Source organism: Salmo salar, chromosome 11, assembly GCF_965601325.2.
Source record: "Salmo salar chromosome 11, fSalSal1, whole genome shotgun sequence".
Classification (NCBI taxonomy): domain Eukaryota; kingdom Metazoa; phylum Chordata; class Actinopteri; order Salmoniformes; family Salmonidae; genus Salmo; species Salmo salar.
In genome coordinates this window covers 51,407,219-51,479,307 of record NC_138301.1, presented here as the reverse complement: position 1 = coordinate 51,479,307, position 72,089 = coordinate 51,407,219, and the positions used below count along the sequence as shown (strand labels likewise).

General features: G+C 43.5%; 3 protein-coding genes and 1 pseudogene across 4 annotated transcripts; 3 read left to right on the top strand and 1 right to left on the bottom strand.

Moving 5' to 3' along the window:
• LOC145858884 (C-type mannose receptor 2-like) overlaps positions 1–3,602 on the bottom strand; it is an 8,222-nt pseudogene extending 4,620 nt beyond the window's left edge.
• A 22,978-nt stretch (positions 3,603–26,580) lies between these two features.
• On the top strand, positions 26,581–41,234 carry LOC106592039 (troponin I, fast skeletal muscle-like). Its single transcript, XM_014183339.3, has 7 exons — positions 26,581–26,763; positions 31,929–31,962; positions 32,107–32,143; positions 32,733–32,861; positions 33,185–33,274; positions 39,461–39,637; positions 39,959–41,234. Exons 2-7 carry the CDS (start codon positions 31,955–31,957, stop codon positions 40,040–40,042), a joined length of 525 nt encoding a protein of 174 aa, XP_014038814.1. The 5' UTR covers positions 26,581–26,763; positions 31,929–31,954; the 3' UTR covers positions 40,043–41,234.
• Positions 41,235–50,077: 8,843 nt separating this feature from the next.
• On the top strand, positions 50,078–54,028 carry LOC106587921 (troponin I, fast skeletal muscle-like). Of its 2 annotated transcripts, XM_014176581.2 has the most exons (8): positions 50,122–50,206; positions 51,356–51,395; positions 51,612–51,645; positions 51,948–51,984; positions 52,864–52,992; positions 53,197–53,286; positions 53,430–53,606; positions 53,725–54,028. In XM_014176581.2, exons 3-8 carry the CDS (start codon positions 51,638–51,640, stop codon positions 53,806–53,808), a joined length of 525 nt encoding a protein of 174 aa, XP_014032056.1. In that variant the 5' UTR covers positions 50,122–50,206; positions 51,356–51,395; positions 51,612–51,637; the 3' UTR covers positions 53,809–54,028. The 2 variants fall into 2 exon arrangements, with proteins under 2 accessions (XP_014032055.1, XP_014032056.1); XM_014176580.3 differs by lacking the exon at positions 51,356–51,395 and having other exon boundaries at positions 50,078–50,206.
• Positions 54,029–54,771: 743 nt separating this feature from the next.
• On the top strand, positions 54,772–61,932 carry LOC106587920 (troponin I, fast skeletal muscle-like). The gene is made up of 7 exons (XM_014176579.3): positions 54,772–55,213; positions 57,624–57,656; positions 57,883–57,919; positions 60,035–60,163; positions 60,510–60,599; positions 60,812–60,988; positions 61,130–61,932. The coding sequence occupies exons 2-7, from the start codon at positions 57,649–57,651 to the stop codon at positions 61,214–61,216; spliced, it is 528 nt and encodes a 175-aa protein (XP_014032054.1). The 5' UTR covers positions 54,772–55,213; positions 57,624–57,648; the 3' UTR covers positions 61,217–61,932.
• Positions 61,933–72,089: the final 10,157 nt, after the last annotated feature.

The following is a 72,089-nucleotide window of genomic DNA, read 5'->3' as shown; positions in this document are numbered from 1 at the left end:
ACCTTTCCAGCCATTAAAATCATCTTAATTCTCTGTGCCATTTTTGTATCTATAACACTGGTATTCATCCGGAATTTAGGTGAACCGAGGTGGGTTGGCTGAGTACAATCTGGCCAACCCCAATTCCTGTAAAGTTGTCTGCTACCCCAGGAAATTGTTTAATGTTTACCTTAAATTCTACATCTTGATCTTCTTTGATTCCTTATTCTGTACGTCACTCATCAGTGTATTATATAGTTTATCTTTTACTTCTTCTCAATGACAACGGTAACCTATGTTTAGTACCCGTAGGTGTTGGATCTGAATGTATCAGAAAGATTAGACTATGATGCAGCTCAGTCTCTACTCTTCCCAAAAACCGTCAACCCTCTCCTGCCCTTAGTCTCTCTGCTTGGTACCACCCCATACTCACACCTCTAGGAGCACACACAGTGATGAACGGTCGGGATAGGAAATCTTCGTTAAGGAGGTAACCCCCGGACCCTGTTGGTATCGGTTCTTCTCCTAACTCTGTGTGTGATCAGCAGTGGTCATATGTGTACATACCTCCTTGCAGTGGGTAACGTGGACCCAAGTGACTCTCTCAGCTTTTCTAATGGCAAAGGCAATGGTTTAACAGCACCTGGTATGGGCCTTCCCCACGGGGCTGCTTCCCGTCTTTTCTCCTCAGGGACTGGATCCACACCCAGTCTCCTGGTTGGATTGAGTGAATCACCTTCTCCTGTAATTCACCTGTTGAACACAAAATCTTGGACATACGGGTTTGGTTAACAAACAGTCTTCTCATGTGCTCTGCTAGTATATCTTTAACTTCTATGTCTACCTGTTCTGGTATCTCTATTCTCCCTAACTCTGGCATTCTATAGGCTCTACCTGATTAGCTAAACTGTCATCCATCATTTAAAGAGATAGATCCCAGTATCAACACTAGGGATTATATCTTGTCCTAATATTCTAGCTACCATAATCATGTCCACCAAGTAAGTTGGGAACACTTCTACCCATTTGCTATACTTATCTGTTATTGTTAAACACCCCTTCTTCCCCTTAATTCTGAATAGTTCAATAAGTCCATTTCCAAATGTTGGAATGGACATTCTACAAAAAAATGTTTTTGTTCTAGTAGCATCCTATCCTGTTCTATCGCCTGCTCTACCATACCCCCCCTATTTATACATGGCTCAAGCCATGTATCAATTTTGCTGCATTTCTTAACAATGTCTTTTGTAAGGTTAGTAAATTATCCTTATGTCAGCCCTTCTCTTGTAGGATTGCCCCCTTTCATATACCACATGTACAATTCTCCCTGGGGCATTCATCCTTAGCTACCCTGTGCATTTCTCTATCAAGTGTCCTATCTTCTTTAAGATTGAACAACTTCTTTCAACTAAATTATCATATCTTTTCCTAGCGAATTTTACCAAACATAACTTAAAATCATAATTATAATACATGCCTATGGAGCCGATAGTCTCTCCATGTATTAATATCCTAACTAAATGAACCTAACATCTTCTATTCTTATGCCTTTTCTGTCTCTCCAGTGTTATTTCTGTCCTCACCTGTTTATAATTTAACTATGCTGGTCTCCACTCACTAACCGTTATCTAATTCTTCTATGTTACTTTTATCTTCTCTTCCTTGTTTATGCTCTCCTCCTTCTACTTCCAACCCATCAAGGTCTCAGCAGTGCAGGGGGTACTAAATGTCTCATGGTCTTATTACATAGCTACTTACATTTATCTCGATACCCTCAATAATCCTGGATTCCCTACAGATGTCATATATTCCTGTCCTGTTGGCTTAAGTCTACCATTATTAACCTGTTTTATCAACAAAATATAATATTACTATTATATTAATTCCACAGTCTTGTTGTGTTAAATCTCTTCCACTAAATACAACCACAGCTGACTTCCTAAGGGAAAATAAACTTATCTAGATAATGTAAAAAGTACCCCTACTTATCAAACGATATTCACGTAACATAATCAGATCAAAATGACTAATCTGAACTACTCCCCAAAGAAAAATTATTGTACCCTTTTCGTCATTTTGTCTTCTCATTGGTTCAAATTATCAATTGTGTCTAAGAACTTTAACTCCATCATAATTATCAGTTCTCCTAGCTTCCTTAAAGTTAGTATCCCAAATGACCTTAAATTCACCATCCAATGGCTTTTCATTGCGGCTGATCAGACCACAAAAGGAAAAGTCACCAGTGGGGTCAAAAAAGTCATAACCCCTTTTCAGAACCGTTTTTTCTTTCTTACTACATTAGACAAATGAAAGCTAATAACCTTATCTAGATTTCGTATCTCAAGTTCCCAGAACATTCCCTATCAAAAGAATTTCACGTGTTTAATTAAAACTCAGAAAATAAAACTTTAAATTGCCATGTGTGTCTACCCCTTTAAGATATCCTGTCCCTAGGAATTTTTCCCCAAAGAGCTAAGCGCTCCATATTCCATAAAATAACCACTTGGTCAGCATTTCCTCATACTACACCGATTCAGAAACCCAAAAGTTAACTACAAACAAAACCTAAAAATGCTTATACTTCCATTGTACTCCCCCCAATCATTAGTTTTAAACTTAATTGAACATGCGCTACCCTTGGATACAATACTGTACTTCAATCTATGAAACCCCATATTTTAACGTACTATTTAACCAATTTGACCCAAGATTGCTTAAAACCCTAAAACCCTTTCAGTTTGTCTGCAAACCGGCCCATTCTGTTTGCTAGGAATACCCTGCCATTATACACAACTGTGTTTAATGTGCACCTTCCCAGTTAATTATAAAATTAACTCCACCTGTAATTCACCTTAATGACTTGATATTTTTCCTTGCAATGTTCAATTCACTGGTGTTACTAAACAATCAATACCACGAATCAATAACCAGAATTTATCACAAAACAAAACGCTTCTTTCCCGCCAAACATAGCCCAGCGATTACCTCTTTTCAAACAGCGTTCTGCCTTTCCTCTATCACAAGATTAAAACCAATATTCCAACTGTATCTCTCTTTCGGCTTCACACTTATGAAATGTCTATGTCCTTATATGTACCATGTAAATCGCCATACTTATAAAAATAACATCATTCAACTCTTTCTATGTATGCCATTTCCAGCAACAGAGAACGTATTATATCAAAATTCTCTCGCTATTATTTTCTAATTAGTTAGCCTTTCAATTTAAACTAATCAAGCTATCAAAACGTTACATTTATATCTTAAACAAACGCTAGCAACCGTATCTCTCCAGGCAAAACATATCTTCTTACATTTTAGTCCCATGGTGCATGGGCTGGGATCCGAACCCGGGCCTCCCGCGTGGCAGGCGTGAAAACTAAACTATTCGAATGCATACTCGGGTTCAGTGTCTTCCACCTGAAGCAAAGGAAACATTAGGCCCCTATCAGCCTGACCAGGGTCAATAGCGGTGGTGATCAGCCTAGTAGCAAGAGTACGAGCGCATGGAATGCAACAGCATCCACAAAGAACGAGTATTGCGACAAAGACGGAAATAGAGACCAGTACTGACGATACCAGCATTTTATATTTACCGAACGCATCCATCCAAGAATCCCACATAGAGGTATCCACCCCCGAGTGCCGCTTCATCTTGCCGTTGAGAGTACGGAGACCCTCCAAGGCAAGCGTGAAACTACCGTCAGGAGCAGTATTATTAGGAATGAAGGTGCAGCACTGTTCCCCGAAGATAGTACATACGTTACCCTTTTCTGCCAATAGCATATCTACAGCAATACGATTTTGGAAAGCCATGAGCGAAGTTGCTTTCAATTGGCCGTGGATAGCTTCAAATCCCAGTTGAGTCCAATTACCCAATTTCTGAACATTAAAATGGATGTAATTTATTCTATCAATATTTTTGTTAATTGTGCACCACCAGCAAATAGAGGATTCAAACCCAGCAACCACTTGGTCTACCAACTTGTATTCGTCGGGAACCCCCCTGGGGACCCCGATAGCGTCAATGTAGGTGGAGTCCCCGGCAGGTTGGGCCGCTGCGCGTTTTGACTTAAATGGCCCAACCTCGGTTCCCAGGGATTGGATACGAGCAAGAAGATCCCAAACACCCATGGGGTAGACAGAAATAGGCAACAAGAGGTTAATTAGGCCACAGAGGCCAGTAGTATTATCAGGCAATCTATCAAACAAGCGTTTACCCCCACACCACCACCACACATCTGCTCTAGAGAGGGGTTTGAATGATCCGTAAACAGTAAAAACGTCTAGACACCATCCGTCCTGGATATCCCCTACCCAAGCTTTACCCCCAGTTAGGTTGACGCAGGTAAAGCTGGCCTTAGCAACAACATAAGAAAATAACGGCTTCATGACGGAGGATAGCGCGATTGGGTAAACCACGTCCCAGTCAGAACAATTTGCATCTAGATTGTCTTGTGACATTAATGGAATCAGACATGTCGGGGAGATAGGGGCAGGCACAATGCGGAGCAATGGTCTTGGCCCCATGCAAACCACACAGTTCTGACGGGTGGTATTAGCTGCTTCCTCAGTTAGCAGGAGCCAGTTGTTAGAGAACCCGGAGATACCGGTAGCTATCTGGATGGTATCATCCATAGTTGGCGGGGAGGTAGCCAAAGTAACTGGACCCCATGCTCCACCCTTCCTAGGCGCTGCCTCAGGAGATGAAATGTTGTCCTTCACCGTGATTGCTTGTGGGCTAGATAAATTAGTTAAGCAAATCCGCAGATTCCAGTCTAGGGAGTTTGGTACATATGGAGCGAGTACAAACTGCCGACAGCCTAGGCTTTTCCTTGGCCGAACAATAAATTTCAACCCCGTTGTAGTTGTAGATAATGTCAGGACCCTGCGCCAACCCCCGACATCGTCCCCCTCAGACCAAGCGGACCAGTCTGGACCAGATTCGGACACTAGATTTTTCCAGGACCACTCGCTATAGCCCCCTAAGGTCATATACCATATTTTGTCAGTAAACTCCATCGCACTAGCCCATCCATTTCTAGAACGTCCCAGAAGCCCCCATGGCAATGTCACTGTAGTGGTGGTGTTTATGGCTAGACATAGGGTGGTGCTCCTAACTTGTGTTGGAGTACATGATTTGTCAGTGTAGTCAGTGGAGCGTTTGTGGATCCTGTGGTTTGTGGAAGGTAGGGTACTGTTGACTGTGGGTGGGTGAGTAAGTTGTTGCACTAGCCATGTGAGAGTTCCTAAGGATACTCCAGTAATAATTATAAAAATAACAAACAGGGGAGCTGATATCCCCAGCCGCTCCCAGGGAGGAAGATACCCCGTCCCTGGGCTTGGCGCCTTAGGACGTGGAAAAGGGAGCTGTGGCCCCATTTCCCTCGTCTAAGGGATCAGTGGTTGGGGTCGAATAAAGGGCGCGTAAGTCGGCCCTGGTTTCAGTCAAAGTTCTGGAAGGGGTTGGGGCTGGAGTGCAGTGTGTAAGGTGGTGCCAAGGTGCTCCTGATTTACCTTTGACCTGGACAGAGTGTGAAGTAACTTCCTTCACTTCGTACGGTCCAGTCCACCTGGGTTCCAGCCACTTTCTCTTGTGGACTTTGACCCTCACCCAGTCCCCAACTTTTACCTTCAGTGGTGGCGAGTCTCCCAACAGCTCCCCCTCTTTGACCTTGCGGATCTGTGTGGAGAGAGCTGCAGAAAGTTCCGTCAGTTTTCTCACATACAGACATTACAATTTGTTGTACATCAAGGGCGGGCATATGACCTCCCTCCCTTGGTGGACCAGGCATATTCAAACCTGCACATACCTTAGCTATTTAGCCTTAAGGGTTTGAGTGGCGCGTTCCACGAGGCCCTGAGATTGGGGCCTGCACACCTACCCAAATTTGTGTACAATCCCGAATCTCTCCTCCACCTGTCTCAGGTGCTTGTTACTGATTTGCAGCCACTTTATGACTGACTTGGCCTCCTCTCGTGCCTTTGGTATTGCTCTGGTACTACTGTTACCCACCCAACAAACCTATCTTTCACTCCCACCAGGTACCCCCTTTCCACTTGCCACGTTATCTGGGCCCCTGACGGTGTCTTCCTTTTCTCTGTTTTTTTTTTCTTCCTTCTTAAACATGTGGTTCCTGTTTCTGTCCTTTTCACTTTCTATTCCCTTCTCAACTGCTTCCTTCAAACCTTCCTCCATCACTACCTTATTGCTTTATAATGTTCCTTTCCCCCCGCTCTATCCTGTATCTTCTGATCTAAATATTCGCTAAATTTAAGTTTAATTGGTTGGCTTGTCGCCATTATGTTTTAACGATTCTAGTCCTTTTAACTTTGTAAACTTAGCCCGTCGTTGGTTAAGACCAACGATGTATTCTCGGTGCGGACACTGACTTAACTCTGGTGCCCCACCCTCGTAAACAAAGTGTTACTACTTGTCTAATTTCCCAGGCAATACCCACGGCACGGCGGCCTTTTCAATTTATTATCACAATTATGTGGACCAAATTAGGCTCTAACTTAGTGTTCGGGGTCTCAAGGAACAGACCCTTATGTTACATACAATTACTCGACAGGGATTATACACTTTCACAATTGGGTATACAAATACAATTAAAACAAATTATGACACCTTCACTGACTACCGGGCAGCAAAGAAATTGACTGACATCCGGGACGGGGTTAACAATTATAGTGTCACGTCAGAAGGAGCCCCCGGGCAGCGACTAATTCGCTGACATCCGGGACAAGATTACACAGTTGTCAAACCGAGCAGTAACTATTTTACTGACATTCGGGACAGGGCTAAACAATTATAATGTCACACCGAGCAGTGAATAGTTCACTGACATTCGGGACAGAGCTAAACAGTTATAACAATATTATTCTATTTTTAAATTCATCCGACTTTTCATTGGTGGTCCCGGCAGGTTGCCACTCCAGCCGTCCTCCAATGTCACGAATTATTATGCTATCAAAAGTATGTCACACAGACTCTTTATCTACTTTTAATTGATCTGAATAATATGGGTGGACTCAACTGGTTGCCACGTCAGTCGTCCCCCAAGTCAACAGATATATTCTATCAATGATGGGCCACACAGGCCGGGTCCACACAGGACGGGTCCACACAGGACGGGTCCACACAGGACTTAACTAACTTAAAATCTATTCAGTCAAATATCTTTGTGTTCGGCCTTAACATTTAATTATAGTTATTACAATTTCGACAACAATTCATACTCACGCCCAGGACTACTGATCAGAATTTGGATGAGACTATAATACAATATGCAGATTTTGTTTTAACAGGCTCTGCTTACCTTATTTAGTCGAGCTCGTTGATCAGTTTCCTGGGGCGGGCAGAATCGCCGATGTCTCCTGCGAACAGGTCACCCGTCCTTACGAGATTGTCCCGGACTTGTCTCCTCTCACATCAACCATTAATGGACCGAATTCAGGAGTTTGAAACCATCCTCTGCTACCAATTTTGTTGATGATCAATTACTTGAGAAGGAGACCAAGTCAAGACGCTGTACCAGGTGGATTCAGTTTATAGTAAGGCAGTTTATTATGAGACAAAGATATTTGGCTGAGCGTGCACGGACTCCTTCGTTTAGCTCTTAGGGAACTAGCAGAAGAGAGAGCCCCGAAACATAGTATACATCCAATTTATACAATGAAATAACAGTGTGTTGACGTTGAGTCTAGTAGGTCCGCTCTCCTGACTGGTCGATGAGTGGAGGGACGGTCCACTCTCCAGGTGGTGTCGACTTCCCATTGGCCCTTGGCAGTGTCCTTTGTCCTCGGAGTCCAACACACCTAAGTGTGTGTGTGTGTGTATTTCTGGTAATTCGTGTCTGGGTGCTTTCGATATTCATGGAATGTTGTTCTTTACACCAGTGGTCAGTTCGTGTGGCTAGGGCTTAAGTCAGCCATCTGTCTCTAGGTGTGGTCGTGATTGGTATCAGTTGGTTGCTCAATATGTCTCTGGAATTTTGTTGTGTGCTGTTGTGAAACATGTTGTGCAAATGCCCTCCTTATATATCATTAGGTAAAACGTTAGATTATCTTTATTACACTAGCTATTCCTAGTATATTAGGTGGATGTACTAGGTAGCTATTCCCAGTATATTAGGTGGATGTACGAGCTAGCTATTCCCAGTATATTAGGTGGATGTACGAGCTAGCTATTCCCAGTATATTAGGTGGAGGTACCAGCTAGCTATTCCCAGTAAACAGTTGGATATACCAGCTAGCTATTCCTAGTATAACAGCTGGATGTACCAGCTAGATATTCCTAGTATAACAGCTGGATTTACCAGCAAGCTATTCCCAGTATAACAGTTAGATGTACCAGCTAGCTATTCCCATTATAACAGCTAGATGTACGAGCTAGCTATTCCCAGTATATTAGGTGGATGTACCAGCTAGCTATTCCCAGTATATTAGTTGGATGTACCAGCTAGCTATTCCCAGTATAACAGCTGGATGTACCAGCTAGCTATTCCCTGTATAACAGCTGGATATACCAGCTAGCTTTTCCCAGTATATTTGGTGGATGTACTAGCTAGCTATTCCCAGTATATTTGGTGGATGTGCAAGATAGCTATTCGCAGTATAAAAGCTGGATGTACCAGCTAGCTATTCCACATTAACAAAAAAATTGATAGTTCACAATGGGAAAGAACCCGAGAACAAACCCTGAGAAAGATTTATTTGACCTAAACGGGATTTCCTGGTTAAATACATTTGAAATACTAACTGTTTGTAGTTGTAAATATTGAGCTTACATAGGTTTTCACTTTAGGTATAGAGTAACACAGTATGAGTCGTAATACCCGTAAATCCGAGTTGTCAAACAGGGAAATGGTTCCAATCGTTTTTCCACCATTCGTTTTTCCTATAGGGGATTTTAGAAACACTTCAAATAATGACTGTGTTTCGTGAATGCTCACCCTGACATGACATTTTGAAAACTGTGTAAATCTCTCCAGGACAAGGTGACTTTTTCAATATATTCACCTGTGGAAAAACGATTGGAACCATTTCCCTGTTTGACCTCTAGGTTTGATGGGTATTATGACACCAACACTGTGGGGCTCTATTTCATAGGTATTATATAGACCGGTCTGTCTCCTCTAATGCCTCTATCATACCTACAGTGTCATTGTATAAAATGGTACGCAGCATTTTAAACAACATATACTATTTGATGTATAACGTTCCATAAATCCAACATATCCACCACACAAAATGCACTGCAACTGCCCCTGCCTCTGCAACGCAATGCTGCAAGTTAAACACAGCTTTCCATTGGAAATGAATGTACTTCTGGTGTAAGTAAAGGCAATGACACTGTCGGTGTTATCGAGGCGTAGGAGTCCCTTATGTTGTGCAGAGGAAGTTCCTCCTCTCCTCACAGTCCCTGGTTCCCCAAAGCTCTCCCTCTCTGGCCAGGGTCCCACAGCGGAGGTGTTGGGCGGGGCAGTGGGGCAGCCTCCCCCCGGTCCAGGCCTGGTACTCCAGGGGGTCCCCGTTCACCCACAGCCACTCGCTGGCCAGGAAGTGCAGTCCTGTCCACACATGGTCCATCTGGGCCCCCTTTGAATTAATCATTGAACTCATCTACTTCGTCTTGGTTGCTGATGAAGGCCAGGTCAATGTACTTCTCTCTGCAGTACTGCTGAGCCTTTTCCCAGGTCTTTCCTCCTTCATTCACATAGTGGAACTGTTTGTTCAGACAACAGGAGACCACTGCACACAGAGCAGTGATGAGGAGCCCAGTGAAGCTGCTCTTCCTCTGCATGATGTCCCAGTACTCAGTCAGTGTGGAGTGGAGCTGCTCTTCCTCTGCATGATGTCCCAGGACTCAGTCAGTGTGGCGTGGAGCTGAGCTGACCCTACTGCTCTATCCCCTCACCTGTACACCCAACCAACCAATCAGAGAGGCTTCCTTAGCCCACCTCTACACCCAGCCCACCAATCAGAGAGGATTCCTTAGCTCACATTTACACTCAGCCCATAGAGCTCTACTCTGCTCCCCTGTATACACAGGCTGGCTATTAGACAGCTTTTCTGTTCTCACCTGCACACAAATGAACAACCAAATAGAGAATCCTTACAGATATTAAAGCAGTGCATGCTGGAACACTGCAGTCAGATAAACCCTGTACTGGGTCTAATAACTAAACCCCTAAGGATGCAACATTTAGGTAACTTTCCCCACATTTCCCAGGCTTTCCAGAAATCCTGGTTGAAAGATTACCGGAATCAGCTGGAAATAAGCAGGACATCTGGAATTCCCCAACTTGGATTTCTGGAAAAACTGGGAATTTGAGGAAGTAACCAGAATTTTGCAATCTCATATTAAAGACACAAAGAAATTCTCATGGCCCGACAGTCCAAAATAAACTTTATCCAAAATGTTGATGGAAATCTCTCCACAGTGGATCTGTACTGGGCTCAGTGCTGCTGTGTTGATGTTGAAGATACTGTCAGTAATTAAAGGAACTACATAAATGTAATCGTTTTGATTTCCGTAATGGTATTTGAAGCTTTGAATGAAGTTTGGGCTTTCGTACCCCTATAACATCTGGGTCTGGATCATTTGCGTAATGTGACCTTGGGAAGAGAGGGGAAGAAAGAAAAACAATGCTTTCCATGTGTTTACAGGAAATATGTAAATGTAGGTTTTAGCCTGAAGTGTGACTTGCCTGCCATCTCTGAACAAACAGAGGCCCACAGAGGGAAATGTCCACTGTAGTGACAGCATAACACATCTAAAACCATTGTAGTGACAGCATAACACATCTGAAACCATTGTAGTGACAGGATAACACATCTGAAACCACTGTAGTGACAGGATAACACATCTGAAACCACTGTAGTGACAGGATAACACATCTGAAACCACTGTAGTGACAGCATAACACATATGAAACCATTGTAGTGACAGGATAACACATCTGAAACCACTGTAGTGACAGTATAACACATCTGAAACCACTGTAGTGACAGGATAACACATTTGAAACCATTGCACTGACAGCATAACACATCTGAAACCATTGTAGTTACAGGATAACACATCTGAAACCACCATAGTGACAGGATAACACATTTGAAACCACTGTAGTGACAGGATATCACATCTGAAACCACTGTAGTGACAGGATAACACATCTGAAAACCACTGCAGTGACAGGATAACACATCTGAAACCACTGTAGTGACAGGATAACACATCTGAAACCACTGTAGTGACAGGATAACACATCTGAAACCACTGTAGTGACAGCATAACACATCTGAAACCACTGTAGTGACAGGATAACACATCTGAAACCACTGTAGTGACAGCATAACACATCTGAAACCACTGTAGTGACAGGATAACACATCCGAGACCACTGTAGTGACAGCATAACACATCTGAGACCAATGTAGTGACAGCATAACACATCTGAGACCAATGTAGTGACAGGATAACACATCTGAAACCACTGTAGTGACAGGATAACACATCTGAAACCACTGTAGTGACAGGATAACTCATCTGAAACCACTGTAGTGACAGGATAACACCTCTGAAACTACTGTAGTGACAGGATAACACATCTGAAACCACTGTAGTGACAGGATAACACATCTGAAACCACTGTAGTGACAGGATAACACCTCTGAAACCACTGTAGTGACAGGATAACACATCTGAAACCACTGTAGTGACAGGATAACACATCTGAAACCACTGTAGTGACAGGATAACACATCTGAAACCACTGTAGTGACAGGATAACACATCTGAAACCACTGTAGTGACAGGATAACACATCTGAAACCACTGCAGTGACAGGATAACACATCTGAAACACTGTAGTGACAGGATAACACATCTGAAACCACTGTAGTGACAGGATAACACATCTGAAACCAAAGTTAGGCCCCTTGACAGAGCTGTGTCATAACAAGTGCTGCTTTTATGTTGAGATTTTTCTTTCATTATTTTAGGGTTTCTGGTCTTACTGCATAAACCTAAACTTTAGGGCTTAACTGTACGCACCAAATATCCTCGCAGCCAATCGCCACATAGCCTACACAGCCAATCGCCAAATAGTCTACACAGCCAATCGCCAAATTGCCTACACAGCCAATCGTCAAATATCCTACACAGCCAATCGCCAAATAATGATTTTAGAAGAAGTTAACGACAATCCACGGAGGCAAAAATTACACTGTCAAAATGTAATTCATTAAGACACAAGCTGCAAAAGGAGTTGAAAATACAGAGAAGGGAGGCCCAGAAAAGTAATGTTTGGAAACGATTTGGTGAATAGTTTCAAATCAAATTTTCTAATCAAATTTGATCACATTTTATTGGTCACATACACATGGTTAGCAGATGTTAATGCGAGTGTAGCGAAATGCTTGTGCTTCTAGTTCCGACCGTGCAGTAATATCTAACATGTAATATAACAATTCCACAACAACTACCTTATACACACAAATGTAAAGGGATGAATAAGAATATGCACATATAAATATATGGATGAGCAAGATGCAGTAGATGGTATAGAATACAGTATCTACATATGATATGAGTAATGTAGGGTATGTAGACATGCTTTAAAGACCATTAGGGAAATTAAAAGAGGATGATAGCAGTGCCAGCTATGTTATCTGTGATCATTGTGAGGCACTATACAAATTCGAGTCACAAGATGATGACATCAAATAGGCCTATGGCATTTCAAGGGAACTGTAGCCTATACTGTTTAGATAGGCTAAATGGAAACTGAAATCTGGACACTGATTGTAGGTCTATAACCTCTCACATAGCCTTTAAAATAACTCCTGCAGAATTAAGCAGTAAAATGATACACCAAATGTAGACAAAATTTGGACTTGGGAAAAGGAGGGGACAAATATGATTGGTTTGTTTCTGCATCTTGAGAGAATGCAATGCTCAGTCAGATATAATCTGTAAAGGTGCTGGATTCATTATGAAAGCAGCATAAAAGCTGATAGTAATTCAACCACAAAAAAATATATATCGAAACCGAACTGAAATCTTAACAGAAACGCTTTCTTTTTCCTTACAACCGGTCAAACTGATGTCATTTGGACAATTTTTTTGCATAAAAAACGTTCCACTTTTTTGTGTTATTGTACTTTTTTAAAGCGTCAATACAGGACTAAGATCGAATCGTACTACACCGGCTCTGACACTCGTCAGATGTGGCACGGCTTGCAAACTATTACAGACTACAAAGGAACAGCCGAGAGCTGCCCAGTGACACAAGTCTACCAGAATAACTAAATTACTTCTATGCTCGCATCAAGGCAAGTAACACCGAAACATGCATGAGAGCATCAGCTGTTCCGGACGTCTGTGTGATCACGCTCTCCGCAGCCGATGTAAGACCTTTAAACAGGTCAACATTCACAAGCAACATTCTGCAACACTACCCTGCAATACGACCCTGCAATACTACCCTGAAATACTACCCTGAAATACTACCCTACAACACTACCCTTAAAAACTACCCTGCAATACTACCCTGAAATACTACCCTGCAACACCACCCTGCAATACAACCCTTAAATACTACCCTGCAATACTACCCTGATTCTACCCTGCAATACTACCCTGAAATACAACTCTTAAATACTACCCTGCAATACTACCCTGCAACACTACCCTGCAATACTATCCTTCAATACTACCCTGAATGAACCTAGAACCCGTGGTTTGAATAGATGTTACACAATCAATAGCAAAACAATTTGGGGACATTATGTCTTGTAAATTAGCCTCAATGACTCAACAAACGTGACTCACTTCTCTATAAAAAGCCTTTATTTCACTCTGACTTTTTCTCACTCTGCAAATATTTAGAGAAGAAAACAAGTATGCCTTTTAAGCAATGAAGTCTATATACTGATAGTTACTCGTGACAGACAGCTGAGATTTAGTCCTGGGTGCCGAGATTAAAATCTGCTGACCAATGTAGTCCCTATATGCTGACCAATCAAGTCTATAGAGTGTTAGACTTGTAATACTGCTGATTTACTGATGTGAATGTGAAACATGGGTTAACTGTGTCAGTTTCTGTTCTATTTGAGTGCTGTTTCCTTAGGCTACCACTGGAGGGCACCCTTATCTTGTTTTCTAGTTTCCAGGGTTACCCTGATTATTTCTTATTGGTTTCACCTGTGTTTAATTACCCTCTCTCTTCACCTGGTTGCCTTGCTATTTAGGTTCCTCAGTTGGCCTGCATCTTTGCTTAGGGCTCATGTTTGATTAGTGTGCTATTGCCTTGTTTTCTGTGAAGACCTAGTAAATGTTCTGGATTTACCTTTACCTCTGCTTGCTGTGTTTCTCTGCGCCTGGGTCCGAGTTCATACTAGCATTGTTGTCACAAACTGTTGCTGTACATAGACATGTTCCTGCTCTCCTATCTATTATAGGATGTTGTTTATTATTCAGAGAGCAAATGAATAGACCTTTGACAGCTGGATGGATGCTTAATTGAACTCCATTGTTCTTTCGCCCGGCCAAGACACTTCTAAAAGGAGTGGGTAGGTTTTTAAAGAAATATGGTGGACATGCCACCAAGCTTACGAGAGTACAATAGAGCGCCTGTCTCCCGCCAGCAGTCAGCCCTACAGAGCGCCTGTCTCCCGCCAGCAGTCAGCACTACAGAGCGCCTGTCTCCGGCCAGCAGTCAGCACTATAGAGCGCCTGTCTCCCGCCAGCAGTAGTCACTATAGAGCGCCTGTCTCCCGCCAGCAGTCAGCACTATAGAGGGCCTGTATCCTGCCAGCAGTAGTCACTATAGAGCGCCTGTCTCCCGCCAGCAGTCAGCACTATAGAGGGCCTGTCTCCCGCCAGCAGTAGTCACTATAGAGCGCCTGTCTCCCGCCAGCAGTAGTCACTATAGAGCGCCTGTCTCCCGCCAGCAGTCAGCACTATAGAGGGCCTGTCTCCCGCCAGCAGTAGTCACTATAGAGGGCCTGTCTCCCGCCAGCAGTAGTCACTATAGAGGGCCTGTCTCCCGCCAGCAGTAGTCACTATAGAGGGCCTGTCTCCCGCCAGCAGTAGTCACTATAGAGCGCCTGTCTCCCGCCAGCAGTCAGGACTATAGAGGGCCTGTCTCCCGCCAGCAGTCAGGACTTTAGAGCGCTTGTCTAGTATAACAGTTGGATGTACCAGCTAGCTATTCCCAGTATAACAGCTAGATGTACCAGCTAGCTATTCCTAGTATAACAGCTGGATGTACCAGCTAGCTATTCCTAGTATAACAGTTGGATGTACCAGCTAGCTATTCCCAGTATAACAGCTGGATGTACCAGCTAGCTATTCTCAGTATAACAGCTGGATGTACCAGCTAGCTATTCCCAGTGTTAACAGCTGGATGTACCAGCTAGCTATTCCCAATATAACAGCTGGATGTACCAGCTAGCTATTCCACATTAACAAAAAATATATAGTCCGCAATGGAAAACAGAGAACAAACCCTGAGAAAGATGTCTTTGACCTCAATGGGACTTCCTGGTTAAATACATTTGAAATACTGTTGCTAGTCGTAAATATTGAGCTTACATAGGTTTTCACTTCAGGTAGAGAGCACCACAGTATGAGTCGTAATACCCATAAAACCTAGCGGTCAAACAGGGAAATGGTTCCAATCGTTTTTCCACCATTCATTTATCCCATATGGGATTTTAAAAACACTTAAAATAATGACTCTGTTTCGTGAAGGCTTACCCTGCCATGTTGTTTTAAGGACTGTGTTAATCTCTCCAGGACAAGGTGACTTTTTCAATATATTCACCTGTGGAAAAAACGATTGGAACCATTTCCCTGTTTGACCTCTAGGTTTGATGGGTATTATGACACTTCCACTGTGGGGCTCTATTTCATAGGTATTATATAGACCGGTCTGTCTCCTCTAATGCCTCTATCATACCTACAGTGTCATTGTGTAAAATGGTTCGCAGCATTTTACTCAACATATACTATTTGATGTGTAACGTTCCATAAATCCAACGTATCCACCACACAAAATGCACTGCAACTGCCCCTGCCTCTGCAACGCAATGTTGCAAGGCAAACACAGCTTTCCATTGGAAATGAATGTACTTCTGGTGTAAGTAATGGCAATGACACTGTCGGTGTTATCGAGGCTTAGGAGTCCCTCATGTTGTGCAGAGGATGTTCCTCCTCTCCTCACAGTCCCTGGTTCCCCAAAGCTCTCCCTCTCTGGCCAGGGTCCCACAGCAGAGGTGTTGGGCGGGGCAGTGGGGCAGCCCAGTGGAGCTGCTCTTCCTCTGCATGATGTCCCAGTACTCAGTCGGTTTGGAGTGGAGCTGCTCTTCCTCTGCATGATGTCCCAGTACTCAGTCAGTGTGGAGTGGAGCTGCTCTTCCTCTACATGATGTCCCAGGACTCAGTCAGTGTGGAGTGGAGCTGCTCTTCCTCTGCATGATTTCCCAGTACTCAGTCAGTGTGGAGTGGAGCTGCTCTTCCTCTGCATGATGTCCCAGGACTCAGTCAGTGTGGAGTGGAGCTGCTCTTCCTCTGCATGATGTCCCAGGACTCAGTCAGTGTGGTGTGGAGCTGCTCTTCCTCTGCATGATGTCCCAGTACTCAGTCAGTGTGGAGTGGAGCTGACCCTGTCGCTGTTCTTATGATCACCATATTATACCTTATACTGTCCCCAGCCCACCAATCAGAGTTGATTTCTTAATTCACCTGTTCACCCAACTCTCCAATTAGAACGCTTCCTTAGCTCACCTACACACTGGCAACCAATTAGATAGATTTTATGTTGTTGTAAACAAATGAACAACCAAATAGATCTTCCTTAGAAACACATCAAAGGAACACACTCTCCTCTTTCCCAACCTGGAATACAGCAGTAAAATCAGGCCTGTATCAATAAAGAAAATTGTACCCCTAGACACACGGAAAATCTATCACGGCCCAATGGTCCAAAATAACCTTTATCCAAAATGTTGATGGATATCTCTCCACAGTGGGTGTGTGCAGGGCTCAGTGCTGCTGTGTTGATATTGAAGATTCTGTCAGTAATTAAAGGAACTATGTCTAGATGTAGGCCTAATATTTTAGCCATCATGTTGATCTCCTCATGGTTTCAGAAGGACTCTGTGTATAACTGCCTGACATGGCTTAGTACCGCTTTCCTCCTTTATCGTCGTCCTAAAATCATCTCTTACAGGAACATGCAGAAAAAATATATACTTTAGACTTTCTAAAAAGTGATTTGTATTCCTTGGCTATGAATCAAATCATGAAGAGAGACAAACATGACTCTTTCTAACAGTTTGTATTACTGTATTCCTTAGCTATGAATCAAATGATAAAGACAGAAACATGACTCTTCCTAACAGTGTGTATTACTGTATTCCTTAGCTATGAATCAAATTATAAAGACAGTGTCACGTCCTGACCAGCAGAGGGAGCATTTGTATTAGTTTTGGTCAGGACGTGGCAGGGTTTTTGTGTGTGTTAAGTGTTGTGTTGGTGATTGGACTCCCAATTGAAGGCAGGTGTGTTGAGTTGCCTTTGATTGGGAGTCCTATATAGTAGTGTGTGTTTTTCTTTGGGGTTGTGGGTAGTTGTTTTTGCACTGCGTTTGTTAGCCTGCAAAACTGTTGCTGTCATGTTTATTGTTTTTTCGTGTGGATGCCTTACTTGAGTTTATTAAAAGTATGAGTATTCACATTCCCGCTGCGCCTTGGTCTTCTCTCCACTACGACACGTGTGACAGACAGACAGAAAGAGGACTCTTCCTAACAGTGTGTAATACTGTATTCCTTAGCAATGAATCAAATTATAAAGACAGACAGAAAGAGGACTCTTCCTAACAGTGTGTAATACAGTATTACAGTAGAACAGAGTTGGTTGTACAGTACCTGCTAAGTATTCTACATTTGCTACAACAGTATAGAGTAAAATCTTCATTATTTTAATCACTACAGGTTTAATGAACATTTAGTTTTAAATTCAGTGTGAATACATATAGTCAAACAGAGAACACACATTGGGAAAGAGGTCTTTCTGGTTAAATAATGTTTAAATTCAAATTATTGCTAGTAGTAAACATTGATCTTTCATCCGTTTTTACTTCAGTTATCACCAAAGGTATAAATGCCTGGCTCTGCTAGGAGTCCCTCATGTGGAGCAGAGGAAGTTCCTCCTCTCCTCACAGCCCCTGGTTCCCCAAAGCTCTCCCTCTCTGGCTAGGGTCCCACAATACAGGTGTTGCGCAGGGCAGTGGGGCAGCCTCCCCCCGGTCCAGACCTGGTACTCCAGGGGGTCCCCGTTCACCCACAGCCACGCGCTGGCCAGGAAGCGCAGTCCTGTCCACACATGGTCCGTCTGGGCCCCCTTTGAATTAATCATTCTCTGGACGAGGAGCTGCTCATTCTCAGACAGCAGGCTGGTGAGGTCAGTGTAGTGCTTCCTGCAGTGATCCAGAGCCTCCTCCCACGTCTTGTTCTCCTTCACCAGGACCACGTTCAGATCAAAGCACAAGAAGGTATATTGTTCAGTGCATTGATCATCATTCATCTTTTTCTTCCACACACTGACACAGTCCTGGTTGCCATGTTTATTGTTTGGCTGGTCTTTCCCCCAAAACCTGAATGATGAGTTCCACCCTCCAGACCACTTCCACTCTGTTGGGTGAGAGGGATCTCTGTACAGACCAATCCAAACATCATCCGTTCTTGATATGTGATTGACCTCATCTACTTCATCTTGGTTGCTGATGAAGGCCAGGTCAATGTACTTCTCTCTGCAGTACTGCTGAGCCTTTTCCCAGGTCTTTCCTCCTTCATTCACATAGTGGAACTGTTTGTTCAGACAACAGGAGACCACTGCACACAGAGCAGTGATGAGGAGCCCAGTGAAGCTGCTCTTCCTCTGCATGATGTCCCAGTACTCAGTCAGTGTGGAGTGGAGCTGCTCTTCCTCTGCATGATGTCCCAGGACTCAGTCAGTGTGGAGTGGAGCTGCTCTTCCTCTGCATGATGTCCCAGTACTCAGTCAGTGTGGAGTGGAGCTGCTCTTCCTCTGCATGATGTCCCAGGACTCAGTCAGTGTGGAGTGGAGCTGCTCTTCCTCTGCATGATGTCCCAGTACTCAGTCAGTGTGGAGTGGAGCTGCTCTTCCTCTGCATGATGTCCCAGGACTCAGTCAGTGTGGAGTGGAGCTGCTCTTCCTCTGCATGATGTCCCAGGACTCAGTCAGTGTGGAGTGGAGCTGCTCTTCCTCTGCATGATGTCCCAGGACTCAGTCAGTGTGGAGTGGAGCTGAGCTGACCCTACTGCTCTATCCCCTCACCTGTACACCCAACCAACCAATCAGAGAGGCTTCCTTAGCTCACCTCTACACCCAGCCCACCAATCAGAGATGATTCCTTAGCTCACCTCTACACCCAGCCCACCAATCAGAGAGGATTCATTAGCTCACCTGTACACCCAACCAACCAATCAGAGAGGCTTCCTTAGCCCACCTCTACACCCAGCCCACCAATCAGAGATGATTCCTTAGCTCACATTTACAGCCAGCCCACCAATCAGAGAGGCTTCCTTAGCCCACCTCTACACCCAGCCCACCAATCAGAGAGGATTCCTTAGCTCACATTTACAGCCAGCCCACCAATCAGAGAGGCTTCCTTAGCCCACCTCTACACCCAGCCCACCAATCAGAGAGGATTCCTTAGCTCACATTTACAGCCAGCCCACCAATCAGAGAGGATTCCTTAGCTCACATTTACAGCCAGCCCACCAATCAGAGAGGATTCCTTAGCTCACATTTACAGCCAGCCCATAGAGGTCTACTCTGCTCCCCTGTATACACAGGCTGGCTATTAGACAGCTTTTCTGTTCTCACCTGCACACAAATGAACAACCAAATAGAGAATCCTTACAGATATTAAAGGAGTGCATGCTGGAACACTGCAGTCAGATAAACCCTGTACTGGGTCTAATAACTAAACCCCTAAGGATAAAACATTTTGGTAACTTTCACCACATTTCCCAGGTTTTCCAGAAATCCTGGTTGAAAGATTACCGGAATCAGCTGGAAATAAGCAGGACATCTGGAATTCCCCAACTTGGATTTCTGGAAAACTGGGAATTTTAGGAAGTAACCAGAATTTTGCAATCTCATATTAAAGACACGAAGAAAATCCCATGGCCCGACAGTCCAAAATAAACTTATCCAAAATGTTGATGGAAATCTCTCCACAGTGGATCTGTACTGGGCTCAGTGCTGCTGTGTTGATGTTGAAGATACTGTCAGTAATTAAAGGAACTACATAAATGTAATCGTTTTGATTTCCGTAATGGTATTTGAAGCTTTGAATGAAGTTTGGGCTTTCGTAGACCTATAACATCTGGGTCTGGATCGTTTGCGTAATGTGACCTTGGGAAGAGAGGGGAAGAAAGAAAATGCTTTCCATGTGTTTACAGGAAATATGTAAATGTAGGTTTTGCCTGAAGTGTGATTTGCCTGCCATCTCTGAACAAGCAGAGGCCCACAGAGGGAAATGTCCACTGTAGTGACAGCCTAACACATCTGAGACCACTGTAGTGACAGGATAACACATATGTAACCACTGTAGTGACAGGATAACACATCTGAAACCACTGTAGTGCCAGGATAACACTTCTGAAACCACTGTAGTGACAGGATAACACATCTAAAACCATTGTAGTGACAGGATAACACATCTGAGACCACTGTAGTGACAGGATAACAAATATGTAACCACTGTAGTGACAGGATAACACATCTGAAACCACTGTAGTGACAGGATAAAACATCTGAAACCACTGTAGTGACAGGATAACACATCTGAAACCACTGTAGTGACAGGATAACACATCTGAAACCACTGTAGTGACAGGATAACACATCTGAAACCACTGTAGTGACAGGATAACACATCTGAAACCACTGTAGTGACAGGATAACTCATCTGTAACCACTGCAGTGACAGGATAACACATCTTAAACCACTGTAGTGACAGGATAACACATCTGAAACCACTGTAGTGACAGGATAACACATCTGAAACCACTGTAGTGACAGGATAACACATATGTAACCACTGTAGTGACAGGATAACACATCTGAGACCACTGTAGTGACAGGATAACACATCTGAAACTACTGTAGTGACAGGATAACACATCTGAAACCACTGTAGTGACAGGATAACACATCTGAAACCAAAGTTAGGCCCCTGGCAATAGCTGTGTCATAACAATGCTGCTTTTACTGGGGCCTCATAGGCCTAAAGCTACAATAACACTGTGCAGAACGATCAACAGGTCCTCCATGTACATAATATGTGGACTAAGACTTCACAAGGCAGCTCATAAGGTATTAATACATTATATTCTCCAAGTATCAAACGGGTAAATCAAATCAATACAAGTGTAAATCAGGGTCACACAGAGTGATTCTTGGTTGTCTTAAACAAATCTACTTTGAAACAAAAGTTTACACCTCACACACATGGTTATGGACTTAAAAAAAGAAGACCCCTGTACCATGTCAGATATAGAGATGAAATGTATTACATTTTGAGTTTGCATCCCAATATTACACTTTATAACAAAACTGTTTGACATAGAAACACCGGATTTTCGTCAGTAAAAAACACATATATATTTATTAATTATTTCACCCATGAGGCCAATTAGGATGCTTTTGGCCATTGACTGCAGGGAAGAGATACGAAAATGAGGACAAATACACCTATCATTCCTCCTCGGCACACCCTTCTTCCTCCTTCCTTACACCTTCCTCACCCCTTACCCTCTCCCTTCCTCACCCCTTACCTATTCCCTTCTTTCCCCTTCCCCTCTCCTTACCCCCTCCCTTCCTCCCCCTTCCTCACCTGTTACCGCCTCCCTTCCTCCCCCTTCCTCACCCCTTACCCCCTCCCTCCCTTCCTCCCCCTTCCTCACCCCTTCCCTTCCTCCCTTCCTCACCCGTTACCCCCTCCCTTCCTCCCCCTTCCTCACTCCTTACCCCCTCCTTTCCTCCTCCTTCCTCACCCGTTACCCCCTCCCTTCCTCACCTGTTACCCCCTCCCTTCCTCCCCCTTCTCACTCCTTACTCCCTCCTTTCCTCCCCCTTCCTCACCCCTTACCTCCTCCCTTCCTCACTCCTTACCCCCTCCTTTCCTCCCCCTTCCTCACCCGTTACCCCTCTCTTCCTCCCCCTCCTCACCCCTTACCTCCTCCCTTCCTCACTCCTTACCCCCTCCCTTCCTCCCCCTTCCTCACCCGTTACCCCCTCCCTGGGATCTTTGAAATAGATACACTCAATTAGTTCAACATTCTCCATGGGATGAAAAACAGCAGCCAAGTACAAGGTGACTTGGTCTATTGGAGTGGGTATGAGGTTTCTGTGGAAGATGACTTTAAATGTTACTTTGGTCTCTAAGGACGTAGATAAGAGATGTGGTAGTAGATTCATGTACTGTAAAGTTTGCTTTAAAAGGATCTATGAATCTACAATATGTCAGACTGACGGTTCGGATGTGTTCTTGGAGAAAGGTCATGGCAACAATGTGGTTGAAATGTATTTTAGGACCTAAAAGGTCAGATACCGTCTGTTCTTAAAGGGGTAGTTCACCCCAATTTAAAAATAATTGATTTGTTTCCTTACGGTGAAAGTTCATGCTAACTCAAATTCTTTCTATTTTCCCAGTAATGACGTTGTAATTATTAATCCATAAATAGTTGTTTATTCTTCTTGTTGTGAATGAATTGCTGGCCTCTCATTCGCCTGCAGGGTGGATACCAACCAAATGTTCCAGAATGTCTGAGTGGGTCTCTCTACATCTCATGTCACCCATTTCATCATTACAGTAAGACTACACCTGATGACACATATCTGAAATCACTAGAAGTTAATCACATGTTGACTACCAACTGTTAACTAGAGTGTAGAGTAGAATCAGGTGTGTTAGAGCAGGACTGGAGGTAAGGCCTGCAGGAGGGTAGCTCTCCAGGAGGAGGGCAGCTCTCCAGGAGGAGGGCTGGTTAGAACAGGGCTGGAGGTAAGACCTGCAGGAGGGCAGCTCTCCAGGAGGAGGGGCTGGTTAGAGCAGGGCTGGAGGTAAGGCCTGCAGGAGGGTAGCTCTCCAGGAGGAGGGCTGGTTAGAGCAGGGCTGGAGGTAAGGCCTGCAGGAGGGTAGCTCTCCAGGAGGGGGGCTGGTTAGAACAGGGCTGGAGGTAAGGCCTGCAGGAGGGTAGCTCTCCAGGATGAGGGCTAGTTAGAGCAGGGCTGGAGGTAAGGCCTGCAGGAGGGTAGCTCTCCAGGATGAGGGCTGGTTAGAGCAGGGCTGGAGGTAAGGCCTGCAGGAGGGTAGCTCTCCAGGATGAGGGCTGGTTAGAGCAGGGCTGGAGGTAAGGCCTGCAGGAGGGTAGCTCTCCAGGATGAGGGCTGGTTAGAGCAGGGCTGGAGGTAAAGCCTGCAGGGCTGGTCACCCTGTCTATGGCTCTATCAGGTAACACATTGACGGACAGGGAGACATTCAGGTTGTACCATCTGTTCTACAGAAGCATCTCTAACAGTTCACTATCTGCAGAAACTGTGCTCAGTTAGAAGGGGTTTCCTATTGAAAACACTGTGCTCAGTTAGAAGGGGTTTCCTATTGAAAACACTGTGCTCAGTTAGAAGGGGTTTCCTTTTGAAAACACTGTGCTCAGTTAGAAGGGGTTTCCTATTGAAAACACTGTGCTCAGTTAGAAGGGGTTTCCTATTGAAAACACTGTGCTCAGCTAGAAGAGGTTTCCTATTGAAAACACTGTGCTCAGTTAGAAGGGGTTTCCTATTGAAAACACTGTGCTCAGTTAGAAGAGGTTTCCTATTGAAAACACTGTGCTCAGTTAGAAGGGGTTTCCTATTGAAAACACTGTGCTCAGTTAGAAGGGGTTTCCTATTGAAAACACTGTGCTCAGTTAGAAGGGGTTTCCTATTGAAAACACTGTAGTCAGTTAGAAGGGGTTTCCTATTGAAAACACTGTGCTCAGTTAGAAGGGGTTCCTATTGAAAACACTGTGCTCAGTTAGAAGGGGTTTCCTATTGAAAACACTGTGCTCAGTTAGAAGGGGTTTCCTATTGAAAACACTGTGCTCAGTTAGAAGGGGTTTCCTATTGAAAACACTGTGCTCAGTTAGAAGGGGTTTCCTATTGAAAACACTGTGCTCAGTTAGAAGGGGTTTCCTATTGAAAACACTGTGCTCAGTTAGAAGGGGTTTCCTATTGAAAACACTGTGCTCAGTTAGAAGGGGTTTCCTAGTGAAAACACTGTGCTCAGTTAGAAGGGGTTTCCTATTGAAAACACTGTGCTCAGTTAGAAGGGGTTTCCTATTGAAAACACTGTGCTCAGTTAGAAGGGGTTCCCTATTGAAAACACTGTGCTCAGTTAGAAGAGGTTTCCTATTGAAAACACTGTGCTCAGTTAGAAGGGGTTTCCTATTGAAAACACTGTGCTCAGTTAGAAGAGGTTTCCTATTGAAAACACTGTGCTCAGTTAGAAGGGGTTTCCTATTGAAAACACTGTGCTCAGTTAGAAGGGGTTTCCTATTGAAAACACTGTGCTCAGTTAGAAGGGGTTTCCTATTGAAAACACTGTGCTCAGTTAGAAGGGGTTTCCTATTGAAAACACTGTGCTCAGTTAGAAGGGGTTTCCTATTGAAAACACTGTGCTCAGTTAGAAGGGGTTTCCTATTGAAAACACTGTGCTCAGTTAGAAGGGGTTTCCTATTGAAAACACTGTGCTCAGTTAGAAGGGGTTTCCTATTGAAAACACTGTGCTCAGTTAGAAGGGGTTTCCTATTGAAAACACTGTGCTCAGTTAGAAGAGGTTTCCTATTGAAAACACTGTGCTCAGTTAGAAGGGGTTTCCTATTGAAAACACTGTGCTCAGTTAGAAGGGGTTTCCTATTGAAAACACTGTAGTCAGTTAGAAGGGGTTTCCTTTTGAAAACACTGTGCTCAGTTAGAAGGGGTTTCCTATTGAAAACACTGTGCTCAGTTAGAAGGGGTTTCCTATTGAAAACACTGTGCTCAGTTAGAAGGGGTTTCCTATTGAAAACACTGTGCTCAGTTAGAAGGGGTTTCCTATTGAAAACACTGTGCTCAGTTAGAAGGGGTTTCCTATTGAAAACACTGTGCTCAGTTAGAAGGGGTTTCCTATTGAAAACACTGTGCTCAATTAGAAGAGGTTTCCTATTGAAAACACTGTGCTCAGTTAGAAGGGGTTTCCTATTGAATACACTGTGCTCAGTTAGAAGAGGTTTCCTATTGAAAACACTGTGCTCAGTTAGGAGGGGTTTCCTATTGATAAGCTAAATCAGATGACCTGAAACAGCTTGGCAGTGAAGGGCTGATTTTTACTTTTAGCTGATGCATTTTCTGTTCATAACATGGAGCCATCTTGTTTCTACAGTTTACTACTTTACCAGGAAACAGGTACAATGTCTCGTCTTCAGAGGTAACTGTTGTTTAAACCTTTTAAACACGGACCATTTGTTCTACATTTGAAATAATGACTGTACTTGTTGACGTGTTACTGCGTTGTTAGGAGCCAGTAACATAACCATCCAGCTGCAGCCACTAGAACGTCTGCTATAACACCAATACACTTTCATTTGGCTTTCCAAAAAACAGGAAGCAATGGCTCGTCTTCAGATGTAACTGTTGTTTCAAGCTTTTCTCTAGTAGTATCTACCCAAGCATATTACTTCCTCTTATCCTTAACCACTGAACAGAAACAGTACATCTATAAAGTCCAACTCTAGTCATAATATTTGTCCTATTTCACACATGTACAAGTGTGTATTAATATACATGTGTGAAATGGAAATGTGTTTTTTACATATCCCAACTCTCCTTAAGACACCGTCGGAGAGCCAGGTGACATTTGAGATAAAAACCAAGAAAAAGGATGAACTTGTTCTCCATGAACATAATCAACTAAATCCCATGTCTCCAAATCAACCCTGGGCCCTTAGACGGTAACAATATATCCTGTTCATAAGTGTCATTCTGAGTTGAGTAAACCTGGAAGTAAACCCCATGGTGGGACGAGGTGGGACTAGGTGGCATTACTCTCTGTCAGACAGGCAGGGGGCAGCACTATGTCAATACGTCATAAAAGAAGAATAACAGTCTTGAAGGCTGGGGTTATTTATATGAAAGGATCCTGAGGGCAGTGGCTGCAGCCTGCCAAGTGAAGGGATGGGTAGGTGTCTGTGCCTGAGGGAGAGGGTGGCATGGTGGGGCACTGGGGGGTGGGTGGCAGGGTGTGGGGGGGGGGGGGGCACTAGGGAGTGGAGGGGCAGGGTGGGGGCACTGGGGGGTGGAGGGGCAGGGTGGGGGGGGGCACTAGGGGGGGGTGGGTGGAGGGCACTAGGGAGTGGAGGGGCAGGGTGGGGGCACTGGGGAGTGGAGGGGCAGGGTGGGGGCACTGGGGAGTGGAGGGGCAGGGTGGGGGCACTGGGGGGATGAGATAGACTTTCAGAAGAGTGTCGGCCCATTGGTCTGGGTTGGTCTTCAAGTCCATAAAGAGTTAGGCAGGATAGTGCTGAGCCATCACTGGACAGCATTAAAACAACCGTCTGTCCATGGCTGTTACAGCCACCCACAGCAGTCCTCCCTTCTGCCACTGCAGTCCCACGTTCTGTACCACTACTGCCCTGTTGGCCGGATTAACTCATAGGTGAGCCCCTCTGTTCTGTCTGATCATGTCTGGTCTGTCTGATCCTCTCTGGTCTGTCTGATCCTCTCTGGTCTGCCTGATCCTCTCTGAGCCCCTCTGTTCTGTCTGATCCTGTCTGGTCTGCCTGATCCTCTCTGGTCTGTCTGATCCTGTCTGGTCTGCCTGATCCTCTCTGGTCTGTCTGATCCTCTCTGGTCTGCCTGATCCTCTCTGAGCCCCTCTGTTCTGTCTGGTCTGCCTGATCCTCCCTGGTCTGTCTGATCCTCTCTGGTCTGCCTGATCCTCTCTGATCCTCTCTGTTCTGTCTGATCCTCTCTGATCCTGTCTGATCATCTCTGGTCTGCCTGATCCTGTGTGTGTGTGTGTGTGTGTGTGTGTGTGTGTGTGTGGTGTGTGTGTGTGTGAGATATAGTTGTCTGTCCTCTGTCCTAGTTCAACTATGGTACACTGAACGTATGAATCATAAATGTCTATCATTAGTTAACTCATAGGTGAGCCCCTCTCTCTCTGTGTGTGTGTGAGATTAGGTTGTGTCCCTGTCTTAGTTTAGCTATAGTACCACTGGGAACACTAGCATTGCTCTGGTCTGGAACACCTGTTTTCTGTGTTTGGTGGTTTTGGTCATGATGAGGTGATAACATGAGGAATGAGCTGTGGTCACCTGAACTAATGGAGTCCTGTGTTTCTGTCAGTTGTGGCTGTTAGTAGCACAATGGATTAGAAAAATCTCCATTTCATTTTTTAAATCAATACGTTATGGCTGATTCCTTCATCAAGGTATTTTCCCATCTCTACCTCATAATGTATCTGATTGGTTAATTGGTTAACTGTGTGTTGGGGAATGTTCATATTCATGTGTGAAGTGTCTGAATCCAAGAAGAGATCAGACAGCGATGTCATAACGGTTTAATATGATGTGTTCATTAACTGTCTGAAAGGGTTTGGGTCTGAAGTTGTGTGAGATCACACGTCTTAAGTATCTTAGTGTAGGTGAAGCAGGATAATGGACCCATGCAGTATTAAAGGTTATAGGCATTTCAACGGAACGCCATCTTTTACGATTCGTAATGACAATGATGGATGGGAACCTCACAGACATTTAAATATCCTCTTAATGTTGAAAAATGATATCTGAGATGTCACAGTGAACCAAATTCACCAAATATCAAAAGTCAATTAGGAAAAAGCATTTCAGAGTGAGAACATTTTCTGATCCGTAATGACAAATTACAAATCACGGGTCGGCAGGAAGCCTAGTGGTTAGTGTTGGACCAGTAACCGAAAGGTTGTTAGATCGAATCCCAGAGCTGACAAGGTAAAAATATGTCGTTCTGCCCCTGAACAAGGCAGTTAACCCACTGTTCCTAGTGTAGCTGATGTGAAATGGCTGGCTAGTTAGCGGTGGTGCGCGCTAATAGCGTTTCAATCGGGTGACGTCACTCGCTCTGAGACCTGAGGTAGTTGTTCCCCTTGCTCTGCAAGGGTCGTGGCTTTTGTGGCGCGATGGTTAACAAGGCTTCACGGGTGACTGTTGTTGATGTGTGCAGAGGGTCCCTGGTTCAAGGCGAGGAGAGGGATGGAAGCTATACTGTTACACTAGGCCATCATTGTAAATAAGAATTGGTTCTTAACTGACTTGCCTAGTTAAATAAAGGTTAAATACATTTAAAAAATAAATACAGGCAGCCTATCCCTGAATCAGACTAGATTCATATTAATGACAGATGATACAGGCAGCCTATCCCTGAATCAGACTAGATCCATAGTAATGACAGATGATAGAGGCAGCCTATCCCTGAATCAGACTAGATACATATTAATGACAGATGATACAGGCAGCCTATCCCTGAATCAGACTAGATACATATTAATGACAGATGATACAGGCGGCCTATACCTGAATCAGACTAGATCCATATTAATGACAGATGATACAGGCAGCCTATCCCTGAATCAGACTAGATCCATATTAATGACAGATGATACAGGCAGCCTATCCCTGAATCAGACTAGATCCATATTAATGACAGATGATACAGGCAGCCTATCCCTGAATCAGACTAGATCCTTATTAATGACAGATGATACAGGCAGCCTATCCCTGAATCAGACTAGATCCATATTAATGACAGATGATACAGGCAGCCTATCCCTGAATCAGACTAGATCCATATTAATGACAGATGATACAGGCAGCCTATCCCTGAATCAGACTAGATTCATAGGATAGTTTTTCTTTATGTTGGTTTATCTCACTGAGGTGACACCAGATATCCTGCAGACATGATTCATTTACAATCTGAGGATGCTACCATTCCATCTGCCTCTGGCCCCGTCCACCAACTGGGGCCAAAGACCTCATCAACAACTTAGCACCGACACTCCAGCCTATTAAGTTACCCCAGGGTGTGTTTTAAATATGGGCCCTGTGAGACATATTGTCTATGATGATATGTTTGATTAGAAAATAGATTGTGGTTCACTTACATATGTAGGCTATCTGTGGTTCTGGCTTCATATCGCTGGGGTTTCACTATATGGTTTTTAAAATCAGATCTATTTTTTTGTGATCTATTTAAATGACATGTATTTTCTATTTTATTCTTATGGTCACAAAACAGTGACAACGTGACAGCCTGTCGGGTCGGGGCTGTGGCTCAGTTGGTAGAGCATGGTGTTTGCAACGCCAGCATGGTGTGTGCAACGCCAGCATGGTGTGTGCAACGCCAGGGTTGTGGGTTCGATTCCCATGGTGGGCCAGTACAAAATAAATAAATAAATAAATAAAAAAATGCATGAAATGAAATGTATGAAATGTATGCATTCACTACTGTAAGTCGCTCTGGGATAAGAGCGTCTGCTAAATGAATAAAAATGTAAAAACAAAATAAAAATGTAGTAGTCGGTAGTAGTCAGTGATAGTCGGTAATAGTCGATAGTAGTCAGTAATACTCAATAATACTCAGTAATAATCCAAGTATTACAGTGAATAGGAATATTAATTTCCTCTTTGAAGTTGAAGACCTTTAGGAAAAATCTTATGCACTTTAGAACGTGTCCTGGCTGAAGGTTGTTTGTTTCTGTCTGTAACAGCCAAGTCGTGGTGAGAACAGCTGATACCTCACACAGTATCAGATCTTAATGGCAATCAGGAGACTTATAGCTAAACTTAGCTGCTAGTTTCATTCCCTACGTCTCTTTCAGTGTTTTCATGTGTTTTCCACTGTATATCAGTTGACAGAAAAATGATAGAAAACATAGATGTACAATTTGAATTGAAAATACTTTATTTAGTGACGTAACACATTGTATACTTTATGGCCAACCTTTTGCTTTATGTTATAGTTGTTGTTGTTGTTGAAGATGATGAAGACTTTGTAACATAGTGGTCCCTGGGGGAGGCATAGACTATTCCAGGCTGTATCACAACCGGCCGTGATTGGTAGTTAAATTTTTTAAAATATATTTCACCTTTATTTAACCAGGTGCGACAAAAACAACAATCACAGGATAAACAAACGCACAGTCAATAACACAATAGAAAAATCTGTATACAGTGTGTGCAAATGAAGTAAGGAGGTAAGGCAATAAATAGGCCAATAGTGGCGAAGTAATTACAATTTAGCAATTTACACTGGAGTGATAAATAAATAGACATTGTATGTGTATGATACCAAGACAGACATGCTTACCTTAGTAGCCTACTAATAGAAAGAGGTCCTACTATGATCCCTGACCAAGGGAAGGATCCTCCCTGACCAAGGGAAGGATGCTCCCTGACCAAGGGAAGAATGAATGCTCCCTGACCAAGGGAAGAATTCTCCCTGACCAAGGGAAGAATGAATGCTCCCTGACCAAGGGAAGGGTGCTCCCTGACCAAGGGAAGAATGCTCCCTGACCAAGGGAAGAATGAATGCTCCCTGACCAAGGGAAGGGTGCTCCCTGACCAAGGGAAGAATGCTCCCTGACCAAGGGAAGAATGCTCCCTGACCAAGGGAAGGATTCTCCCTGACCAAGGGAAGAATGCTCCCTGACCAAGGGAAGGATGCTCCCTGACCAAGGGAAGAATGCTCCCTGACCAAGGGAAGGATGCTCCCTGACCAAGGGAAGGATGCTCCCTGACCAAGGGAAGGATGCTCCCTGACCAAGGGAAGGATGCTCCCTGACCAAGGGAAGGATGCTCCCTGACCAAGGGAAGAATGTCTACATGCTGTATTGCCTCTGATCATCATGTTGTGCTCAGTTGAGTCATCTTACTGCATGGTGGAAACACACTTTGAACCAGGTTCTCATGTTGTGGAGACTAGCTTTAGTCATTTGTAAAAGCTGTTTTGCTTGTTGGGTTGATTGATCACCTAGAACTGAATCTAATGTAGTCTAGTGACTCAGTAGATTCACCACAAACGGTCATGTCATGTCTTTAATAGTTGGCTGTTGATAGATTTTATGGAGGCTGTTTTTAGTGCTCGCTCTTATTGTGTAATTGAGATCTGAAACCTGACAGAAGACACTTCTAGAAGGCTCCAGGGTTGCATCCCAAATGGCAGCCTAACCCCTATATAGTGCACTATAAGGGAATAGAGTGCCATTGGACTCTGGTCAAAAGTAGTGCACTATATAGGGGAAAGGGTGCCATTTGGGACTCAGAGGCATATTCTTGGATTTGTTGACTTTTCACACACTTCTCACCAGGTGGCAGTATGCACACAAAACTGTGGACTGTTGTAGTGCTGTAAACATACCACCATGGGGAGTGAGGGGATTAGACAACACAGGCAAACCAATTCTGAGCGTTTGCCTAACTCTTGGCAAAGGAGTTGATCTGATTGGTTAAAAGAGTTGATCTGATTGGTTAAAAGAGTTGATCTGATTGGTCAAAAGATCAATTAGTGGAAAAGGATCAGAATTGGGCTGCACGTGTAAACGCAGCCATAGTAATCCGATCCACCACTCTGGCATTTGGAGGAGAAAGCTGGATTATGATAATTTGATGATTTGGTTGTTAAGTAAAGGAACAAGGAACATGATAGGGGATCTTCCTTGGAACTGGCATATGTGTGCCATGCCTGCCGTACAACTTTGTGTCGTTTTTTTCATTGGATGGAATTCATTGTTTAAAACCAGCAGAATATAATTTAACAATAGTGTTTTTACTTCTTCCTCAGAAAGGTGAAAAGACCAAACAGCCATCATGTCTGAGTGAGTAAAAGTGGATTTCAACATTAGGAAAACATTTACAGAATATCTTGCATATATCCAGAATTGTCTTTCTTTTACAAAATGGTCATACCTGTTCCTGAACAACAAGAGAATGACATTAATTGTACTCACTCTTTCTGACAGGAAAAAGATGTCATCGAGCCGCAAGCATCATCTGAAGGTAACCAACGGCAACTTCCATGACTTCTTCATGACCTCTCTAAGATTCTATCCAGTTAGTGACTCAACAGAGATCTTATATAAACGGCTTAGAGATCTCTTACCTCTTAAACATCATGACAAAAATGACACTTGTGATTTGTACGATTTATACAAACAATCCAACCATTTTCCGATAACAAATGTGATATTAACAATTCAAAAATATAAAAGACAATCACTGTTTTAAGGCCTATCCCTTAGTAAGACATGACTAAATTAAAAACAAAAAAACTACATTTTAAATGAGAATAGGCATTGGTCTGAAGCCGAAAAACAGTGATTCACATGAGCACCGCAATGCCTATTTCACCCATGCTCTACCAAGGTTTTCCAGCCCACAGCTTTGACCTACTACAGTAACTATGTTGGTATTGTACTTCCAGCTATGTGTAGGCAGGTTGCTTAGGATTCAAACCTTCTACCGTAACTAGATCAACACACCCACTGAAATATAAATCTCATGGAAATGTCTGTAAAATGCTTCAGATAAAGCATCTGTCAAGTACGTAAAAATAAAAAACGGTTGCTGTGTTGTTGCTGTCCCTCAGAGTTTGATGCTCCAGATCGCCCAGGAACTGATAGCACAAGAGGAAGCCCAGTCTTTAGAGGACAGGAAGCAGTACATGAGTGAAAATATCGCTCCCCTGCAGCTCACAGGATCCATTGCAGAACTCCAGGTATCGCATAGGCTGCGTTGAGACAGGCAGCCCAATTCTGATAATTTTTTTCACTAATTGTTCTGTTGACCAATCACCTCTGAAAAATATTTAATATGAAAAGACCTGATGTGATTGGTCAATAGACCAATTAGTATAAAAATATCAGAATTGGGCTGTCTGTGTTAATGCCAGTTGTAGTTGTTATCGTTTCCTTTCACAATATAACAGTACAATTGGATTGCATTTTACATGATTAATATCCCTTTTAACAACAATGTTTGTAATGTAACACATTGGCTGTCTGTGTCGTGTTATGAGTCGCTGTGATTGTCTCTGAACAGGACCTGTGTAAGAAGATGCACCAGAGGATTGATGTGATAGATGAGGAGAGATACGACCTGGGCAGCAAAGTTGGAAAAAGTGATAAAGAGGTCAGTTATATCTGTTATACTGTAATGATAAAGAGTTGGGGTTATATCTGTTATACTGTAATGATAAAGAGGTGGGGTTATATCTGTTATACTGTAAGGATAAAGAGGTGGGGTTATATCTGTTATACTGTAATGATAAAGAGGTGGGGTTATATCTGATCTGTAATGATAAAGAGGTGGGGTTATATCTGTTATAATGTAATGATAAAGAGGTGGGGTTATATCTGATATACTGTAATGATAAAGAGGTGGGTTATATCTGTTATACTGTAATGATAAAGAGGTGGGGTTATATCTGATATGTAATGATAAAGAGGTGGGGTAATATCTGATCTGTATTGATAAAGAGGTGGGGTTATATCTGTTATACTGTAATGATAAAGAGGTGGGTTATATCTGTTATACTGTAATGATAAAGAGGTGGGGTTATATCTGATCTGTAATGATAAAGAGGTGGGGTTATATCTGATCTGTAATGATAAAGAGGTGGGGTTATATCTGTTATACTGTAATGATAAAGAGGTGGGGTTATATCTGTTATACTGTAATGATAAAGAGGTGGGTTATATCTGATCTGTAATGATAAAGAGGTGGGGTTATATCTGATCTGTAATGATAAAGAGGTGGGGTTATATCTGATCTGTAATGATAAAGAGGTGGGGTTATATCTGATCTGTAATGATAAAGAGGTGGGGTTATATCTGATCTGTAATGATAAAGAGGTGGGGTTATATCTGTTATACTGTAATGATAAAGAGGTGGGGTTATATCTGATCTGTAATGATAAAGAGGTGGGGTTATATCTGATCTGTAATGATAAAGAGGTGGGGTTATATCTGTTATACTGTATTGATAAAGAGGTGGGGTTATATCTGTTATACTGTAATGATAAAGAGGTGGGGTTATATCTGATCTGTAATGATAAAGAGGTGGGGTTATATCTGTTATACTGTATTGATAAAGAGGTGGGGTTATAGCTGTTATACTGTAATGATAAAGAGGTGGGGTTATATCTGATCTGTAATGATAAAGAGGTGGGGTTATATCTGTTATACTGTAATGATAAAGAGGTGGGGTTATATCTGTTATACTGTATTGATAAAGAGGTGGGGTTATATCTGTTATACTGTAATGATAAAGAGGTGGGGTTATATCTGTTATCTGTAATGATAAAGAGGTGGGGTTATATCTGTTATACTGTAATGATAAAGAGGTGGGGTTATATCTGTTATACTGTAATGATAAAGAGGTGGGGTTATATCTGATCTGTAATGATAAAGAGGTGGGGTTATATCTGTTATACTGTATTGATAAAGAGGTGGGGTTATATCTGTTATACTGTAATGATAAAGAGGTGGGGTTATATCTGATCTGTAATGATAAAGAGGTGGGGTTATATCTGTTATACTGTATATGATAAAGAGGTGGGGTTATATCTGTTATACTGTAATGATAAAGAGGTGGGGTTATATCTGTTATACTGTAATGATAAAGAGGTGGGGTTATATCTGTTATACTGTAATGATAAAGAGGTCTGGGTTATATCTGTTATACTGTAATGATAAAGAGGTGGGGTTATATCTGTTATACTGTAATGATAAAGAGGTGGGGTTATATCTGATCTGTATTGATAAAGAGGTGGGGTTATATCTGTTATACTGTAATGATAAAGAGGTGGGGTTATATCTGTTATACTGTAATGATACAGAGGTGGGGTTATATCTGATCTGTAATGATAAAGAGGTGGGGTTATATCTGTTATACTGTATTGATAAAGAGGTGGGGTTATATCTGTTATACTGTAATGATAAAGAGGTGGGGTTATATCTGATCTGTAATGATAAAGAGGTGGGGTTATATCTGATCTGTAATGATAAAGAGGTGGGGTTATATCTGTTATACTGTAATGATACAGAGGTGGGGTTTTATCTGTTATACTGTAATGATAAAGAGGTGGGGTTTTATCTGTTATACTGTAATGATAAAGAGGTGGGGTTATATCTGTTATACTGTAATGATAAAGAGGTGGGGTTATATCTGATCTGTAATGATAAAGAGGTGGGGTTATATCTGATCTGTAATGATAAAGAGGTGGGGTTATATCTGTTATAATGTAATGATAAAGAGGTGGGTTATATCTGTTATACTGTAATGATAAAGAGGTGGGGTTATATCTGTTATACTGGAATGATAAAGAGGTGGGGTTATATCTGATCTGTAATGATAAAGAGGTGGGGTTATATCTGTTATACTGTAATGATAAAGAGGTGGGGTTATATCTGTTATACTGGAATGATAAAGAGGTGGGTTATATCTGATCTGTAATGATAAAGAGGTGGGGTTATATCTGATCTGTAATGATAATGAGATGGGGTTATAGATGTTATACTGTAATGATAAAGAGGTGGAGTTATATCTGTTATACTGTAATAATAAAGAGGTGGAGTTATATCTGTTATACTGTATTGATAAAGAGGTGGGGTTATATCTGTTATACTGTAATGATACAGAGGTGGGGTTATATCTGTTATACTGTAATGATACAGAGGTGGGGTTATATCTGTTATACTGGAATGATAAAGAGGTGGGGTTATATCTGATCTGTAATGATAAAGAGGTGGGGTTATATCTGTTATACTGTAATGATAAAGAGGTGGGGTTATATCTGTTATACTGTAATGATAAAGAGGTGGAGTTATATCTGTTATACTGTAATAATAAAGAGGTGGAGTTATATCTGTTATACTGTATTGATAAAGAGGTGGGGTTATATCTGTTATACTGTAATGATACAGAGGTGGGGTTATATCTGTTATACTGTAATGATAAAGAGGTGGGGTTATATCTGTTATACTGTAATGATAAAGAGGTGGGGTTATATCTGTTATACTGTATTGATAAAGAGGTGGGGTTATATCTCATATACTGTAATGATAAAGAGGTGGGGTTATATCTGTTATACTGTAATGATAAAGAGGTGGAGTTATATCTGTTATACTGTATTGATAAAGAGGTGGGGTTATATCTCATATACTGTAATGATAAAGAGGTGGGGTTATATCTGTTATACTGTAATGATAAAGAGGTGGGTTATATCTGTTATACTGTAATGATAAAGAGGTGGGTTATATCTGATCTGTAATGATAAAGAGGTGGGGTTATATCTGTTATACTGTAATGATAAAGAGGTGGGGTTATATCTGATCTGTAATGATAAAGAGGTGGGGTTATATCTGTTATACTGTAATGATAAAGAGGTGGGGTTATATCTGTTATACTGGAATGATAAAGAGGTGGGTTATATCTGATCTGTAATGATAAAGAGGTGGGGTTATATCTGTTATACTGTAATGATAAAGAGGTGGGGTTATATCTGTTATAATGTATTGATAAAGAGGTGGGGTTATATCTGATATACTGTAATGATAAAGAGGTGGGGTTATATCTGATCTGTAATGATAAAGAGGTGGGGTTATATCTGATCTGTAATGATAAAGAGGTGGGTTATATCTGATCTGTAATGATAAAGAGGTGGGGTTATATCTGTGATACTGTATTGATAAAGAGGTGGAGTTATATCTGTTATACTGTAATGATAAAGAGGTGGGGTTATATCTGTTATACTGTAATGATAAAGAGGTGGGGTTATATCTGTTATACTGTAATGATAAAGAGGTGGGGTTATATCTGTTATACTGTAATGATAAAGAGGTGGGGTTATATCTGATCTATAATGATAAAGAGGTGGGGTTATATCTGTTATACTGTAATGATAAAGAGGTGGGGTTATATCTGTTATAATGTATTGATAAAGAGGTGGTGTTATATCTGATATACTGTAATGATAAAGAGGTGGGGTTATATATGTTATACTGTAATGATAAAGAGGTGGGGTTATATCTGTTATACTGTAATGATAAAGAGGTGGGGTTATATCTGAGCTGTAATAATAAAGAGGTGGAGTTATATCTGTTATACTGTAATGATAAAGAGGTGGGGTTATATCTGTTATACTGTATTGATAAAGAGGTGGAGTTATATCTGTTATACTGTAATGATAAAGAGGTGGGGTTATATCTGTTATACTGTAATGATAAAGAGGTGGGGTTATATCTGATATCCTCTCTGGGCTAGGCGGGACGAATTCGTCCCACCTACGTAACAGCCACTTTAAGCCTGTGGCGCGATTTTCAAAACCTTAAAAATCCTATTACTTCAATTTCTCAAACATATGACTATTTTACAGCTATTTAAAGACAAGACTCTCGTTAATCTAACCACACTGTCCGATTTCAAAAAGGCTTTAAAACGAAAGCAAAACATTAGATTATGTCAGCAGAGTACCAAGCCAGAAATAATCAGACACCCATTTTTCAAGCCAGCATATAATGTCACCAAAACCCAGAAGACAGCTAAATGCAGCACTCACCTTTGATGATCTTCATCAGATGACAACCCTAGGACATTATGTTATACAATACGTGCATGTTTTGTTCAAACAAGTTCATATTTATATCAAAAAACAGCTTTTTACATTAGCATGTGACGTTCAGAACTAGCATACCCCCCACAAACTTCCGGGGAATTCGCTAACATTTTACTAAATTACTCACGATAAACGTTCACAAAAAGCATAACAATTATTTTAAGAATTATAGATACAGACCTCCTCTATGCACTCGATATGTCCGATTTTAAAATAGCTTTTTGGTGAAAGCACATTTTGCAATATTCTAAGTACATAGCCCAGGCATCACGGGCTAGCTATTTAGACACCTGGCAAGTTTAGCACTCACCATAATCATATTTACTATTATAAAAGTTTGATTACCTTTTGTTGTCTTCGTCAGAATGCACTCCCAGGACTGCTACTTCAATAACAAATGTTGGTTTGGTCCAAAATAATCCATCGTTATATCCGAATAGCGGCGTTTTGTTCGTGCGTTCCAGACACTATCCGAAATGGTAAAGAAGGGTCGCGCACATGGCGCAATTCGTGACAAAAAAATTCTAAATATTCCATTACCGTACTTCGAAGCATGTCAACCGCTGTTTAAAATCAATTTTTACGCCATTTTTCTCGTAGAAAAGCGATAATATTCCGACAGGGAATCTCCTTTTCGGCAAACAGAGGAAAAAAATCACAAAGGCGGGGGCGGTCGGGTCACGCGCATAAGCCCAGAGTCCCTTGATCGGCCACTTGAGAAAGGCGATAATGTGTTTCAGCCTGGGGCTGGAATGACGACATTCTGTTTTTTCCCGGGCTCTGAGCGCCTATGGAAGACGTGGGAAGTGTCACGTTAGAGCAGAGATCCTTAGTAAAAGATAGAGATGGAAAAGAAGTTCAAGAAATGGTCAGACAGGCCACTTCCTGTAAAGGAATCTCTCAGGTTTTGACCTGCCATTTGAGTTCTGTTATACCCACAGACACCATTCAAACAGTTTTAGAAACTTTAGGGTGTTTTCTATCCATATGTAATAAGTATATGCATATTCTAGTTACTGGGTAGGAGTGGTAACCAGATTAAATCGGGTATGTTTTTTATCCAGCCGTGTCAATACTGCCCCCTAGCCCTAACAGGATTTATACTGTAATGATAAAGAGGTGGGGTTATATCTGATCTGTAATGATAAAGAGGTGGGGTTATATCTGTTATACTGTAATGATAAAGAGGTGGGGTTATATCTGTTATACTGTATTGATAAAGAGGTGGAGTTATATCTGATCTGTAATGATAAAGAGGTGGGGTTATATCTGTTATACTGTAATGATAAAGAGGTGGGGTTATATCTGTTATACTGTAATGATAAAGAGGTCTGGTTATATCTGTTATACTGTATTGATAAAGAGGTGGAGTTATATCTGTTATACTGTAATGATAAAGAGGTGGGGTTATATATGTTATACTGTATTGATAAAGAGGTGGGGTATATCTGTTATACTGTAATGATAAAGAGGTGGGGTTATATCTGATCTGTAATGATAAAGAGGTGGAGTTATATCTGTTATACTGTAATGATAAAGAGGTGGGGTTATATCTGTTATGTGGTGTGCATGTAGTGTGTGTAGTGTGTATAGTCTCTCTTTCTCTCTCTGTCTCTCTATCTCACTGTCTCTCTTGGTCTCTCTCTGTCTCTCTGTCTCTCTCTCGGTTTCTCGGTCTCTCTCTCTCTCTCTCTCTCCAGATTGAGGATCTGCAGATAAAAGTACAGGACCTGAAGGGAAAGTTCAAGAAGCCCGTCCTGAAGAAAGTGCGTATGTCTGCTGAAGCTATGCTCCAGGCTCTGCTGGGCTCCAAACACAAGGTGTCCATGGATCTGAGGTCCAACCTGAAGCAGGTCAAGAAGGAGGTCAAGGAAGAGGTAGGGTTGCTTCCCAATACTATAACTTAATATCAGTAGAGTTCGTTGTATGAGAGTTCAAGAGGATCCCACTGCTGATACCAAATGTTATATTACAAATAATGTGAGTGTAATCTGATACATTAGCAAGTGGTGAAACTACTGCTATAGTGTATATACTGTATTTCAACTCAGCACTCCAATGTGGATGATTCTGAGTCGTTGTTTTTTTATTTGGGATTAATTGTTGTATTACTCAAATGCACATAGAAACAAACATACATGGATCCAACACATCAAAATGTACACTAATATATTTGATCTGCTTCTCTTCCCACTCAGGACAAAGAATCTGTGGGTGACTGGCGTAAGAACATTGAAGACAAATCAGACAGAAAGAAGATGTTTGAGACTAATAAGGAGTAGATGTTCCAGACAGAAAGATGTTTGAGACCGCTTGAACAACCTTCTGCCTTTGGTTACTAAGTTATCCAGATACGACTCGTTTGATCGTTTGTTTGTTTTCGTCTCTGGCTCAATTAATCTAAGAGGTAGTTCCATCTCTGTAGGACTGTTGTGACAGATGTTCATGAATTGCTATGGTATCTAAGAGGTAGTTCCATCTCTCTGGGACTGTTGTGACAGATGTTAATGAATTGTTATGGTATCTAAGAGGTAGTTCCATCTCTCTGGGACTGTTGTGACAGATGTTAATGAATTGTTATGGTATCTAAGAGGTAGTTCCATCTCTCTGGGACTGTTGTGACAGATGTTAATGAATTGTTATGGTATCTAAGAGGTAGTTCCATCTCTCTGGGACTGTTGTGACAGATGTTAATGAATTGTTATGGTATCTAAGAGGTAGTTCCATCTCTCTGGGACTGTTGTGACAGATGTAAATTAATTGTTATGGTATCTAAGAGGTAGTTCCATCTCTCTGGGACTGTTGTGACAGATGTTAATGAATTGTTATGGTATCTAAGAGGTAGTTCCATCTCTCTGGGACTGTTGTGACAGATGTTAATGAATTGTTATGGTATCTAAGAGGTAGTTCCATCTCTCTGGGTCTGTTGTGACAGATGTTAATGAATTGTTAATGTATCTAAGAGGTAGTTCCATCTCTCTGGGACTGTTGTGACAGATGTTAATGAATTGTTATGGTATCTAAGAGGTAGTTCCATCTCTCTGGGACTGTTGTGACAGATGTTAATGAATTGTTATGGTATCTAAGAGGTAGTTCCATCTCTCTGGGACTGTTGTGACAGATGTTCATGAATTGTTATGGTATCTAAGAGGTAGTTCCATCTCTCTGGGACTGTTGTGACAGATGTTAATGAATTGTTATGGTATCTAAGAGGTAGTTCCATCTCTCTGGGACTGTTGTGACAGATGTTAATGAATTGTTAATGTATCTAAGAGGTAGTTCCATCTCTCTGGGACTGTTGTGACAGATGTTAATGAATTGTTAATGTATCTAAGAGGTAGTTCCATCTCTCTGGGACTGTTGTGACAGATGTTAATGTGTTTAATCAAAACAACCTGTAGTACTGTATACTACTTTATTCCTTTGTTCCAATTCAATTTCTGAAAATAAATGATTTGGTGAAAAAAAACATGATTTATTTTCTGTATGCCTTTCTGCTACTGCTACAAAAGGTAATTGAATTTCCCACAGCTGTTATACCATCACCTTACCTATGCCTGCTTTGATATACACCGCTCAAAAAAATAAAGGGAACACTTAAACAACACAATGTAACTCCAAGTCAATCACACTTCTGTGAAATCAAACTGTCCACTTAGGAAGCAACACTGATTGACAATAAATGTCACATGCTGTTGTGCAAATGGAATAGACAACAGGTGGAAATTATAGGCAATTAGCAAGACACCCCCAATAAAGGAGTGGTTCTGCAGGTGGGGACCACAGACCCCTTCTCAGTTCCTATGCTTCCTGGCTGATGTTTTGGTCACTTTTGTATGCTGGCGGTGCTTTCACTCTAGTGGTAGCATGAGACGGAGTCTACAACCCACACAAGTGGCTCAGGTAGTGCAGCTCATCCAGGATGGCACATCAATGTGAGCTGTGGCAAGAAGGTTTGCTGTGTCTGTCAGCATAGTGTCCAGAGCATGGAGGCGCTACCAGGAGACAGGCCAGTACATCAGGAGACGTGCAGGAAGGACGTAGGAGGGCAACAACCCAGCAGAAGGACCGCTACCTCCGCCTTTGTGCAAGGAGGAGCAGGAGAAGCACTGCCAGAGCCCTGCAAAATGACCTCCAGCAGGCCACAAATGTGCATGTGTCTGCTCAAACGGTCAGAAACAGACTCCATGAGGGTGGTATGAGGGCCCGACGTCCACAGGTGGGGGTTGTGCTTACAGCCCAACACCTTGCAGGATGTTTGGCATTTGCCAGAGAACACCAAGATTGGCAAATTCGCCACTGGCGCCCTGTGCTCTTCACAGATGAAAGCAGGTTCACACTGAACACGTGACAGAGGTGACAGAGTCTGGAGATGCCGTGGGGAACGTTCTGCTGCCTGCAACATCCTCCAGCATGACCGGTTTGGCGGTGGGTCAGTCTTGGTGTAGGGTGGCATTTCTTTGGGGGGCCGCACAGCCCTCCATGTGCTCGCCAGAGGTAGCCTGACTGCCATTAGGTACCGAGATGAGATCCTCAGACCCCTTGTGAGACCATATGCTGGTGCGGTTGGCCCTAGGTTCCTCCTAATGCAAGACAATGCTAGACCTCATGTGGCTGGAGTGTGTCAGCAGTTCCTGCAAGAGGAAGGCATTGATGCTATGGACTGGCCCGCCCGTTCCCCAGACCTGAATCCAATTGAGCACATCTGGGACATCATGTCTCGCTCCATCCACCAACGCCACGTTGCACCACAGACTGTCCAGGAGTTGGCGGATGCTTTAGTCCAGGTCTGGGAGGAGATCCCTCAGGAGACCATCCGCCACCTCATCAGGAGCATGCCCAGGCGTTGTAGGGAGGTCATACAGGCACGTGGAGGCCACACACACTACTGAGCCTCATTTTGACTTGTTTTAAGGACATTACATCAAAGTTGGATCAGCCTGTAGTGTGGTTTTCCACTTTAATTTTGAGTGTGACTCCAAATCCAGACCTCCATGGGTTGATAAATTGGATTTCCAATGATTATTTTTGTGTGATTTTGTTGTCACCACATTCAAATATGTAAAGAAAAAAGTATATAATAAGATTATTTCTTTCATTCAGATCTAGGATGTGTTGTTTAAGTGTTGCCTTTATTTTTTTGAGCAGTATATTTTGTAGTCAAAGGGAAATGTTCTATCAGGAATGAGGTGAACATAATCCCGAACCACATTATGGATTCAGATTTTTGGGGATTATTTTATTGAACTGTTCAGGTGGTAATCTCTGAATAACAGTATGAGACTAAATTACCAGATGTTTCTATTACTCAACATAATATGGTGTTTGAGAACACAGTGAACCATAGGTCATGTTCTATTGGTCTGCATCTAAGGAGTTAAACATCGAAAGATAGTTGTAACATTTTTCAACGTTACACCAAGACAATCAGATCCTACTTTTTCATACAAAATACTTGATGTAAAATGTATTCTTCAACAAAGAAAACATTTTTTTTTCTCTCACTTTAGGTAAGTCAATATTACCTATATAATACATTTCCAATGACTAAATACTGTCATGACTACTTTGATATCCAATCAGTACTTTCTCTACCTCTTTACAGGTTAGCTTGAGGTTGAATATGTTGAAGGAGACTAATAGCTGAGGAGCAAGTGGTGAAGACAACGTGATGGGACTTGGCTGGACTCTGGATCTGAGAGCCAACTGGAGCAGACAAAGGAGGGAGGGGGTCTGGGAGAGAAGGAGGGGAGGACAGGGAGAGGAGGGAGGAGAACAGGGAGAGAAGGAGGGAGGAGAACAGGGAGAGGAGGGAGGAGGACAGGGAGAGGAGGGAGGAGAACAGGGAGAGAAGGAGGGAGGAGGACAGGGAGAGAAGAATGGAGGAGAACAGGGAGAGAAGGAGGGAGGAGAACAGGGAGAGGAGGGAGGAGGACAGGGAGAGAAGGAGGGAGGAGGACAGGGAGAGGAGGAAGGGAGGAGGACAGGGAGAGGAGGGAGGGAGGAGGACAGGGAGAGGAGGGAGGGAGGAGAACAGGGAGAGAAGGAGGGAGGAGAACAGGGAGAGGAGGGAGGAGGACAGGGAGAGAAGGAGGAGGAGAACAGGGAGAGAAGAATGGAGGAGAACAGGGAGAGAAGGAGGGAGGAGAACAGGGAGAGAAGAAGGGAGGAGAACAGGGAGAGGAGGGAGGAGGACAGGGAGATGAGGGAGGAGAACAGGGAGAGAAGGAGGGAGGAGAACAGGGAGAGGGAGGAGAACAGGGAGAGGAGGGAGGAGGACAGGGAGAGAAGGAGGGAGGAAAACAGGGAGAGGAGGGAGGAGGACAGGGAGAGAAGGAGGGAGGGGAACAGGGAGAGATGGAGGGAGGAGAACAGGGAGAGGGAGGAGAACAGGGAGAGGAGGGAGGAGGACAGGGAGAGAAGGAGGGAGGAGAACAGGGAGAGGAGGGAGGAGGACAGGGAGAGAAGGAGGGAGGAGAACAGGGAGAGAAGGAGGGAGGAGGACAGGGAGAGGAGGGAGGAGAACAGGGAGAGAAGGAGGGAGGAGAACAGGGAGAGGGAGGAGAACAGGGAGAGGAGGGAGGAGAACAGGGAGAGGGAGGAGAACAGGGAGAGAAGGGAGGAGAACAGGGAGAGAAGGGAGGAGAACAGGGAGAGGAGGGAGGAGAACAGGGAGAGGAGGGAGGAGGACAGGGAGAGAAGAAGGGAGGAGAGTAGAGGTGGATGGGTGTGGAGTGTGGTGACATCACATTTATTGTGACTAAAAAGGATGGTGTAACTTCCTACTACCCATGGTTAAGATCAGCAAATCAAATTAAAGTTTATTTGTCACGTGCGCCGAATACAACAACCTTACAGTGAAATGCTTACTTACAGGCTCTAACCAATAGTGCAAAAAAGCTATTAGGTGAACAATAGCTAGGTAAAGAAATAAAACAACAGTAAAAAGACAGTGAAAAATAACAGTAGCGAGGCTATAGAAGTAGCGAGGCTACATACAGACACCGGTTAGTCAGGCTGATTGAGGTAGTATATACAGTGGGGAGAACAAGTATTTGATACACTGCCGATTTTGCAGGTTTTCCTACTTACAAAGCATTAGCATAGGTACACTTCAACTGTGAGAGATGGAATCTAAAACAAAAATCCAGAAAATCACATTGTATGATTTTTAAGTAATTCATTTGCATTTTATTGCATGACATAAGTATTTGATCACTTACCAACCAGTAAGAATCCCGGCTCTCACAGACCTGTTAGTTTTTCTTTAAGAAGCCCTCCTGTTCTCCACTCATTACCTGTATTAACTGCACCTGTTTGAACTCGTTAGCTGTATAAAAGACACCTGTCCACACACTCAATCAAACAGACTCCAACCTCTCCACAATGGCCAAGACCAGAGAGCTGTGTAAGGACATCAGGAATAAAATTGTAGACCTGCACAAGGCTGGGATGGGCTACAGGACAATAGGCAAGCAGCTTGGTGAGAAGGCAACAACTGTTGGTGCAATTATTAGAAAATGGAAGAAGTTCAAGATGACGGTCAATCACCCTCGGTCTGGGGCTCCATGCAAGATCTCACCTCGTGGGGCATCAATGATCATGAGGAAGGTGAGGGATCAGCCTAGAACTACACGGCAGGACCTGGTCAATGACCTGAAGAGAGCTGGGACAACAGTCTCTAAGAAAACCATTAGTAACACACTACACCGTCATGGATTAAAATCCTGCAGCGCACGCAAGTCCCCCTGCTCAAGCCAGCGCATGTCCAGGCCCATCTGAAGTTTGCCAATGACCATCTGGATGATCCAGAGGAGGAATGGGAGAAGGTCATGTGGTCTGATGAGACAAAAATAGAGCTTTTTGGTCTAAACTCCACTTGCCGTGTTTGAAGGATGAGTACAACCCCAAGAACACCATCCCAACCGTGAAGCATGGAGGTGGAAACATCATTCTTTGGGGATGCTTTTCTGCAAAGGGGACAGGACGACTGCACCGTATTGAGGGGAGGATGGATGGGGCCATGTATCGCGAGATCTTGGCCAACAACCTCCTTCCCTCAGTAAGAGCATTGAAGATGGGTCGTGGCTGGGTCTTCCAGCATGACAATGACGTGAAACACACAGCCAGGGCAACTAAGGAGTGGCTCCGTAAGAAGCATCTCAAGGTCCTGGAGTGGCCTAGCCAGTCTCCAGACCTGAACCCAATAGAACATCTTTGGAGGGAGCTGAAAGTCCGTATTGCCCAGCGACAGCCCCGAAACCTGAAGGATCTGGAGAAGGTCTGTATGGAGGAGTGGGCCAAAATCCCTGCTGCAGTGTGTGCAAACCTGGTCAAGAACTACAGGAAACGTATGATCTCTGTAATTGCAAACAAAGGTTTCTGTACCAAATATTAAGTTCTGCTTTTCTGATGTATCAAATACTTATGTCATGCAATAAAATGCAAATGAATTACTTAAAAATCATACAATGTGATTTTCTGGATTTTTGTTTTAGATTCCGTCTCTCACAGTTGAAGTGTACCTATGATAAAAATTACAGACCTCTACATGCTTTGTAAGTAGGAAAACCTGCAAAATCGGCAGTGTATCAAATACTTGTTCTCCCCACTGTACATGTAGGCATGGTTAAAGTGACTATGCATATATGATGAACAGAGAGTAGCAGTAGGGTAAAAGAGGGGATGGCAGGTGGCGGGACACAATGCAGATAGCAAGGTTAGCCAATGTGCGGGAGCACTGGTTGGTCGGGCCAATTGAGGTAGTATGTACATGAATGTATAGTTAAGTGACTATGCGAATATGATAAACAGAGAGTAGCAGGGGGAGGGCACACAATGCAAATAGTCCGGGTAGCCATTTGATTACCTGTTCAGGAGTCTTATGGCTTGGGGGTAAAAACTGTTGAGAAGCCTTTTTGTCCTAGACTTGGCACTCCGGGACCGCTTGCCATGCGGTAGTAGAGAGAACAGTCTATGACTGGGGTGGCTTGAGTCTTTGACCATTTTTAGGGCCTTCCTCTGACACCGCCTGGTGTAGAGGTCCTGGATGGCAGGCAGCTTAGCCCCAGTGATGTACTGGGCCGTACGCCCTACCCTCTATAGTGCCTTGTGGTCGGAGGCCGAGCAATTGCTGTAGCAGGCAGTGATGCAACCAGTCAGGATGCTCTCGATGTTGCAGCTGTAGAACCTTTTGAGGATCTCAGGACCCATGCCAAATCTTTTTAGTTTCCTGAGGGGGAACAGGCTTTGTCGTACCCTCTTCACGACTGTCTTGGTGTGTTTGGACCATTCTAGTTTGTTGTTGATGTGGACACCAAGGAACTTGAAGCTCTCAACCTGCTCCACTACAGCCCTGTCGATGCGAATAGGGGCGTGCTCGGTCCTCCTTTTCCTGTAGTCCACAATCATCTCCTTAGTCTTGGTTACGTTGAGGGATAGGTTGTTATTCTGGCACCACCCGGCCAGGTCTCTGACCTCCTCCCTATATGCTGTCTCGTCGTTGTCGGGGATCAGGCCTACCACTGTTGTGTGGTCTGCAAACTTAATGATGGTGTTGGAGTCGTGCCTGGCCATGCAGTCGTGGTTGAACAGGGCGTAGAGGAGGGGACTGAGCACGCAACCCTGGGGAGCTCCAGTGTTGAGGATCAGCGTGGCAGATGTGTTGCTACCTACCCTCACCACCTGGGGACAGCCCGTCAGGAAGTCCAGGATCCAGTTGCAGAGGGAGGTGTTTAGTCCCAGGATCCTTAGCTTAGTGATGAGATTAGAGGTCACTATGGTGTTGAACGCTGAGCTGTAGTCAATGAATAGCATTCTCACTTAAATGTTCCTTTTGTACAGGTGAGAAAGGGCAGTGTGGAGTGCAATAGAGATTGCATCATCTGTGGATCTGTTTGGGCGGTATGCAAATTGGAGTGGGTCTAGGGTTTCTGGGATAATGGTGTTGATGTGAGCCATTACCAGCCTTTCAAAGCACTTCATGGCTACGGTCTGTAGTCATTTAGGCAGGTTGCCTTTGTGTTCTTGGGCACAGGGATACGCAAACCTCCTGATTTAGGTCAGTTATGTCAGCCTATATATGTCAGTTATGTCAGCCTATATATGTCAGTTATGTCAGCCTATATATGTCAGTCATATCAGCCTATATATGTCAGTTATGTCAGCCTATATATGTCAGTTATGTCAGCCTATATATGTCAGTCAGATCAGCCTATATATGTCAGTTATGTCAGCCTGTATATGTCAGTCAGACCAGCCTATAATTGCAGTTATGTCAGCCTATATATGTCAGTTATGTCAGCCTATATATGTCAGTTATGTCAGCCTATATGTCAGTCAGATCAGCCTATTAATGTCAGTTATGTCAGCCTATATATGTCAGTTATGTCAGCCTATTTATGTCAGTCATATCAGCCTATATATCTCAGTTATGTCAGCCTATATATGTCAGTTATGTCAGCCTATATATGTCAGTTATGTCAGCCTATATATGTCAGTTATATCAGCCTATATATGTCAGTCAGATCAGCCTATGAATGTCAGTTATGTCAGCCTATATATGTCAGTTATGTCAGCCTATATATGTCAGTTATATCAGCCTATGAATGTCAGTCAGATGTGCCTATATATGTCAGTTATGTCAGCCTATATATGTCAGTTATGTCAGCCTATATATGTCAGTTATATCATCCTATATATGTCAGTTATGTCAGCCTATATATGTCAGATATGTCAGCCTATATATGTCAGTTATGTCAGCCTATATATGTCAGTATGTCAGCCTATATATGTCAGTTATGTCAGCCTATATATGTCAGTTATGTCAGCCTATATATGTCAGTTAAGTCAGCCTATATATGTCAGTATGTCAGCCTATATATGTCAGTTATGTCAGCCTATATATGTCAGTATGTCAGCCACACATAGCTGGGGAAGGATCTTTGTACTACAGTATTGTAATGATGTCCGAAGGGGGTTATGACACGACTGTTTTATTTAATGAAAATATTCATCTAATTTTATCTCATCTAAATTTTATGTAACCTTTCTTTTGAATTTGAAGCAAATGTTTGTTTCAGTAAGAAAACATTGGATGACTTGAGAAATGATGGTGGTTGGATACTGGAGTTAGGAGGCTGACACGGTGGTTGGATACTGGAGTTAGGAGGCTGACATGGTGGTTGGATACTGGAGTTAGGAGGCTGACACGGTGGTTGGATACTGGAGTTAGGAGGCTGACATGGTGGTTGGATTCTGGAGATAGGAGGCTGATATGGTGGTTGGATACTGGAGGCTGACATGGTGGTTGGATACTGGAGGCTGACACGGTGGTTGATACTGGAGGCTGACATGTTGGTTGGATACTGGAGGCTGACACGGTGGTTGATACTGGAGGCTGACACAGTGGTTGGTACTGGAGGCTGACACGGTGGTTGGTACTGGAGGCTGACACGGTGGTTGATACTGGAGGCTGACACGGTGGTTGATACTGGAGGCTGACACGGTGGTTGATACTGGAGGCTGACACGGTGGTTGATACTGGAGGCTGACACGGTGGTTGATACTGGAGGCTGACACGGTGGTTGATACTGGAGGCTGACACGGTGGTTGATACTGGAGGCTGACACGGTGGTTGATACTGGAGGCTGACACGTTGGTTGGGTAATTGATCACACCATGTGTGTGACCTCTGGGTCATGTCATTTCAGAGGGGTTCCTCTCTTTCTTACCCCCAGCTTCTTTTCTCGTCTCAGCCAGTCTGCCAGTTTAAGGAGTCAAGACACTCTCTGACAATAATATCTTTATAGTTTACCAATTACTAATGTAGTAATACATTTGACCAATCACACAGAGTTATAAATTAATTGGAAGTGTCTAATTCAATCAATTGACAGGGAGACATTTTACAAACTGATCAAGTAACCTGCTGATTGTTCCTTAAGTTCTATATAACAGACGTGAAACCAGCGGCGCCCAGAGTCATTGTCTTGTTTATCCAGTAGTATTAACTTCAGAGCTTGACGGATTTCAAACACATTCAGAGTTATGAGGTAACGTATAGTGGGTGCTCCCTTCACCAAAAGTCAGGATTAAGTCAAATCTAAAATCAGGATTATTTTAAATCAAATCTAAAATTAGGATTATTTTAAATCACATCTAAAGTCAGAATTATTTTAAAACAAATCTAACGTCAGGAATATTTTAACAAAAATCTTAGCAGAAACGTCGATGGCAGATGTTTTACGAATGCCGTGGTATTTCAGGAACTAACTGTCCCATTGGCCCTGACATGGCCCCACTCCCATAAAGAGAACGTTGCCCTTTTGCTTTTCTGCTGAGCTTTCATAAAACAGAGTATATACCTTCCATATCTGTTCCTGTCTCTGTGTTGCCTGTAGCTCTCATCCCGACATCCTTTACTTGTATCTTCACTGGGCTTATAGGTGAGATGTTCTTCTTTCCTCTCTGCTCCTTCTGTAATGAATGTGCTGTATATTCATTTATTCATCTGTTGGTACCAGATTGTGTGTCATCCAACCCATGTGGGAATGGATGTGACTTTTGGACCAGATTGTGTTTGGTCCAACCCATGTGGGAATGGATGTGACTTTTGGACCAGATTGTGTTTGGTCCAACCCATGTGGGAATGGATGTGACTTTTGGACCAGATTGTGTTTGGTCCAACCCATGTGGGAATGGATGTGACTTTTGGACCAGATTGTGTTTGGTCCAACCCATGTGGGAATGGATGTGACTTTTGGACCAGATTGTGTTTGGTCCAACCCATGTGGGAATGGATGTGACTTTTGGACCAGATTGTGTTTGGTCCAACCCATGTGGGAATGGATGTGACTTTTGGACCAGATTGTGTTTGGTCCAACCCATGTGGGAATGGATGTGACTTTTGGACCAGATTGTGTTTGGTGTGTGAGCTCTGATAGTTTAGAATGCTTTTACAATAGAATAGAAGATCATTTTATTTTACTCAAGAGGCAACTTGGGTTGTGGCATTCAGATATTCAGAGGTGTTTGTCTGTGTGTTTTAGACAAGTGTTGGAAGAGATACATCCTAGGCCTGATTTTCAGCTGTTGTTTTCAATGTAGCTCAGAGTGAATGTGTTGTTAAAGGCTCTTGTGGACCTTGTGGTTCTATTGGCCCAGTTGCTAGTTTATAAGCCATGTAAAAAGGACTGGCGTTTGTTCAGAAATATAGCTTTGCCATGGTAGATGTGGATAGTCACTGTACGTCTTATAATTGTAAACTTCACTTTATGTTGTAGTTTCACAGTTTACTTCAAATGGCTTATGGATTGTTTGATGTTATTCCAATAGATTTGTTGAGATTCAATTATATACAACGGAAAATCCAAGTGGGTATTTTCATAAATTCTGAACATACATTTTGTGAATGTCAGCTGTATTTTCTGAAACAACCTATTTTGGTGTCGTAATCCTTATGGACTCCTGCATGACCAAAGCTTTCAGGAAATGAGAGTCTTGTTGATTTGCTATGAACCTTGGGAAGGATTACATGGTACAGATTGAAATACATGAATTAAACAGGAAACAACTTCTCCCTCTTTTACCAGCAGGAATTATACTATCGATGTTGGACTGCTGTGTTACATTTGGGTAAACTGATCCAAGCAAATTATTGATCAAATGATTGACCATTCATTGTCTAATGTTTGTTGCATTTCTTTGTGATATGGAATTGCACATGACTTGCATTGGGTCAAACTTGAAATCTTTGGTTTCTACCCCCCCCCACCACCACCACCACCAAACTACATAAAATATCAATAGCTCAAAATTAAAAAGCTGTTTACTGTTCATCTCTTGACACAGGAAGTAAAACAAAACGACCGGCCAAAATGTCTGAGTAAGTTTACATTTTTCAGTTTACAGAAAAATATACTACACTATACTGTATTCATCTACTGTATTCTGTCTGTGAACATATTTTCCACATAGAAAACCAGCCAGTAAAACTGATTAATACTATGCTATGATGATTCCCAATAGTGTTGCAATTTTTCCTACCGTAATGTAATAAAATGAAGTCCTAAAATTGTTTGATTGTCACGTACCTGTCTCTGTGGCTACACCTTGTATATTTCCCTTAAATTATCCTGTTTTATCCAATGATCCTGTTTTATCCAATGATCTGTTTTATCCAATCAGTAAAAAGATGACAACGAGCCGTAGGAACTACCTGAAGGTAAGGAGCACCATTCATTCCAAAATGGTTTTATAAAACCGTTAATACACCTTCATGTTCTATAAAGACCTTCATGTTCTATAAAGACCTTCATGTTTTATAAAGACCTTCATGTTCTATAAAGACCTTCATGTTTTATAAAGACCTTCATGTTCTATAAAGACCTTCATGTTCTATAAAGACCTTCATGTTCTATAAAGACCTTCATGTTTTATAAAGACCTTCATGTTCTATAAAGACCTTCATGTTCTATAAAGACCTTCATGTTCTATAAAGACCTTCATGTTCTATAAAGACCTTCATGTTTTATAAAGACCTTCATGTTCTATAAAGTTCTATGTTCTATAAAGACCAGGCTTAGATTGAACATGTTCCTCTACCACACAGAGTGACTTCACAGACTGATTTCCATGCTGACTTTACATTGCATGGCTCTAGTCATATTCAGGGGTCAAGGGGTCAGACGCTTGGAAGTTGGAAGAGAGTAGATATTCACACTGAGTGGTCAAAGGGTAAATGTTATGTGATCCAGACAGTGTTAGCCTCATCCCAAAACACACACACACACACACACACACACACACACACACACACACACACACACACACACACACACACACACACACACACACACACATACTGTAGTAGACCTTGTCGACTTGTTGGTCAGCAGGAGCTAGTTTGAGGAGTTGAGGAGTAGAAACCAACCCTGAAAGTTCTACATCATTCATAACACTTCACCTGAAGCTCTTTAGATATATAGACATTCAAGTAAAGTGATATGAATACATGATTGATATAAACAACCCCATAGACAAGCAGAAGTGACCGCTGAACTCTGTGCTGTAATATGATGTGATTTGTCCAACCTCCGTACAGAGCTTGATGCTGCAGATCGCTGCCGGGTTGCTCGAGGCTGAAGCGGTCGAGGCTGAGGCAGAGAAGGCCAGGTACATGGAGGAGAACTGCCCTGCCCCACAATTCTTGGTATGCATGGCAGAGCTCACGGTAAGCTATTAGCGCTAAGCCAAACCCGCTCTCTCTCTTTCTCTTTCTCTTTCTCTTTCTCTTCCCCTCTCTCTCTCTCTCGCTCTCTCTCTCTCTCTATATATATTATATATATATTTCTCTCTCTCTCTCTCTCTCTCTCTCTCTCTCTCTCCTCTCTCTCTCTCTCTCTCTCTCTCTCTCTCTCTCTCTCTTTCTTTCTAGGACTTGTGCAAGAAGCTCCATCAGAATATCGAGAGGATTGATGAGGAGAGATACGACATGTCAACCAAGGTGACCAAGTCCGAGAAGGAGGTGAGGCGTTCTACCACTGTTACTCCTATTATTAGATAACTTACTCTCTAAGACAGAGCCACGGGCGTAACAGTAGTTCCACTGATGTTTGGCAGTCAATCGTCTGTGTGTGTGATAAGTGCTTCCTGTTGAATTCCAAACAGGTTGAGGACTTGAAGATGAAGGTAGTTGAACTGAATGGCAAGTTCAGGAAGCCCGTCCTGAAGAGAGTGCGTATGTCTGCTGATGCTATGCTCCAGGCTCTGCTGGGCTCCAAACACAAGGTGTCCATGGATCTGAGGTCCAACCTGAAGCAGGTCAAGAAGGAGGTCAAGGAGGAGGTGAGTGTTGTTCTGGACATAAGAACTAACACTGAGGATCCCACTGCCGACACCAAATGTTATATATTTCCAATACATTTTCACTCATGTATTTAATCTGCCATTCTTCCTACCTCAGGACAAAGATGCTGTGGGTGACTGGCGTAAGAACATCGAAGACAAATCAGACAGAAAGAAGATGTTTGAGACTAATAAGGAGTAGATACGAAACCTGTCTGGAACTCTTCTGGCAAATATCCACGTGTGTAATCAAATGCTCCTGTTTAGACCAACCAATGTGTTCGGATTTCCATTTGTCCCCCATTGGATATCTGGCCTTTTGTTTCACACGTAACACAAAAACAGTTAGGTGACCCAAAAAATTATATTGTGCAATATTTATACTAATTGTCATCAAATAAACCCTGGTCAGCTAATAGAAACTGTTTTTGTGATTTGTGGAGTCACTACTGTTACTTCTCCACAACAACAGACCAGTTGACCGTCCTGACTGGTTGAACCTGCTGTTGAAATTACATGGCTATAGTAATACTGACGTGTTCAAGGGGTTTGGAAGGGACCACATATTCACACTGAGGAGTTGTCATGTGGTTTAACCAGTCTGTTTTCAGACCTCCTGGTCAGCAGGAACTAGCCTGACCAATAAACACCACCAGCAGGTGTGGCTACCGAAGACGGCTTACTGGGGTCACATGGGTCAGAAAGGGCAGAATCTAACTCTGTCAGATCACCAGCTGTTTAGAGCTCAGCAGGTGTGGCTACCAAATACAGCTCCTTGGGGTCAAACTGGGCAGCAGCTCTCTGATTTCATCTGGTTACTCCCTACTTCTCTGTCTAACTCTGATTTCATCTGGTTACTCCCTACTTCTCTGTTTAACTCTGATTTCATCTGGTTACTCCCTACTTCTCTGTTTAACTCTGATTTAGTCTGGTTACTCCCTACCTCTCTGTTTAACTCTGATTTCATCTGGTTACTCCCTACTTCTCTGTTTAACTCTGATTTAGTCTGGTTACTCCCTACCTCTCTGTTTAACTCTGATTTCATCTGGTTACTCCCTACTTCTCTGTCTAACTCTGATTTAATCTGGTTACTCCCTACCTCTCTGTTTAACTCTGATTTCATCTGGTTACTCCCTACCTCTCTGTTTAACTCTGATTTCATCTGGTTACTCCCTACCTCTCTGTTTAACTCTGATTTCATCTGGTTACTCCCTACCTCTCTGTTTAACTCTGATTTCATCTGGTTACTCCCTACCTCTCTGTGTAACTCTGATTTAATCTGGTTACTCCCTACCTCTCCATCTAACTAAAGAGATACCTTTTTCATGAAACCATATTAACATAGAAATCATTGTACATGGTGTGTTTTTGTTGGTTATTAGTTGCTTGACAAGTCCTAAAGCTTCAGAAGGATAAAAAAAGGTGTTTTAAATGATGACGTTTTTGTGCCCTTGAGGTCAAAATGTACCCCTGTTGGCGCTTTTAGGGTTAAACAGACAGCTGGTCCCAGAACTGTGCCTATATATACCCTTCATCAGATTTCTCCTCCCTGGCTTGACAATCTCAGTCACTCATCCCTCCATCCTGCAACGCTCTCTTCTTTCTAGGTGAGATTCCTCCCATTCCTATCTTCTATCTCCTGTCCCCTCATGGTTTCAACTCTGCATTCAGTAGAGATTCAGTATCAATGTGATTTATAGTCTAGCATTTTTCTATTAGCTGACTGTAATTATCACACAACATAGTACATAGATGCTACTCACTGAAACATGTGTAAGTGGTATTAATTTACAAGAATTTACACCTAAAAAACTAAACCAGCTTGGTGTTTACACTAAAAGAAGAAGATGCTTTGCCTTGTCTACTTTGACAGAAGGACGTTTTTTCAACACCTGGGATCAGGATGCTGACTAGTTGGTCGGCTGTTCTAACATTCAACTGGCATCTATGAATTAAAAGGTTATCCATTCATCTCACAGAAGACAGATATGTTACTGTGGTAGAATGCTTTGTGTTTTAAGGAGTGTTTTTTTTTTATGAAATGGTTCAAATTGTTCTGTAACTCTGACTTCACACGGTAGGTAGAGGTTTTAGGAGAAATAGCAGAGATGTTATTCTTATAGTTTTACTGTTATACTGAACATTGGTTTAATGAATGACATTATCTTTTTACACACTTCATTGGAAATAGTTTTAAGACTTCCTGGTATTTATCCGGTCTAACTGACGTACTGTAGATTGATTAATTGAAGACAGATTTTCTTTATCCCTGTAAACATTTATGTATATTTTTTTAAACATTATTGAAGTGGCAGACAAACTTGTTTTTCACTCAGATATGCCAGAAACACTTTCTAAAAAAAACATTTAAAATATAAAAGACGAACCACTACGAACAAGAAGTACACCAGTGTCCAGACTACATGGTTATGATCGTGGTCTATGTCTGTCAGACAGAGCCAGCAGCCCAGTCAGTACACTAGTGTCCAGACTACATGGTTATGATCGTGGTCTATGTCTGTCAGACAGAGCCAGCAGCCCAGTCAGTACACTAGTGTCCAGACTACATGGTTATGATCGTGGTCTATGTCTGTCAGACAAAGCCAGCAGCCCAGTCAGTACACTAGTGTCCAGACTACATGGTTATGATCATGGTCTATGTCAGTAAGACAGAGCCAGCAGCCCAGTCAGTGTCCAGACTACATGGTTATGATCGTGGTCTATGTCTGTTAGACAGAGCCAGCAGCCCAGTCAGTACACTAGTGTCCAGACTACATGGTTATGATCGTGGTCTATGTCTGTCAGACAAAGCCAGCAGCCCAGTCAGTACACTAGTGTCCAGACTACATGGTTATGATCATGGTCTATGTCAGTAAGACAGAGCCAGCAGCCCAGTCAGTACACTAGTGTCCAGACTACATGGTTATGATCGTGGTCTATGTCTGTCAGACAGAGCCAGCAGCCCAGTCAGTACACTAGTGTCCAGACTACATGGTTATGATCGTGGTCTATGTCTGTCAGACAGAGCCAGCAGCCCAGTCAGTGTCCAGACTACATGGTTATGATCGTGGTCTATGTCTGTCAGACAGAGCCAGCAGCCCAGTCAGTACACTAGTGTCCAGACTACATGGTTATGATCGTGGTCTATGTCTGCTAGACAGAGCCAGCAGCCCAGTCAGTACACTAGTGTCCAGACTACATGGTTATGATCGTGGTCTATGTCTGTCAGACAGAGCCAGCAGCCCAGTCAGTACACTAGTGTCCAGACTACATGGTTATGATCGTGGTCTATGTCTGTTAGACAGAGCCAGCAGCCCAGTCAGTGTCCAGACTACATGGTTATGATCGTGGTCTATGTCTGTCAGACAGAGCCAGCAGCCCAACCAGTTATTTTCTGAGACGTGTGTTGGCCCTTTTGCTGCACCCTGTCTTGGGACACATTAAGGAAAGTCCACAGGAGGCAGGCAGGGAGGGAGTTCTCAGCTGTTGTGGTTTTGGGTGTTAGTCAGCTACCCCCTCACCATCACACAGGAACACACAAATAGACCCATGATACAAGACAACTGCCTTACCACACCCTGTCTAAATGTAGAGATGTTTAGTGCCCCTCCACCCTGAGGCCTGTACTTTAAAATGTAGAGATGTGTTGTGCCCCTCCACCATGAGGCCTGTACTTTAAAATGTAGAGATGTGTTGTGCCCCTCCACCATGAGGCCTGTACTTTAAAATGTAGAGATGTGTTGTGCCCCTCCACCATGAGGCCTGTACTTTAAAATGTAGAGATGTGTTATGCCCCTCCACCATGAGGCCTGTACTTTAAAATGTAGAGATGTGTTGTGCCCCTCCACCCTGAGGCCTGTACTTTAAAATGTAGAGATGTGTTGTGCCCCTCCACCCTGAGGTCTGTGTTAAAATGAATCATTTCCACAAAGGGTCGACTATAAAGGTACATTGAGTTAAATGCCATAACTATCATATCTTCACAAGCTAACAACTTATTCATATCTCTCTTCAAAGGACGTGATATCAACCACCGGCCAAGATGTCAGAGTATGTACTGATTCTGTTTGAGTACAATTACAGCTCTCTCAAACTGCATTTTGACTGAGATATCTTCTAAGAATCAAGAATTCCATATATTATACATGTCTACTTTTGGTGATCTTCAGGAGCATTCAGTACATCAACTGTTATTCTGTGGCTTTCATCCCAAGCTCTTAAAGCTGTGTATCTCAAGTCATGTTTTTCCTTCCCCCCCATCTAATCTTCTCTGAAGTAAAAAGATGTCATCGAGTCGTAGGCAACATCTGAAGGTAAGGAGGAGACCTAGACGCACAACAACAAAGGATTCTATATTTTATATATCTATTATCAAATTCAAAAAAAATCTGAATTCAAGATTTCAAAACAAATCCAGAATAAAAATAAATAAAAGGTTTTTTCTGGGGAGTGTGATAGGGATGTAGACTAAACCCAACTTTAACCTGTTGAGGACAGACGTTCTGCCAGCGGAACCCCGTTCTGCCTGCGGAACCCCTAGCCAACAGCCAATGGCATCGCACGGCGCGAAATACAAAACCAACTAAAATACCACAATTCAATTTTCTCAAACAATCAACTATTTTACACCATTTTAAAGATAAGACTCTCGTTAATCTAACCACATTGTCCAATTTCAAAAAGGCTTTACAGCGAAAGCAAAACATTAGATTATGTTAGGAGAGTACATAGACACAAATAATCACACAGCCATTTTCCAAGCAAGCATATATGTCACATAAACCCAAACCACAGCTAAATGCAGCACTAACCTTTGATGATCTTCATCAGATGACACTCCTAGGACATTATGTTATACAATACATGCATGTTTTGTTCAATCAAGTTCATATTTATATCAAAAAACAGCTTTTTACATTAGCATGTGATGTTCAGAACTAGCATACCCACCGAAAACTTCCGGTGAATTGACTAAATTACTCATGATAAACGTTGACAAAATACATAACAATTATTTTAAGAATTATAGATACAGAACTCCTTTATGCAATCGCTATGTCCGATTTTAAAATAGCTTTTCGGCGAAAGCATATTTTACAATATTCTGAGTACATAGCTCGGCCATCACGGCTAGCTATTTTGACATCCGCCAACTTCGGGGTCACCTAAACTCAGAATTACTATTAGAAAAATTGGATTACCTTTGCTGTTCTTCGTCAGAATGCACTCCCAGGACTTCTACTTCAACAACAAATTGTCACGTTCTGACCAGTATGAGGGTTATTTTGTTAGTGTAGGCTGGTCAGGACGTGGCAGAGGCTATTTGGTTTATGTGGTTCGGGGTGTGTGTATTATGTAGAGGGTAGTTGATTTATGTATTCCGGGTTTTTTTGGTCACTGCTCTGTTAGTCTATGTTCTTTCTAGTTAGTCTGTTTCTATGTTTAGTTAATTGGGGTGTGGACTCTCAATTGAAGGCAGGTGTTGTCTAGTTGCCTTTGATTGAGAGTCCTATATATTAGGGTGTGTTTGTGTTTGTATTTTGTGGGAGGTTGTCACTTGAATTGCTGTTGTTTGCCTTCAAGTCTGTATTCGTCGTCCATCATTTTGTTTTGTTTGTATCAGTGTTTTCATTAAAAAGTTAATTATGAGCACTCAACCCGCTGCGCCTTGGTCCATTCCTGACGACCGACGTTACACAAATGTTGTTTTGGTTCCAAATAATCCATAGTTATATCCAAATACCTCCGTTTTGTTCGTGCGTTCAGGTCACTATCCGAAGGGTGACGCGCGAGCGCATTTCGTGACAAAAAATTTCAAAATATTCCATTACCGTACTTAGAAGCATGTCAAACGCTGTTTAAAATCAATTTTTATGCTATTTTTCTCGTAAAATAGCGATAATATTCCAACCGGGCAACGTTGTATTCATTCAGTCTCACTGTCCCCAGGCTGACCACTTACAAACTCTGCTGCTGTACTTTGCCCAGAGACAGCAGACACCCCATTCCACTTTCTGGCGGCTTTAGAGAGCCAATGGAAGCCTTAGAAAGTATCACGTTACAGCACAAATGCTGTAATGTTGATAGAGATGCAACAGAAGGAGAACAAATTGTCAGACAGGGCACTTCCTGTATGGAATCTTCTCAGGTTTTGGCCTGCCATATGAGTTCTGTTATACTCACAGACACCATTCAAACAGTTTTAGAAACTTTAGAGTGTTTTCTATCCAAATCTACGAATTATATGCATATTCTGCATATACGTTTTTTTATCCGGCCGTGAAAATACTGCCCCCTATCCCAAAGAAGTTAATCCAAATAGACAAATTATTGACAAAATGTACATGTAAACAACTGCATTTCTGATCAACTGGCTAACCATTGTGTCTGGGGACACTAACCACTTCCCCCTGTGCTATTTCCCCCAGAGCTTGATGCTCCAGATTGCCCAGTGGGTCATAGAGGCTGAGGCCATCCAGGCAGAGGAGGAGAAAAACAGGTACATGGATGAGAATGTCCCCTCCCTCTCCGTCCCAGGATCCATGCAGGAACTCCAGGTATGAAAAGCGGTAGTTGTTGACCAACCTATGGAGAGCTACTGGGTGTGCAGGTTTTTTCTCCAGCCCCAACTATAACACAACTGATTCAGCCAATCATGGTCCTGACGAGCAGCTGACCTACTCAATTAGGGGTGTTAAAGTAAGGGTGGAACAAAATCAAGCTGGATTGTAGCTTTCCAGGATATTCAGTTATTACAATTATATTATTTCACAAATATCTCCTATTTTCTTTAAATGTACTCGCTTACATTTTTTCTCTGTCTCTCTCTCTCTCTGTCTCTCTGTCTCTCTCTCTCTCTCTCTCTCTCTCTCTCTCTCTCTCCCTCTCCCTCTCCCTCTCTAGGATCTGTGCAAGAAGCTCCACCAGCAGATCGATACAGTTGATGAACAGAGATATGACACACAAAGCAAAGTAGCCAAGTCCGATAAGGAGGTACAGTTACATTTCCAAATGTATTCCTGGACAGATGGTCATTCTTCAGTATAAGGGGGCATTTCACTGACGAGCATGCGCTCTCTCTCTCTCTCTCTCTCTCTCTGTCTCTCTCTGTCTCTCTCTGTCTCTCTCTGTCTCTCTCTGTCTCTCTCTCTCTCTCTCTCTCTCTCTCTCTCTCTCTCTCTCTCTCTCTCTCTCTCTCGGTTCAGATTGAGGATCTGAAGATAAAACTACAGGACCTGAAGGGAAAGTTCAAGAAGCCCGTCCTGAAGAGAGTGCGTATGTCTGCTGATGCTATGCTCCAGGCTCTGCTGGGCTCCAAACACAAGGTGTCCATGGATCTGAGGTCCAACCTGAAGCAGGTCAAGAAGGAGGTCAAGGAAGAGGTAGGGTTGCTCCTGTTTTACTGAGTAGGGTTAGAATGTGTCCAAGAGGCCCCATGCTAAATAGACTGACACAATTTGGAATATCAGGGTTCACAAACCGCCTCATAACCTCATCCAATCTCCTCTCCTCTAACTCCACAGGTGAAAGATGCAGCTGACTGGCGTAAGAACATTGAGGACAAGGCTGGCATGGATGGTAGAAAGAAGATGTTTGAGTCCGACCCTTAAACTAGTCCCCCAATATGTGTATTACTGTTCATAAGTGTCATCTGATAACATCCTCCATTTTAATCTAACCCCCCTACGACCGTGTTTGCTCAGGATAGTAGTAAAGCGTGAATACAGGTATTAGTAGTAGCAGTAGTACTAGGTACGCACTATCATGCATACCCCAATGTAATGTATATGAAGAGAAGTGAACATTTTCTGTTTATTTAAATGTTATTTATCCAAGAAGCACCATCGAGGTCAGGAGACCTCTTTCACAAGGGAGACCAGGCCAAAAGGGCGGCTCACGTAAAAACACATACATCAAACACACCACAGTGTATACAGCACAGCACGACATCAACATCAACAACAATACATATCTGTGTTGATTTGTCAGTTGCACAGTGTCTGCTAAAGGAGCAGAATGTAGAGGTTAGTGCTGCCACCTATAGACCATAATGGAACCAGAGTGGACGTTGGTTTGAATCTGACCCGTCGTCCTGTATGATACATGTAGAGGTTAGTGCTGCCACCTATAGACCATAATGGAACCAGAGTGGACGTTGGTTTGAATCTGACCCGTCGTCCTGTATGATACATGTAGAGGTTAGCGCTGCCACCTATAGACCATAATGGAACCAGAATGGACGTTGGTTTGAATCTGACCCGTCGTCCTGTATGATTCAATCTCTTCTTGTTATTCCTATTTACTCTAATAAAATAAAATGCTTCAATATTTTGTTATTTATTTTTTATAATTGGGGGGGGTGGTGAAATGGCTGAATTGTAAAATGTAAGCATGCGTGACTGTAAGTCAGTGGAGGCTCCTCAGAGGAGTCAGTGGAGGACCATCCTCCTCAGTGAATTTCATAGAAATAAAAATTGTGAAACATTAAAAATGCTATCCTTTTTAGATAAAACATACTCAAATTTTCACGGCACCAAATAATTGATTAGAATACACTATTTTCATTGAAGGTCTACAGTAGCCTCAGCAGCACTCTGTAGGGTAGCACCATGTTGTAGCCGGAGGACAGCTAGCTTCCATCCTCCTCTGGGTACATTGACTTCAATACAAAACCTCGGAGGCTCACGGTTCTCACCCCCTTCCATAGACTTACACAGTAATTATGACAACTTCTGCAGGACGTCCTCCAACCTATCAGAGCTCTTGCAGCATGAACTGACATGTTGTCCACCCAATCAAAGGATCAGAGAATTAATCTAGTATTGAAAGCATAAGCTACAACTAGCTAGCACTGCAGTGCATAAAATATAGTGAGTAGTTGACTCAAAGAGAGAGAAAGACAATAGTTGAACAGTTACAAACTAATGAATTTCTTCAAAAATCAAGGTAAGCGTTTGGTTTGATTCATTTATTGCCACCGTGGCCTGCCGGTGTAACTGCTAAGCTGCTTGCTGCTAACTGTACACTGTACTGCATGATTGTAGCGGGTTTACCAAAGTGCTATTTCTAGAAGCTATGTTGTTGACTTGACGTTAGCTAATATGGTGACAATGATTTAGACTGTGTGTAGCAGTTAGCGGTTATGATATGAAGGTTTGGCTTGGAAAGTTTTTTTCGCCTGGTCACAGACAGCTGATGTGTTGTACACTGAAGTCCACAAGTGAAGGGAAAGGTGAGACGAGGAGAGTACGTAGATGTCAGAAGGAATTATACAACAATCTGGCTGCTATGAAAATGAACTGTGTTTGCATTTGATCAGGGGTGTATTCATTCAGCCGATTCTGTTGAAAAACAAATCTTAAATGGAAGCAAACGGAACAAAACTGGGATTAACAAACTTGAATTTGTCCAATAGAAACGCTCGTTTGCAACTGTTGGACTACTGATTACACTTTAGATAAGCTAGATGCAGGCAAGAGTGTAAAGAGTGTAAAGAGTGTACAAGTTGATTACAAAAATGTATCTCGACCTGTGCAGCTACATTGTAAACTTTCATTCATAGGCTAGGTTGTAGCAACCTCATGATGGGTACAGGGAAAATATGTATCATGTAGGTGCCTAAACCTATCAATGTTACATTGAGCTGGGTGAATGGAATATATTCATCAAAGATCTCTCTGTACTTTGCTCCATTCATCTTTCCCTCGACCCTGACTAGTCTTCCAGTCCCTGCCGCTGAAGAACATCCCTACGGCATGATGCTGCCACCACCATGCTTCACCGTAGGGATGGAGCCAGGTTTCCTCCAGAAGTGACACTTGGCATTCAGGCTAAAGAGTTCAATCTTGGTTTCACCAGACCAGAGAATCTTGTTTCTCATGGTCTGAGAGTCTTTAGGTGCCTTTTGGCAAACTCCAAGCGGACTGTCAGTGCCTTTTACTGAGGAGTGGCTTCTGTCTGGCCACTCAACCATAAAGGCCTGATTGGTGGAGTTCTGCAGAGATGGCTGTCCTTCTGGAAGGTTCTCCCATCTCCACAGAGCAACTCTGGAGCTCTGTCAGAGTGACCATCAGGTTCTTGGTCAATACCCTGACCAAGGCCCTTCTCCCCCGATTGCTCAGTTTGGCAGGGCGGCCAGCTCTAGGAAGAGTCTTGGCGGTTCCAAACTTCTTCCATTTAAGAATGATGTTAGGCCACTGTGTTCTTGGGGACCTTCAATGCGGCAATTTTTTTTTGATACCCTTCCCCAGATCTGTGCCTCGACACCATCCTGTCTCTGGGCTCTACGGACAATTCCTTTGACCTCATGGCTTGTTTTTTTTTTATCTAACATGCACTGTCAACTGTGGGACCTTATATAGACAGCTGTGTGCCTTTCCAAATCATGTCCAATCAATTGAATTTACCACAAGTGGACTCCAATAAAGTTGTAGAAACATCTCAAGGATGATCAATGGAAACAGGATGCACCTGAGCTAAATGTTGAGTCTGATAGCAAAGGGTCTGAATACTTATGTAAATGAGGTATTTCAGTTTTTTGTTATCAATACATTTGCAAAAAAAATCTAAAAACCTGTTTTCACATTGTCATTATGGGGTATTGTGTGTAGATTGATGAGGATGTAGTATTTATTTAATCCATTTTAGAATAAGGCTGGAACATAACAAAATGTGGAAAAAGTCAAGGGGTCTGAATACTTTCCGAACAAACTGTATATTATAGTAAAATAAAAATACTCAAATTAAAAACATTTTAATAAATTAATGGGGGAATGGCAAAATTATGAGAACATTGTAGGTTACCGTAATATAAATAATCCATAATCCATTGTGCTTTTCCTCCACTAGATGGTATGATGCACAAACACACACACACAGAGACACACACACACACAGGTGCGCACACACACAGACACACTGTAAAATCAAACGAACTAACTACATTCAGTACATTTCCATTTCTGTAATTTACAATAAGTGCCTTCATCTAAATATACTTTCACTTAGCTACAGTAGGGGACAGACAGCAAGAGGACAGACAGCAAGAGGAGAGAGAGCAAGAGGAGAGAGCAAGAGGAGAGAGCAAGAGGAGAGATAGTAAGAGGATAGTAAGATGGTAGTAAGATGGTAGTAAGAAGATAGATAGTAAGGGGATAGATAGTAAGGGGATATACAGTAAGGGGATATACAGTAAGGGGATATACAGTAAGAGGATATATAGTAAAATGATAGATAGTAAGAGGATAGTATGAAGATAGATAGTAAGAGGATAGATAGTAAGAGGATAGATAGTAAGAGGATAGTATGAAGATAGATAGTAAGAGGATAGATAGTAAGAGCATAGTAAGAGGATAAATTGTAAGAGGATAGTAAGAAGATAAATAGTAAGAGGATAGACAGTAAAATGATAGACAGTAAGATGATAGATAGTAAGATGATAGTAAGAGGATATATAGTAAGAGGATAGACAGTAAAATGATAGTAAGAGGATAGATAGTAAGAGGATAGATAGTAAGAGGATAGTAAGAAGATAGATAGTAAGAGGATAGATAGTAAGGGGATAGATAGTAAGGGGATAGATAGTAAGAGGAAATAGTAAAATGATAGTAAGAGGATAGACAGTAAGAGGAGAGTAAGAAGATGGATAGTAAGGGGATAGATTGTAAGAGGATAGATAGTAAGAGGATAGATGGTAAGAAGATAGACAGTAAGAAGATAGACAGTAAGGGGATAGATAGTAAGAGGATTGTAAGAAGATAGATAGTAAGAGGATAGATAGTAAGGGGATAGATAGTAAGGGGATAGATAGTAAGAGGAAATAGTAAAATGATAGTAAGAGGATAGACAGTAAGAGGAGAGTAAGAAGATGGATAGTAAGGGGATAGATTGTAAGAGGATAGATAGTAAAATGATAGTAAGAGGATAGATAGTAAGAGGATAGATGGTAAGAAGATAGACAGTAAGAAGATAGACAGTAAGGGGATAGATAGTAAGAGGATTGTAAGAAGATAGATAGTAAGAGGATAGATAGTAAGGGGATAGATAGTAAGGGGATAGATAGTAAGAGGAAATAGTAAAATGATAGTAAGAGGATAGACAGTAAGAGGAGAGTAAGAAGATGGATAGTAAGGGGATAGATTGTAAGAGGATAGATAGTAAGAGGGAAGTAAGAAGATAGATAGTAAGGGGATAGACAGTAAGGGGATAGACAGTAAGGGGATAGACAGTAAGGGGATAGACAGTAAGGGGATATACAGTAAGGGGATAGACAGTAAGGGGATAGAGAGTAAGAAGATAGAGAGTAAGAGGATAGAAAGTAAGGGGATAGATAGTCGAAAGGAGCGGACCAAAGTGCAGCGTGGTTGTAGTTCCACATTTTATTAAATCCGTGAAACTTTTGCAATACACACAATAACTGAATTTACAAAAACAACAAACCGTGATGCAGAGAGAAACAAACACTACTCAAAAGATAATAACACACAAAAACAGGAAGAAAAAAACCCTACTTAAATATGATCTCCAATCAGAGGCAACGAGGATCAGCTGCCTCCAATTGGAGATCAACCCAAACAACCCCAACATAGAAATAGAAAAACTAGAACATAAACATAGAAATACAAAACATAGAAAACCCAAACACCCCCTGTCACGCCCTGACCTACTCTACTATAGAAAATTACATCTTACTCGGGTCAGGACGTGACACTACCCCCCCCAAATGTGCAGACTCCGAATGCAACATAATCAATAAAGAAACCACAAAACAAAAAGGAGGGTAGGGAGATAGGGTGAAACATTGTCTATGGCGGCTCAAATGCAGTCCACATAACCTTAACCTCCAGCAGAGGAGGCGGCTCCGGTTCGGGGCGTAATCCCCGCTCCACCCGCTGATCCCTCCGCTCTAGTACCACCGGACTGTGGATCGTCGTTGGAGGAACCAGACTGTAGATCATTGCTGGAGGTTCTGGGCTGCAGGCCGCCGCTGGAGGTTCTGGGCTGCGGGCCGCCACTGGAGGTTCTGGGCTGCAGGCCGCCGCTGGAGACTCCAGACTGTGGACCGTCTCCGGAGGTTCCGGATTGTGGACCGTCTCCGGAGGTTCCGGACTGTAGGCCGTCTCCGGAGGTTCCGGACTGTAGGCCGTCTCCGGAGGTTCCGGACTGTAGGCCGTCTCCGGAGGTTCCGGACTGTAGGCCGTCTCCGGAGGTTCCGGACTGTGGACCGTCTCCGGAGGTTCCGGACTGTGGGCCGTCTCCGGAGGTTCCGGACTGTGGGCCGTCTCCGCAGGTTCCGGACTGTAGGCCGTCTCCGGAGGTTCCGGACTGTAGGCCGTCTCCGGAGGTTCCGGACTGTAGGCCGTCTCCAGAGGTTCTGGACTGTAGGCCGTCTCCGGAGGTTCCGGACCGTGGACCGTCACTGCAGGCTCCGTGCCATGGATCGTCACTACAGGTTCCGTGCCATGGATCATCACTGGAGGCTTCGTGCCATGGATCCTCTCTACAGGCTCCGGGTCATGGATCATCCCTACAGGCTTCTTGCCATGGATTATCCCTACAGGCTCCGGGCCATGGATCATCCCTACAGACTTCTTTCCATGGATCATCTCTACAGGCTTCGGACCATAGATCATCACTGGAGGCTTCATTCGTGGAGCTGGAATAGGTCTCACCGGACTAGGGAATATCGCTGGGAGTTCTGGACTAGGGAACGTTGCTGGAGGCTCCGGACTGGAGAGTGTCGCCGGAGGCTCCGGACTGGGGAGCGTCGCCGGAGGCTCCGGACTGGGGAGCGTCGCCGGAGGCTCCGGACTGGGGAGCGTCGCTGGAGGCTCCGGACTGGGGAGCGTCGCTGGAGGCTCCGGACTGGGGAGCGTCGCTGGAGGCTGGGTGCGCGGAGCAGGCACAGGGTATACTGGGCCGTGGAGGCGCACTGGAGGTCTGGAGCTCATGGCTGGCACAACCCGTCCTGGCTGGATAACCTCCATAGCCCGGCAAGCACGAGGCGTTGTGACAGGTCGCACAGGTTTGTGTTGGCAAACTGGGGTTACCGTGCATAGATAACCTGGACCGAGAAGACGCACCGGAGACCAGGAATACTGAGCAGGCATACTCCTTCCTGGCTGAATGCCAACTCTAGCACGGCACCTGTGTGGAGCTTGCACCGAGCGCACCGGGCTGTAGCTGCGCACTGGCGACACAGTGCGTATCCCCGCATAACATGGTGCTTGCTCGATCACTTGCCCCCCACAGTAAGCACGGGGAGTTGGCTCAGGTCTCCAACCTGACTCTGCCAATCTCCCCGTGTGCCCCCCAAAAAAAATGTTTTGGGGCTGTCTCTCGCACTTGCCTCTTGGTTGGTACAGCGCCTCATAATAACGCCGCTCCGCTTTTGCTGCCTCAATCTCCTCCCGCGGGCGGCAATACTCCCCAGCCTGCCTCCCGGGTCCTTTCCCGTCCAGAATGTCTTCCCAGGTCCATTTCTGTTTCTCCTGGGCACGCTGCTTGGTCCTTTGTTGGTGGGTTATTCTGTCACGGCTGTCGAAAGGAGCAGACCAAAGTGCAGGGTGGTTGTAGTTCCACATTTTATTAAATCCGTGAAACTTTTGCAATACACAAAATAACTGAATTTACAAAAACAACAAACCGTGACGCAGAGAGAAACAAACACTACTCAAAAGATAATAACCCACAAAAACAGGAAGAAAAAAACCCTACTTAAATATGATCTCCAATCAGAGGCAACGAGGATCAGCTGCCTCCAATTGGAGATCAACCCAAACAACCCCAACATAGAAATAGAAAACATAGAAAACCCCAAAACACCCCCTGTCACGCCCTGACCTACTCTACTATAGAAAATGACATCTTACTCGGGCCAGGACGTGACAAGGATAGATAGTAAGAGGATACATAGTATGAGGATATATAGAAAGAGGATAGATAGTAAGATGATAGATAGTAAGATGATAGATAGTAAGAGGATAGATAGTAAGATGATAGATAGTAAGAGGAAATATAGTAAGAGGATAGATTGTAAGATGATAGATAGTAAGAGGATAGATAGTAAGATGATAGATAGTAAGATGATAAATAGTAAGAGGATAGATAGTAAGGGGATATATAGTAAGAGGATAGATAGTAAGAGGATACAGTGTTTCCGGTCTTTAAGCTTTAAATCACCACTACATCACCAGCTGTCACATGATGTACTCACTTCTCCTTCTACGGTCAAGATCTGGGGTCCGCCCCCCCTCACTGATTCCCCAACCAATCCCTCTGCCACTCAGTAATGTCTTCAGTTACCTCCAAGTGGCTGAAATAGTGGAGCCCCAATGAGAGGGATGTCCTAAATATATCTGCCCAGACAAGGGTCCAAGACGCTGGGAGGATTCCTCTGAGACACTGGGGGGATTCCTTCACAGCTGTCTTTGGGAGTGATGGGTGATGGACTTCCAGAGTGGGAACTGTGGTACTCCCTACAGCCATTTTCTTTTTTTGAAGATTCCAATGTTAGGAAAAATGTTATGGGTCTGGAATTATATAACGGAATTGTGTTCAGGATATAATGTGTCTAATGGCTACATATGACCAGGTCCTGGTTGGGGTCAGAATGGGGCGTGTCTAGTGACCAGGTCCTGGTTGGGGTCAGAATTGGGCGTGTCTAGTGGCTACATATGACCAGGTCCTGGTTGGGGTCAGAATGGGGCGTGTCTAGTGACCAGGTCCTGGTTGGGGTCAGAATGGGGCGTGTCTAATGGCTACATATGACCAGGTCTTGGATGGGGTCAGAATGGGGCGTGTCTAGTGACCAGGTCCTGGTTGGGGTCAGAATGGGGCGTGTCTAGTGGCTACATATGACCAGGTCTTGGATGGGGTCAGAATGGGGCGTGTCTAGTGACCAGGTCCTGGTTGGGGTCAGAATGGGGCGTGTCTAGTGACCAGGTCCTGGTTGGGGTCAGAATGGGGCGTGTCTAGTGACCAGGTCCTGGTTGGGGTCAGAATGGGGCGTGTCTAATGGCTACATATGACCAGGTCCTGGTTGGGGTCAGAATGGGGCGTGTCTAGTGACCAGGTCCTGGTTGGGGTCAGAATTGGGCGTGTCTAATAGCTACATATGACCAGGTCCTGGTTGGGGTCAGAATGGGGCATGTCTAGTGACCAGGTCCTGGTTGGGGTCAGAATGGGACGTGTCTAGTGGCTACATATGACCAGGTCCTGGTTGGGGTCAGAATGGGGCGTGTCTAGTGACCAGGTCCTGGTTTGGGTCAGAATGGGGCGTGTCTAGTGACCAGGTCCTGGTTGGGGTCAGAATGGGGCGTGTCTATTGACCAGGTCCTGGTTGGGGTCAGAATGGGACGTGTCTAGTGGATACATATGACCAGGTCTTGGATGGGGTCAGAATGGGGCGTGTCTAGTGACCAGGTCCTGGTTGGGGTCAGAATGGGGCGTGTCTAGTGACCAGGTCCTGGTTGGGGTCAGAATGGGACGTGTCTAGTGGCTACATATGACCAGGTCCTGGTTGGGGTCAGAATGGGGCGTGTCTAGTGACCAGGTCCTGGTTGGGGTCAGAATTGGGCGTGTCTAGTGGCTACATATGACCAGGTCCTGGTTGGGGTCAGAATGGTACGTGTCTAGTGGCTAAATATGACCAGGTCCTGGTTGGGGTCAGAATTGGGCGTGTCTAGTGACCAGGTCCTGGTTGGGGTCAGAATGGGGCGTGTCTAGTGGCTACATATGACCAGGTCCTGGTTGGGGTCAGAATGGGACGTGTCTAGTGACCAGGTCCTGGTTGGGGTCAGAATGGGGCGTGTCTAGTGACCAGGTCCTGGTTGGGGTCAGAATGGGGCGTGTCTAGTGGCTACATATGACCAGGTCCTGGTTGGGGTCAGAATGGGGCATGTCTAGTGACCAGGTCCTGGTTGGGGTCAGAATGGGGCGTGTCTAGTGACCAGGTCCTGGTTGGGGTCAGAATGGGACGTGTCTAGTGGCTACATATGACCAGGTCCTGGTTGGGGTCAGAATGGGGCGTGTCTAGTGACCAGGTCCTGGTTGGGGTCAGAATGGGGCGTGTCTAGTGACCAGGTCCTGGTTGGGGTCAGAATGGGGCGTGTCTAGTGACCAGGTCCTGGTTGGGGTCAAAATGGGGCGTGTCTAATGGCTACATATGACCAGGTCCTGGTTGGGGTCAGAATGGGGCGTGTCTAGTGACCAGGTCCTGGTTGGGGTCAGAATGGGGCGTGTCTAGTGGCTACATATGACCAGGTCCTGGTTGGGGTCAGAATGGGGCGTGTCTAGTTACCAGGTCCTGGTTGGGGTCAGAATGGGGCGTGTCTAGTGACCAGGTCCTGGTTGGGGTCAGAATGGGGCGTGTCTAGTGACCAGGTCCTGGTTGGGGTCAGAATGGGGCGTGTCTAGTGGCTACATATGACCAGGTCCTGGTTGGGGTCAGAATGGGGCATGTCTAGTGACCAGGTCCTGGTTGGGGTCAGAATGGGGCGTGTCTAGTGACCAGGTCCTGGTTGGGGTCAGAATGGGACGTGTCTAGTGGCTACATATGACCAGGTCCTGGTTGGGGTCAGAATGGGGCGTGTCTAGTGACCAGGTCCTGGTTGGGGTCAGAATGGGGCGTGTCTAGTGACCAGGTCTTGGTTGGGGTCAGAATGGGGCGTGTCTAGTGACCAGGTCCTGGTTGGGGTCAAAATGGGGCGTGTCTAATGGCTACATATGACCAGGTCCTGGTTGGGGTCAGAATGGGGCGTGTCTAGTGACCAGGTCCTGGTTGGGGTCAGAATGGGGCGTGTCTAGTGGCTACATATGACCAGGTCCTGGTTGGGGTCAGAATGGGGCGTGTCTAGTTACCAGGTCCTGGTTGGGGTCAGAATGGGGCGTGTCTAGTGACCAGGTCCTGGTTGGGGTCAGAATGGGGCGTGTCTAGTGACCAGGTCCTGGTTGGGGTCAGAATGGGGCGTGTCTAGTGGCTACATATGACCAGGTCCTGGTTGGGGTCAGAATGGGGCGTGTCTAGTGACCAGGTCCTGGTTGGGGTCAGAATGGGGCGTGTCTAGTGACCAGGTCCTGGTTGGGGTCAGATTGGGGCGTGTCTAATGGCTTCATATGACCAGGTCCTGGTTGGGGTCAGAATGGGGCGTGTCTAGTGACCAGGTCCTGGTTGGGGTCAGAATTAGGCGTGTCTAGTGGCTACATATGACCAGGTCCTGGTTGGGGTCAGAATGGGGCATGTCTAGTGACCAGGTCCTGGTTGGGGTCAGAATGGGGCGTGTCTAGTGACCAGGTCCTGGTTGGGGTCAGATTTGGGCGTGTCTAGTGGCTACATATGACCAGGTCCTGGTTGGGGTCAGAATGGGGCGTGTCTAGTGACCAGGTCCTGGTTGGGGTCAGAATGGGACGTGTCTAGTGGCTACATATGACCAGGTCTTGGTTGGGGTCAGAATGGGGCGTGTCTAGTGACCAGGTCCTGGTTGG

Coding starts and splice junctions, on each gene's coding strand:
- LOC106587921 (XM_014176580.3), top strand. Junction 51,985..52,863: donor GCCGTAGGAACTACCTGAAG/GTAAGGAGCACC, acceptor ACCTCCGTACAG/AGCTTGATGCTGCAGATCGC. Junction 53,287..53,429: donor TGACCAAGTCCGAGAAGGAG/GTGAGGCGTTCT, acceptor AATTCCAAACAG/GTTGAGGACTTGAAGATGAA.
- LOC106592039 (XM_014183339.3), top strand. Junction 32,144..32,732: donor GCCGCAAGCATCATCTGAAG/GTAACCAACGGC, acceptor GCTGTCCCTCAG/AGTTTGATGCTCCAGATCGC. Junction 33,275..39,460: donor TTGGAAAAAGTGATAAAGAG/GTCAGTTATATC, acceptor CTCTCTCTCCAG/ATTGAGGATCTGCAGATAAA.
- LOC106587920 (XM_014176579.3), top strand. Junction 57,920..60,034: donor GTCGTAGGCAACATCTGAAG/GTAAGGAGGAGA, acceptor TATTTCCCCCAG/AGCTTGATGCTCCAGATTGC. Junction 60,164..60,509: donor GATCCATGCAGGAACTCCAG/GTATGAAAAGCG, acceptor CTCCCTCTCTAG/GATCTGTGCAAGAAGCTCCA.